The following is a 72,089-nucleotide window of genomic DNA, read 5'->3' on the forward strand; positions in this document are numbered from 1 at the left end:
TTATGGATCCTTTACACAAAATCTATTTGCATCAAATTGAAACAAAAAATGATTATCGCTTGTTAATTTCGCTACTAACAAGAGATTTCTCTTAATAGAAGGCACATGAAGGACATCCTTTAACATGGACTTTTTATTTTAAAAATGTAATGAAATACTATAAACTAAAAACAGGTAGGTGCATTCCACTTACAACCATGACTCCATCTAAGCCCTGATATTTGCTCTTACCAATCATGCCTTGATCTTCAAAGGTGACATGATGTGTGGCCCGTACCATGCTAAATCCTACATGTTATGTAGGGTCATGACCATAAATGCTTTTGGAATATCATAGTATGTGCAGGTAGTATGATTATGAGAACTACAAAATTGACAGATTACATGTCCTTCTCTATGTTGTGGTCGACCAGGCTGAGACTAACCTCCTTGATTATCTCTATTAAAATTTTAAAAATTTTCAAAAGGTTGCCCAACTCTTCTGAAGCGACCTTAGCCTCGACCAAAGGCACCACTTCTTTCACGACCTCCCTGGACAAAGAAGGTTATAATGAATGACTTTTTACGAAAATTGCTTATTTATCATCTGTAACATCTTCTCTTGATTTAGCAAGAGTTCATAAATTTTCACAAAAGAGGACAATAAACTACAAGTGTAAATTGAGATAACAAAACTTTCACGTCTCTAGAAAGACCATTCAACATGTAGTGAACCAAATTTTCATCAAATACTGGTTTTTACATAGCATATAACAAGTCAGCAGGATATTTGATATGGTTTAGATAATCTACCATACTCTTTTCTTCTTTCCGAGCATCCTAAAGGTTCTTCAATTGGAGAATGTCTATACTAGATTGTGATGAGTAAGATCTTTCCAATGTGATCCATGCATATAAAATACGTATGATCTACCCCAAGACAGGCTTTGTAATAGTTACACGAATTCAGCTAAGGGTTAGTTGATCTGCCCGTTTTCATACTATAAACTATAAACTATAAACTTTGGATCCAGTTTCACCTCTTCCGTTCTTTAATAAATTGCATGGGTGAATAATAGGAACTATCAATGTATTTTATCAAATCTTGAGCAAATATAACTGACTCGATTTGTGATCTCCATAAGAGATAGAGGAGATAGTTGTATTGATCAAGCTTGATTGACACTAACAAAAAAAATGTATTCCACTATATGGTTAGATTCAACATGAGGGAGGAGAGACCCAAAAAAGACAAAGTTGGATTGGATTGGATGTCATAGAATCACAACAGGACTTCACACATAGAAAATCCTCGTAGGGTGTGTGGCTTTGATACCATGTAAAGAAAGCATACACACATCTTGAATAGGGAACATGCATACATAGGAAACACTAATTTTAATGTGGTTCGGTCAGATTGATTTATGTCCACGATTAAACTCTCTCGCTCAATTCATGCGGAGAGGAGTGTGAGACTATTTATAAAACCTTTCAAGTATGAGTTACATTTAGATGAGAAGATTCTATTGTTTTCAATATTCTTAGACTCCTTACACATAAAAGAGTCATTATTGAGATGAATTCTTTTTCTTATAGGAGTCTTAGTTCAGGCTTTTCCTTCTCACAAGCATTTTCAACAAGAAGCTTCTAGGACTCTCATATAGAGACATATAGGGACTCTTAAACATCCCTCTTGAGGACTCTTAGACATCCCCTTGAAATCTGTATCAAACCTTGGATCCTTTGTCTTAACACCCCCAATGGAACAACGGCGGACAGACAAGAAGAAACATCCAAAAAACAAAAACAAAAACAAAAAAAAAACTTTTAATAGCATGTGGACAGGGTCAGACAGCACATCATGTTCTGTCCGCAGACAGCACAGGACAAGATGCACTGTCATGTCTAGTGTTGTATGTGATTCAAACGCCCCCTACTGTTACTCCTTGTTGCAACTCAAACTTCGTCGACTGTAATGAGTGGCATGATAAAGAGAGGCCTTAGATGATGGACGGTCGTGATCTCTTTCATGCACACGTCTAGTTGATGGGCTGCTTTAACAACATAAAATAATATCATAGACTTTGAAAGTTTAAAACTGAAAATTGAAACATATTCTATGGGATTAATATTTGGTGCTACTGAAGGCATCAAATTGTATGGAACTATTGAGCTGGAAAACATAGGTTCAAGTTTTATCAACTCAGTCGGGCGGCATAGATGTGTATTTAGGAAGGTTTGTTTGCTAAGAATCAAATCTAGGATTGTGTTATTTGAATTCAAAAACATGATTTTTTGAGCATGAAATTTTAGTGCATTGTGGACCCTAATTTTTTAATCCTTTAAAAACCCTGCTTATGCATCACAATCATATGATTCCAAACTCATTTATCACTAAACAAACAAAGTAGATCACATTCATAAGATTTAATTTACAAAAAAACAAACTAAAAACCCACGATTTCAGCTCAATAGTTCCATATAATTTGGTGCCTTCGGTAACACCAAATATTAACCCTATTCTATCTATGTCATTATCACATCCGATGGGTGTTATGCACGGTCAATTATTGGTAGAGTTTCCTTGACATGAGCACAAGGCTCGTATTACCTTTCGAGAGTTGCATCCTCAAAGGTCAGGCATAAACCTTTGGGGACTCCTTAAATCGTAATTGGGCTAGGAGTGGGGCTGGGAAACAGGATGAGCAGCTTGCTCTTTTGCTCGTGAAATTCCCAGCATGGCTCGAAAATTGAGCTTGGTGAACGTAGCCACAATCCATCTTATTTAGGTATCTGACTGAGTATGAACAAGCCATTTGGAATGGAAGCCTCTTCTTCGTTGTAACCATGTACTGATTTTATGCTTGCTGTATCTTTTCTTATGTTGTTCTACACAGGTGACCTCTCATCACCTGCATTTTCCTGTTTCTGATGTTTAATGAAATTGATTTCCTTAAAAAAAGACTATTAGTGTGAACAAGCGAAGCTCACTGAACTTGGCTTGTCTAGTGTACAACCCTAAGAGAACCTAAGGCCACGAGTGCACCCCAAGTTGCAGCAGTTCTGTGTCTAGACGACACTACACGACATGACCATGTTACTTATCCAACACCATTTAGGCTGTGTTTGAGAGGTTGTCATCCATCCTGCAAATCCCAGAGAAGATGAAGATTGTTTGGGAGGAAGGAGGTCTGGGAATAGTAAATGTAGGCACGTACTAAATCCCAGTTTTCCCTCTTTCAACTCCTTCACAATTGAGGAAGTATTTGCAACTCCTCATCGTGAAAGGATTCCGGTAGATAGAGTCTATCCTTATCATCTCTCTCTCTAGGTGTATATTTGTTTTGCATCTAGGCAACTCTCCTTCGGTGTATATTTCGTTTGGATCTAGGCAAACCAAATCAACATAAGTCAGACATGAAACTCCAAAACCAAATCCAACAGTTTATATTTGGTCTAGATCTAGGTAAACCAAATCCAACATAATAGTTGCATATGAGACTCAAAGCAAAACCAAAAACAATATTTTATATCTAGTCTAGATCTGGGTAAACAGAATCCAACAAAATAGTCATAATAGTTGCCCATGGGACTTGGTCCATAACTATATCCAACAATTTATATTTTGTTTGGATCTAGTTAAACCAAATTCAACATAATATTCAAAAATGGGACTCATCGTAATCAAATCCAACATAATAGTCAAACATAGGGCTCAAGTTAGACTGGAATTGGATTTAGATCCAGGCTCAATCATAAGATTTTATACTCCATCCATATCTGACTTGGGCAATACCAGATGTACATGATTTGGTCATGTTGGACTCTAAGCTAGGCTTGGATTTAGATATTAGAATGCTGGAACCGAGCCTAAACCATTTACATCCTTGTTTGTACGGGTGTAAATAGATCTATTTGGTCAGATCCTTGATATCCAAATCAATCACTTTATTTTGGATACAAATTATAAGTCATACTTCAAATCCATATTGCAAAGTTCTCCAAACAAGATCAAGGATTCCGGTGGAACAAGCCAAATCCTTGAAGGAATTGCTGGTATTTCCAAACAATGATGTATTTTCCTTCAAATACACCACCACTGAATTCTAGTATTTGTATCTCCCTCAACTCCCTTCGAATAACTCCTCAAAAGACAGCTTTACATTTTTTGATGTTTCCTAATCACTAACAGTACATTAGCAAGCCTGGTTGATAAAACCTTTGTAATACCTCTTAAAATTTAAACAATTGCAAATAAAAAATGCGTGCAAATTACAATGTTTGGGACAAAATAGCAAATCCCAAGGCACCTTTCTGATTCTAACCAAACCAAATGGAGAGACAGAGAGAGATGTGGCTGCAGTGCAAAAAAGGATCGGCAGCTATCATCCAATTCGTATACTCGCTCAAGTTGCTCACTGGAGAGAGAGTACTAAATCAAATTGCTCAATGGAGCCGAAAAAAATTCAACATTACCACTCATGAAGATCAACAAAATGTTGAACCCATGAACTAAAGACAAAACAAATAAAGAACGCAGAAGAGAAAAAGAACATCAGAAGAGAAAAAGAACATCAGACAGATAAAACGGGCTCACCCCAGAGCCATTTGCCCAGATTGCAGCAAAAGAGAGGTAGCATCAGCAGGAGAGAGCGGAAGATCACAAAGATGCATACACAAAGATGCATACGCAAGATCGCATAAACATCTTCCAAGATTTTATGCACCAGGTTTTTGAATGTTAACCAGAATTTGACAAAAATGAACATCGTTTCGTGCCATCCAAACAAACCACCAAGAAGTAAGCAACCACGTTCGCCAGATGAACCTCCACCTCATGTTGCGCCTAATACGATCAGATTTAGCGCAAAGACTCCTTAACAAACACTTCTGGATGCCTCCAGGTCCTGCTAAAGAGTTCCGCAAATATTGGGCAAGACCAAAACAAGTGAAACATAGATTCTTCTGCAGCTTGACAAAGCACACCAACTCAGAGCTGAATGCCCCACTTCTTTAAATTACTGTGGGTCTGGATCCAAATAGCTCAATGGAGAGAGAGAGAGAGCTTAAAGGGAACTTGCATGTCACAGATGCAGAGCTTCCTTGCATGGTAAATGAATCGGAACCCCTCCCCAACGCGAAATATTTCCACCGAAAGAAGTCATAAGTTGATTTTGGGGCATTTGCATTGCCGTGATGGGCCCATAAACACATTAAAATATGTGTTTTGACAGAAAGCCCCAGCTTTCGGCAGCATGCAAACATGCTATAAGCATATGGATTAGATGATAAGAGACCGGGATGCCCTTTTGGCTGTGCAGTGCGAGCCACATCTCTCTCTCTCTCTCTCTCTCTCTCTCTCTCTCTCTCTCTCTCTCTCTCTCTCTCTCTGCGAGAGAGCCGGACAAGGGAAACATAAGTTTGTTTCAACCAACTTGACCGCAATGAACACAACCCATCAATATCCCAACCATTGATTATTGACATGCCAACTCCAATTATTAAAGGGAGTGTTTGGTTGATTCTCATGTGATTGGAATTTAGAAAGTGAATTTCATTTGAACAGTACCCCAAAAGCAACCAATCATAAAACTTTAGACCCCAAAAACAAGACTAGTACAAAGTGTGTTAACAAAGAACCCCAAAAGTGACATTTAAAAAGTGAATCTCCTTTGAACAGTATTTTAACTTTTAGAAAACACAACCAAACCTACCTAAGAATCAAACATCAAATAGACTGGGAAAAAAAGCAGAATGCCACCAACAAGAAATCAATACTCAAAATCACTCCAATTGCGACACCAAACAAAAACCAAGATGAATCGGTAATTCTGTAAGAACTTGAACGCATATCAAGAAAAACACAGATGATTAAACAAAACTCGTTCAATAAAGTGTAACATTAGAGTACTTGATTCCAACCGTTCACTCAACAAATTGCAGGACTGAAAGAGAGGGTCTAGTGGTCCCTCAAACGCAGAACTTCCCCAAGTACAGGTAGAAAGGAATCCATACCAGAATCCCTGATACCCGCAATTAAGATAGCAAGCAACCAATGGTGTCAAACTGCTGCCACTCAGCAACAAGCCCATCATGCCTACTTCGATCTCTGCCTCATCTTTCGGCGCTTTCTCTTCAAACGCCTCATGCGCTTCTTCTTCCACTGCAGAAACAAAAGTAAGGAGTATCTTCAAGTCAATATAAATCCAGAGTTATAAAGAGGCCTGAGAATATTGCCATAAAAAAAAGTACAAGCACCAATGACTCAAGAAACAACATACCAGGAAATCAACCCAAATTCTCAAGGCCAAAAAACCAAGAAGAAATCATACCAACTCAAATGGCAAGTACCCTAATAAGCAACAAAAGAGCCTTTTCAGTTGTAGCAACCCATGTGAATCACAATGGCAAAAACATAAACTAGGCATTTGAAGAATACCATGGAAAAATCCACTCCACTGCAGAAAAAACTTGACATTCGAAGTTCTATTTCCAAATGTTGCTAAAATCAGCCTGAATCGACCGATTCAGATAGAATGAGTCCACTACCCATTTGAATCGGAGTTGAATTGGTAATGCTCTCTCTCTCATGAGATTTGGCTACAAATATTTCCCTAAAAGAACATTTTCTAAATATGATGAAAATATGCACAAAGTGCTGGGACAACTTAACTATTTAGTGGATTGAAGATAAAAAGAATAAGACAGCAAATGTCTGAGTTGGAACCATCCAAAAGAAAAAAAATCAATGAAAAAACAAGTCCCATCCTCTAGTGTTATTATCTGCCTCCAGAACAAAGCCAGCAAGAAATAAATGCACAATCATTTTCTTGAAGCTGAAAGAAGAGGCATATGTTAAATCAAATTCTAACATTTTTTTAATAATTAAGCTGGATGAACACAAAGGGATTTAAAATCAAGATCCCTCAGTCAAGAAAACTTGACTATTACTGGTCCAGCTACCTTATATCAATCACGGTAAAAGACTTGCACAAGATCACAAGCCAAGCTACTGATTCAACAAAAGATTCACAATGCTGGAGTGTGAGATGAAGTTGAACTTCTAAACAGATCATAACGACGGCAGTGGTGATGGTGGAAAAAATAAAGTTCAATCCAAAAGCATTAACATCATCAATGCAAACTTCAAGATCTTAGCTAGAGTAGAACAAATTCACATGCTCCAAATTTCAACCATAAGGTTCTTTCTTTGGTAGAACAACGTACAGAAAATGAACATGAAAACCATAATGAATCTTGAAAAGGAGGATAATTTTTAAATCACATCATGAGCAGAAGTACATTCTACGAAAAGTTAACAACTAGAAAATCCAACATAAATAGTTTTGGCCTGTTGGAGAGGTCAGTAGGAAGGCAAGCATCAGAGTCATGGAAGAGGAGCAACATTGCTAGCTCATAAAAGAAGCTTCAATTGATCGATGCAATCTTCGTCATTGCTTGCCACAAACTGTTTTCCTCAATTATATTTTACAAATTTGATTGGAAATTCCAAGAAAGCAACAAAATAAGAAAAATAGCATATATAAGCCTGTGGGAAGAGAAGAGTCACAATTACTAAAAAAACAAGCCATCCAATTTATCTAAATCAGGATATTTAACAAAATATGAAACACCCAATTAGCCAGTGAACAATACAGAAAATGTTATTTATACAAGATATTAATAAACTAGTAACAGAAACAAGTTCACTTCATTAGCACCAAAGAACATAAATTCATAACATAACTAAATTCAATAAAAAAGCTAATATTTGAAAAATATACGGTATAGAGTTTCTATTCTCTAAAAAGTTAAACGCACCACACGTTCAATTCATAGTCCAAACACAAAAGCTATTAGTTATCTGCACTCAATTTATCAACACACGGGTGCTGAAAAAACGATTCAACAAGGGGAAGAAAATAAAACTGAAGATAAGATACTTTAAATCATTATAAATACGCCCCAAAAAATGAGATTTTTATAATTTTTTGCTCAGAACGGGGAAATAATGGAAATGCTAACTGGTGGATGACTCCCTTCTAAACAAAAGGCCAAAAACATATCACAAACAGAGCGATGTTAAGAGTTCAACGTATATAAGATTTACCAGTTCATCACCAAACCAAACCCAGAATAAATCCCAAACAACCCATTGCATTCCATATTCCCAACCAAATAAAACAAAAAGAAAAGTTTCCGAAAACAAATAACGCAGGCAAAAAATTAATCAAAAAACACTCAGGTATCATATCCATCAGGATTCCGATAACAAGTAAAACGAAAAGTTTAATAAACGACCGATCTTCCTTACTTCTATCTTAAAAACAATCAACAATCATATTAGGGTTCTAGGATTTCCCAACAAGAACCCCCAAAACAAGAAACCCAACAACCAGGAGATCTAGAGGATGCAGAAACTCACCTTTGCTCTCATCTTATCCCTCTTTTTCTTCTCCTCCGAACCACAGAGAATGAAGAGAAAATAGGGGCCGAAGAGCGCCCTTTATAGGGAACGGAAGAAGTGAACCCTAACCCTCGAGTTCCTCAAGATTACCCTTGGGGGCATCTTCTTTCTTGAAATTTACTATAATAACCTCTTCTGTATTCTGATGCATTGCCTTTGAAGCATCTTTTCGTCAATTTAATGATAGTTCCAAGTATTTTCGTCATTCGATCTAGCGTGGAGGAGGGCTAGTATGATAACGATACAGCCGGTTGGGCCCGACCCAAATCTGACATAATAGAGCCATGAGTCGGGTCAGGTCCAAAACTTGGACCTATTTAAGAAAAGACGGGTGAGCTATTTTGATTTAATGAACATCTCTATGATCCAACCCAATTGGTTGTTTAGAAAAATTATAAGATGCACAGGAATTATCCTGAACCCGAACCGAATTTATGTCCTACTAACATGTGTTCATGCTTTTAGAGTCGTAATGACATAAATTGTTGAGTATCATATAGGATCCAACATATGAACAAATTATGTTTAGCTACCTCGGGTTTTAAATATTTAAGACAAATACCTATTTAAAATAGTGTTGAGATGATTAACTAAGCTAAGTATTACCTAACTGTAATTATGATCCAGGAGTGGAGACTCGGTTCTATAAAGATTCATTTAGATCTATTTATATTTTATGTTTTTTTAATTTTTTTATATTTGTATCTTGTATATGATTCATATTTTTAAAACAGATTTTATCTTTTTAAAAGTCATCTGAATAGGTAGTTTTTTTTTTATCAAAATTAACAAACTTTTTTATGAAAACCCTAACCTGTCACTCACTCACCCATCCTTTCTTTTTTCCAAATGAGCCCCACTGAACCGGTTCATACTTGAACTGGTCCGGTTCACCCCCCCTAATATCTCATTTGAGTCACTTCAACCAACTAGTGCATTTAACCAAAACCGGTTTCAACACCTGCCTAACTCATCCTATACTATTTTGGATCCTGACCATATTGAGAACACCTTTGTTTTGGACCTAGAACCAAATCAAACTCAAACTTTTGATCCAAACCCATCAACCTCATCCAAGATTAAAGTTTATACAACATTCAGGTATTTGCAGCCAAGTTGGATCTTTGAGTTCTCAAGCTACCAAGATACAAGCGTCATTGAATGGATCCACATGATGGATGACTTGTTTGAGCACTACCAGCTCCCATATTTTTGAAGTCATCTTAGCATCTACACAACTTCATTTGATAGCCAAGATGTGGCGGTTCAAGTTGCAGAGAAGTGGTGTGAACAGAGAAATGAACAAAAATCCAACATGGGTCAAGATGAAGCAATTGACGTGGAGCCATCACTTTGGATCCAAAACTTACCCAAACTTAGTAAAATAATACTTGGTTAGAACATTTCCAATTGAACCTTTGTCCATTCAAGACCTAACCTAAGTCTCATATCCAATTAAATATAATTTGAATTCAAAATCAATTAGTGGACCCAAACTTATTTTAGTGGGTTCCCTTGAACCCACCTATGTCCCCAAGATCTAACCCAAAGTAAACCTAATTTAGACCTAAACCTAGAGTCACTTGTTATAATCCATAGTGAACTTCTTCAAAACATATCCATACCCAAATGTATTCATGATCCAATCATTAATAACCAAATCCAAGATAATTTTATACCCATATTCGTTAACCCAAACTCATTTAAGCCCTTGGATTTGCTCAAATCATATTAATATGGGGTTCCACAGTTACCAATGGATGAGGTTCCTTTAGAGTGAATTCAGATTTTGTTGCAATCTCTTGCTCCAGATTCATTCGATCCAGACTAGTATGAGGACACACATGATCATTTTTGGATGGTTCAGAAAGAATGTTTCTGAATTTAGTGTACATGTTGGGGTAAATACTACTTGGTTCATTCAATTTATATTGTAGCATAGTGACTCGGTTCCACATTGTAGGCCCATAACCCACAAGATTGAACAAAATTGAAAAAAGCGTAAGCGAGATTCATACTTAAGGGAAAGTCTTCTCCAATTGGGGGATAATGATGCAGGAAAGGAGTAGAAGACCCAAGTCCATTTGGATCCATTTGCATTTTGCATTTTTTGAATATTTTTTATTTAGATCAAGTATTTGATTCATATTTTCAAAATAGATTTTGTCTTTTTAAAAGGTTATCTAAGTATGTAGTTTGTTTTTATGAAAATTAAGAGTTTTTCTTCCTTAAAGGATAAGAACTCCAAATGTAAAACCGGAGTTGATATGGGAAATCCTAGTTAATTTATTTATTTTAATTTTTTGTTATTTTTTGGTTTTTACCGCTTTCTTAGATATTTACTAGAGATAGGTGTAGTTTAGGTAGCTTTCTTCATAAATTCGGCAACAAATTTACATCAAGTTTTTAAAATGATACTTAATATTTTCATTTCTTTAAACGATTGAGTGACACCTTTTTAGCTCCTCATATTTATAACTAAAGTCGATATCATAAGTAATTTTAATAGGTAAAAATAATTTGAATGATAATTTGAGTAGTTTCCTACAAAAGTAGGCATTTATTTTAACTGCTTGAAAACTAAAGTGGCTAAATGTAGATTGGTTATACATTTTGTAGCTACATGTAAATTTCTCATATATAAAATATTTAATTTTAGGAGTGTTCGATATTTGATGACTTCAGTTTCATATATGAGGACTTGGTGTGGAATGGAGAGGCGTGGATATGGTAGGGGCCATGTTTAAATAGACATATATTAGATATTCACTTTTTCAGGATCTAATGTACTTTTTTTTCTTTCAATCTTAGTTCTTTGGGTTAATCAGGTTGAGACCAACCTCTATCTCTATTAAAATTTTAAAATTTTCAAAAGGTTGCCCAACTCCTCTGGAATGATCTTTGCCTCAATTAGAGGAACCACCTTTTCGGGGCAAAGAAGGTCACAATCGATGACTCTTCTTGTGAAGACTACTTATTTATCATTTGTAACCGCTTCTCTTAATTAAGCAAGTATTCCATAATTTTTTACAAAATAGTACAACAATAGTCAACCAAATCTCTATATGATACAGGTTTACATACAACATGGAATGAGTCAGTAAGAAATTTGATATGATTCAGATAATTTATCATACTATTTTATTCTTTTTGAGCATCTTGAAGGTCCTTTAGTTGGAAGATGTGTATACTAGATTGAGAGGAGTAGGATCGCTTCAACGTGATCCGGCCTCATGCGCAAATGAAATATGTATGATTTGCCCCAAGACAAGTTTTGTAATGGTTACACCAATCTAACTAAGGGTTAGTTGATTTGCTTGTTTTTACACCATAAACTTTGTATTCGGATTCATTTGTTCCTATTTCACTGATTGAGCATAAGATATGAACCATCAAGGTATTTTATCTGATTATGAGAGAATATAACCAACTCGAATTGTGATATCTATAAAAAATAGTTGTGTCGATCAAGCTTGACTAACACTAACAAGGAAAACACATTCCACTGGATGGCTAGATTTGACATGAGGGAGGAGAGACATGAGAAAAAAGAAGCTGAACTAGATGCCATGAAATCATGACCACTTAGAGAAGGACTTCATATAAAAAATCATTATAGGGCATGTGACTCTGATACCATGTTAAGAAAGAACACACAACTTGAACATGGAACAAACATACACAGGAAACATAATTTTAATGTGGTTCGGTCAGCTTGACCTATGTCTACAAATAAATACTCTCTCAATTCAAGCAAAGAAAAGTGTGATTCTCTTTATTTATAAAACCTTTCATGTATAACTTACATCTAAATGAGAAGACTATTATTTTCAATCTTCTTAGAGTTTTTGCATATAAGAAAGACATTATGTAAATGAGTCATTTCTCTTGTAGGGATCCTACTTAATTCAGATTTATTCTTTTCACAAGCCTTTTCAATAGAAAGATTCTTAGAATAACTCTTATGTATAGGCATGTAAGGACTTTTAGATGTCCCTTCTTGACGAGAATTCTTAGATATCCTCTTAGAATCTTTACTAGATCTTGAATCTAGAACTGACCTTAGACTCTTTGTCTTAACATAAACTTTTGCTACACAAAGACTCGATGGCTCTCATATTCCCATTTCAATACTAGCTTTCAAACCTAGGGACTATTGAAGCCTATTCAAGAATGATCTATCTTGCTTGCAAATAGTCTCTCATCCTTCTTGTGCAGCATATAAAAGCTCTTGGAATGTACTTTTCATGCATAAAATAATGTAAAAAGTAACCTCTATTAATCGCTCTCATTTTGTGCTCATGCATTATATATATATATACTTAGAGAAACCACCATAAGATCAACATCCTGGTCGCACTGACTGTGTAACCATACTTACGGTTGTTGTCCTAGTAACATAAAACTTGAGGGCTTACCCCTCGTCCCCATGCTTCAGCTTATGCAACTTGCCTAGCTGCCTACGACCCATCCCACTACACCAAACCCCTTGGGGCTATATATGTAGATTTCTAGTCCCTAAATTTATATTTCTAAGACTTTCATTGTGTTTTTACAAGAGAAAGTAAAAAATGCTTTAAAAAAATGAGACAGATTTTAGGCGGCATTACAAAGGATGCCAATATGGTCGGGGTCATTGGGGATGACGACGATGGCACAACAATCATGAACTGTCGGGCGGAGCCATCCTTGCTGAATTGAACACACTCCACCTTGCCCTTCTTCATGTCATTGAGAAACGAGCTATAGCGCCATTGAGAGCCATCAGCAAGGTCAGAGGAGGGGAAGGGCGATTGGGGTTTGGGGGGGCACCAAGATGGATTGGGCAAGGGGGGATACAATGATGTATGTTGCTCTTGTTGGCTGGTGGTGGTCTCGATGGGTGGTAGTGGTTGGTGATGGTGGTGGTGGTGGTGAGATGGATGATGATGGTAGGTGGTAGTGAGATGGGTAGTGGGGAGTGTAACTCACTATTTTTCTCTTGTTAGAATACATTCTTCCACCCTCTTGGAGGAATGTTTCCTATCAAAAAGTGTACTTTTTAGAAAATCTCTCTTAAAGAAAAGTCTCTCTCATTTGGAAGAGTCATAAAAATCATACAAATTCTCTATCTCGTATCACTTTTTTTACATCTTTTTTTCTCACTTTCAAACCTATCCTTAGAACCCATTTGCTTGATGCAACTTTCATGGGAAAGTGTCATGCTAGTATCCCTCCATTCCCATCATAGGTAGGGATGGCAGTGGGGCGGGGCGGGGCGGGGGACAAGGTTTCCACCCCCGCCCCGCCTCAAAATTTTATCCTCCACCCCCGCCCCGCCTCCGCGGCGGGGATGGATTTTATCCTCCACCCCCGCCTTCATCCCCGTTTCATGTCCTCCACCCCCGCCCCGTCCCCGTCCCCGTCCCCGCCCCGTCCCCGTCCCCGCCCCGCCCCCGCCCCGTCCCCGTCCCGACCCCGCCCCCGTCCCCGACCCCGCGGGATGAGCGTGCTCGTCACCGGCGCCGCTGGCTTTGTCGGCACCCACGTCTCGCTCGCCCTCCGGAAGCGCGGTGACGGTGTCGTCGGCCTCGACAACTTCAACGACTACTACGACCCCTCGCTCAAGAAGGCCCGCCGTCGAATCCTCGGCGACCACGGCGTCTTCGTCATCGCCGGCGACATCAACGACGCCCGGCTCCTGGCCAAGCTCTTCGACCTCGTCGCCTTCACCCACGTGATGCACCTCGCCGCCCAGGCCGGAGTCCGGTACGCTATCGAGAACCCGGCGTCCTACGTGCACAGTAACGTCGCCCGGCTCCAGGGTTAGGAAATTAGGGAAGGGAGTTAGGGTTAGTAAACAGTTCATCTGAGTTGGGGGCGGGGCCGGGACGGGGATGGGCCGGGGATGGGCCGGGGCGGGGCGGGGATGGGGCGGGGCGGGGCGGGGGAACGTGCCAGTCCATCCCCGCCTCCACCCCCGGACGGGGATGGATTTTAACCTTCATCCCCGCCTCCATCCCCGTTTCATACCCTTCATCCCCGGTCCAAACGGGGCGAGGCGGGGCGGGGCCCCGCTTTCCCCCGGTCCACTGCCATCCCTAATCATAGGTGAAAGGAACACTCAAAAAAGTGAGCAGAAGAGGTCCACGCTGGCCTAAGTGGGGATGTATTTCTGGGGAGTCCATACTAGCAATAGTCATTAGAAACTCGTGCCCATACCATGAAAGGTGGTTTCCCTTCATTGAAACTAAAGAAACAGGCCCTTAGAGTGTGTTTGTTAGTGGTAGATGGCTATGCATAGAAACGTGTGAATGAGGTGGTATTCCATGGACAATCATAGTTAGTAAAAGTCTAATTATAAGGGCTTTCTTGGCAGTATCCTCCTCTAGAGTCCTAAACTTCAGTTGGATAGGGCACAACACAATGGTCCAAGGGTCAAGGTAAGCCTAATTATAAGGTATGTTTAGTTGAGACCTTCCTCTCCAATCTATTTGCAACTTGAAGACTTGGCTAGCCCAGTTGTAATTGAGTTTTAGCTTCTTAACCAAGCCTATTAGGTCATAAACTTACACTCTGTTTGGGAGCCGAGTGTCTCCATATTTAGCCAGATGATGTAGGGGTTCAAATCTACATTATCAAAATTGAATCGAATCTTCTCATTGATTTAATTGCAAATTGGCCTGATTTGGTCTTCTCTTTTTATAAATTTTGTGATAATTATAATATGTGTTCACAATTATCTTGTTTAGGCATTAAGTGCATATTTTAGAATTTGATTGGAGATACTATAAGTGATCATCTACTTCATTTCTATATCTTCCTTGTTTTAGATAATTTTCTAATTTTTATTTTTGCTTTTTAATTGTTTTTAAAAATCAGTTTTCCAAATAGACCATTTTTCTGAATCTTTTTGAAAACCGATTCAGTTCACAATACTGGTAGAAATTAGGGGTGTCAACGGGTTGGGTTTGGTTCGGACCCAGGTGAAACCAGACCTGACCCAATTTTTGGGTATGGTATCGGGTTGGGACTTGGGTTTAATTGGACCCACCATAAGAGAAACCATACCCAGATCCAATAAGAAATCCATGAAACAGACCCCGGCCATACTCAGTAAAATAATACTCTTATCATTTTTACATTGAAAAATTGTGGGTCTTAATCGGAACTCAAGTTGGGACTGCGTCTGATTTAAAATTTCACAAACTATACTTAGCTCCATCTATTAATTGGACCTTGAGGTCCGAACCCGGGTTTTCTTATTTATCACCATACCATACCATTACCGGGAACCCTATAGGGTTTGGTAATGGCCGGGTCTGGGTAAACCCGACCTGTTGACACCCTAGTTGAAATGTAAGTGTCTCTTTCTTATCTTAGCCAACAAGGAAAAAGAAAAAAAAAAAGGAAAAGTGAAAAGGCAAATAAACATTGATTCTGCTTGAACCAACTTGTTTTAATTATTTTTTTTCCTACTTTCCGCTACAATGATTAATATTCCCTGCACTAAAACACTTGACCCGCATCTTGCTGATCCATTTCTACTCATCATATTTAATTTTTTTTTTTTTTTTGCTTTTTTCCAGCTCTACTTTTGCTAAACCATCAATCCCTTGACCCTTTAACTAAAGCAAAATGTAAAAGAGAAAAGTCCAGTACATGGCTGATAATTGGCTGCCATAATTTCAAATGAACTCACTCAATGATGTGGTGGTCGGCAGTACAACTTTGTAAAGACTAAATCAAGCAGTTCAAGGCCATCTCAGACACTGGAGTACATCAATTTTTAGCAAATTACAAAAACCTCAAATTTATTAGCTATTTAGGAAAACTATCCAACTTTTTGGTTATTACACATGCCTGTATTTTTTCATTTCTTTTCCAAACAGATACTTGGTCTTTTGCCAAGTCGACCATTGTTTGGTGACTTAGTCAAACGAAATGATTAAAATGCCCTCAGTATTGATTTCTTCAGTGCAAGAACAAAAAAGGATGACTTATTTTATTGGAAAAGGACAAAAATATGATTCTATACCTCAGGTGGGTATTTGAAATATGCAAATGAAAATGCAACTGAATGTAACAAGTGAAAGTTGGGGGCGGATGTTTGATGTTACCCTTAGTGTTTTTCGTAATATTTAATTAGCTGGTCGCATAAAACTGGACCATGATTACCAGACCAAAAAAGAAAAAAGAGAAAGTTGGTCCATGATTTTCAATCAAGTGGATCGACTCAACTTTGCTTGTCAATAGGTCAAGTCAGTTGACTCAACTTCCGGAGATCAAGAGTTTGAAACCCACATGGGGGTATCCTTAGAAGCTGGGTGTATTCTTTGGTGGATAGAGGAACTTCTAGGGTTTTACCGGAGGCCAGCCAATGTGTGGTCTGTGATTGAGGGAGGGGAGGGGGTTTTCTCTTTGGCCTAACGAAAAAAAAAAAAAATTTACTGAAACTTTTGAACTTAGAAACCAAAGGTCCTTATGTAGACCCAAGGGGTTTGGCATAGTTGGATGGGGTCCAGAACATTTGGCGGGCAGTCTAGGTTCAAATTCTATAAGCTTCACGCTCAAGCCAAAGCTTGGCGACTCCCTGGGGTCGAGAAGTAAGCCCTCAAAGTTAAGAGAGAGAGAGAGAGAGAGAGAGAGAGAGAGAGAGAAAACATTTATCATTAACATTACGAAAATACATCCAACCTAATATTGGATGAGAGAGGAACAGTAAGACAGCCACCATCTAGATGGTGACTGTGCACAGTTCAGAGTACAAGTAGATCCAAACCCCCGTCTCTACTATGTAATTTAAAGAGAGAGAGAGAGAGAGAGAGAGAGCATGGCCCCACTATTAACCTCAGCTGCCCTATACCCGTCCTCTCCTCCCCCATCTCATTAAGTAACCTGCTGTTGCACACTTTGGATATCAAAATCTCCACACTCTTCAGTTTGAATGCAGTAAGCCAGCCCACCTAACTACATGTGAGGAGCCCTTGTGGAGCTGGTGTCAAAATATTTGCTTGACAATAAAACAGAAAAGCCAGGGTTCATGGCCTTTTAGTGGAAAAGCATATGAAAAATCCAAACATCAAGTTATTAGCTACCAATCAGCTTACATGTTACAACCATCAGAGGAATGTTAATAATGATTTGATGGTAATGTTTCCTTGGTTTCTCTACACAAAGCATATACATGTGGCGGGTTTTGTCTCTGGCTTCAGTTGCATTATTTATATCCGTTGTGTTAAGGATAAATATTTATTATACCACTTTCATTTATTTCAAATTTCAGTGATTTTCCTTTGTCGTTTTGTAATTATTTTATATGATTATTGAGCCACCAAAGCTTACCAACCACTCCTTTTTCGGAATAATGTCAAGGACACTGTTTGCTTCTTATGTAGGGTCTTTGTTTGTGTTATCTGCCACCCCCACCCCCATTTCAGCAACGACATCACCATGGGGAATCTAACATGGTATAATTTGTTTTCTTGGAGTGAATATGCTCTCTGTTCTGGTCTGAGCCAGTGCAAGAAGATTTTCATGCTTTATATATTCTTAATTTTCTTAAAAATACATAATTTTAGGTTCCAATGACATCGATTACCGTATTTTAAGGACTATAAAAACTAACATAAATAGTTTGGCACATACAAATTCAACTGAAATTGTGCATAAGAAAAAGTTGAGAAGAAAAGCTGAAACCCTGCCAATATTTTTGATAATTACCATGGCATTAATGCCATTTTTCAATCAATCACCAAAATATTTTAAAACAATTATTTACTTCAAAATTTAGATTGCACCGTTACTTCTTATTCAATACTTTCTTTTGATAACTTGAAACTGGGAACAAGCTTCTGTAGACTAAAATTTAGAACTTGTCGGGAAGATCATCCTTTTTATTGTTTGGTCACTATGTATCTTTTTCATGACATTCTCTTGTTATCAGTTTTGAGCACATTTCAGCTAACCACCCTTTGACAAGCATGTTACACTATTCAGTAATGGAGAGAGAGAGAGAGAGACTTTTGCCATTTCCAGCTTTTATTTGTAGTTTTGTGGCTGTGGAAGAATTGGCGGTGAGGAGTCTCTCTTGTGTGTTTTATTTGAAACGTGGACCAAGTATTTTTTTGTTGAGAGAGAGAGGTCTAATTTTCACTTGAATGTAGACGATGCCATGAAGACTTGCCATCAGTTTTTAGAGAGAGAAAGAAAGCTTTCACATTAAAATGTCAAAATGACATAAGCAAACCCCTACCATTTGCTCTCTCTCTCTCTCTCTTTCTCTCTCTCTCTAACTAATTGATGGTCATCGCTCATCTCTCGTTGAATAGAACGACTTAAATAGCAACAAAAAAAATCTTGATCTCCTTCAGCCCACCCCCTCACCGCCCTCTCTTTTCTTTTCCGCTACCTTTCCAACCGATTGATCCCTCCCCCGCTTTTGCCTTTATTTTTTTTTTTCCTTTCACCCCCTTGGACATCGACATCTTCATTCCTATATAGATAGATTGATTGTCACACAGGGTTTTACGAAAAAATATAAAAACCAAAATAAATAAGGGAACTCGCCCAACCCTGTCCCCACAATTCTCTCCCTCTAACTCCAGTTTCTCTCTCTACTCCCCATCTCTTCCTTCCTTCTATAGATATAAAAAATTCTAAGTACCACCCCAATTTCCCACTTCCATTACTCAACTTCTGCACTCCCTTTTCCATCTCTATGATCCTCTCCTTCATTCTCTCTCTCTAGATTGTGATTTCTCGTCCTATCTCGAGTTTTTTTGCCACCAACTTCGTTCTAGCTTCATCGTACGTGTTTTCCGTCGCTGGTGAAGGAAACCCATGTTTTGTTTCCCCACTTTCCCGTCTCTCATCTTGGTTGACTCTGAATCTCTGTTTTGGAGAAAAACCCTAATTTCAGAACCAGGGCTTTTTGTTTCAAGAGCCTGGCTTTAGGTCTAATTTGTTGTAGGTATGGAGGGTTTCGTTGGTGATGGTCTTTCCGAAGAAAACTCAAAAGATACCAAAGAATTCCATGGGGATTCCTCAGGTCGGTTCTCTCACTCGAATCCTAACCCTAGCTATTTTTATGTGAAGCCTTGGATTAAGATTTTTAGGCTGTAATGCTATAAACAATGTATTTTGTGCCTTTTTGATATCTGGATCTGATCTTTAAGTGGTGCATATTCTAATTTTATCCTGGGGGGAAGATGGGTGATCTGGGTAATTATGATGGGGGTGTAAACGTTATGGCTTCTGGTGCTATATTTTCATGAAGATCCAAGAGATGGTTTATTTTTCGCTCTTTTGTTGTCAATTTTTGTGTTTGGTGTTGGTTTTCTATATTAATTGAGTAAGTTGATCGTTTGTTGCATATTATATTTTCTGTTCCTGTTGCGACTTAGTTGCTTAGTGGCTGGTCTCTATGTCGACTCAATAAAAGCAGTAGGGGAAAGAACACGGTATTGTCTTATTCATGTGGATTTATCGGATATTGCAATGTATCAGGATCCTTATTCGGCAAATGAGCATTAAAAGATGATCACGTTTCTTACATGACCAGCAGTTTTATATTATCATATTTTTTACAATCTATTAAAAGATGACCACATGTTTCTTACAAGCAATTCAAAAGGTTGTTACTAAAAGCAAATTGCACTTAACTGGTTTGCAATCTTCTTTCCCCCATATAGATTCGAATGGAAGGAACTTGTTTCTATCAAGTTTGGCCATATATAGTGTAAAAACTGCGTGGTGTGACTGTTAACATGACCATATATGGGAAAGTGCTGTGTGCACCGCCACTTGGAGATATTTCTGGTCAACTCAGCAAAATCTGCAAGTGTGCAAGTGATTTCTCTGCTTGAAGGCAGACAGACCTTTATAAAGTAGCTTATCTGCGTTACTGAGAATGTGTTGCAGAGCATGGCCTCTTGGATTATTTGCCTCACAATTTATACGCAATAACTTGCTGAATCTTGTGACAATTGTATGCCTTGCATATTTTTCTATGTAATTTTTTCCAGCTGCCAGCATGATAGGCATTCATCTTCTTCTTTGCTATATTTATAATTGTAGTGATTGGTAGGGTGCAATATGAAGCAATACCTTTCTTTTTCTTATCTCATTTTTCAGTCTTTTCTTGTTTCCTGCATTTTGTTAACAAATGCAAGTATGCCATGGGCATGGTATTGAGGTGGATAATATATATGAAACAGGATACCAGTTTGGCTGTATTTGTTGAATAAATATTCAAATCAGAGTTGTATGTGTTGTCTTTTCTTGACTGAATCTAGTTTCTATGATAGGAAATTTTCAAGGTGGAGTGAGGGACACTTATACTCTCTTACATTGTTTTCGTATGTTATTGTGTTTCTGTTGTTATTGTTCTGTATCTGCTTTAGTCAGTAGTGAGCATACCGTCTTCTGAAAGCAGCTTACGGTTCATTTAGTGTTGTGATGTTCTGTTTGAGTCATATATTTTTCTATAAGTCTTTCTTGAGTTTTTTGCTAATTTTTAAAGTAAAACTTATGTTGCTTTGCTCACTCTTTTTCTTATGCAATGTTGTTCCCACTACTGATACACTCTCTACTTTTTGTAAATGTGAAGAGGTTTTGTAAATAGATGAGCTGTGACCTCTGTTTGAGCTTGTTTGATAGTTTTGTTGCCATTAAAACCAATGAGTTAAGGTACTAGTCTGATTGGGTATTGTTTTAAGATGATTCCACAATGTGTACAGTTTTGGAAAATTACAGTCATATGTTGATATTTTGGTATCAAAATGTGCTTTTTACCTTTTTTTTGGATTTTAGCTGTGTTGTATGGATGGGGCTACATATACTTCGTAAGATGCGGTATGGCTGGTACTACATATTTTTTTTTTCAAAAGGATTGTAAGGAGGTATGGCTGCACATACATAAATGTATCTATGCATTTATATAAGGTATGTAATACATGTATATGTGGAAGAACCCATCACCAGCACCCTGGTATACCTGCATCGACATGGGCAGTAGGGCCATTTGAAGTGCCCATCTTACATATGGTTTTTAGTGACTGAGATTTGACTTCATTAATGCATGAGCTAATGTTGCCAAACACTTCTTTAACTTTTCATCACCAGCATTAAAAGGGTGCCTTGCAAAAGATGCATGCTGTGAGACAATCTCATTGAGCATTAGCGTTGCTTTCCAAAGGCAGATGAGAATTGATGGGCCAATCGCAAAAGCATCCTTATGTTTTCTCATCAATATTTTGATTACACATTTTGGTTTTTTACATATTTCAAGATGTTTGTGCTTTTAACTGTCAATACATATCCAGCATTGACAAAAACTTTAAGGTATAACCTCCATACTATGACAACCCTCTCTCTCTCTCTCCGCATAGTGTCATTTTGGTGATGGTGGGCGTTGTGGATGTTGGTTATAATATAACTATTTTCAGAAGTCATTGGAATGGATGGTTTTATGGGGTCAGAGCAAGGGATGCATGCAGAAGCCAGATGTTGATGTCAGGTCTAGTGGACAGCAGCTGGTGCACAAACTAGAAAGGATGGAGTAGGAATAGTTTTTCCCATGATTTGGGGGTGGGTAAAGATGTGCACTGCATGAGAAAAGAGAAATTTTATGTAAAGGACAAAGTTGACAACACGATGAAGTTTCGTAGGTTTGGGCTAAACACACAAATTTTGAGAAAGAAACTAGTGTTTTAAGTAGAGAATCTAGGTGTTAGGTTTTTTTTCATCCCGAAATGATTATGGTATGTTTTTGAAATATGCTAGAATTTAAGTATACAACTAGGTTACTAATAGAAAGTGGGTACTGTTTCTGTAAATACTTTTTTCTCTTATTTGTGTAGATGAGCAAATTTTTTGCTTGGAGTATTTGTGTATATAATTAGTCTATATGAATGAGTTCTTTTTATACTCCCTTCAAAAGAAACTACTTTTAGAATAATTGACCAAGTACCTAATTTAAGTTAAATCTTAAGTGCACCCGTCATTTGCTAAATCTAAATTGATATTAATCTGTGATTTATGCTCATATGCTCTTAAGTTAAACCTTTTTATTTTCTGAAAAAGTTATTTTTCCTTAGGTTTAGGATAGGAATAGCTGGCTGATCTCTCTCTCTCTCTATATATATATATATTTGTGTGTGTGTATGGGGAGGGGAGGCGGTGTTTGTATGCATGCATGTACATTCCTGGACGACACACAAAATTCCCCAATACAAATTGAAAAGAGAGGAAGACAGTAACCAAAAAGGTTTTCATGTTATTCTTGAAATATGTATATAGGAGATCAAATCATTGCACATGTGTGTGTGTCTCAGCCTTGAGGAAATGTGGTGGGCACACTCAAAATCCCCTGCATAACCACACATATTTGACTCCTAGAAGTCAGAACATTCAAGTCACATGATGTTTATGTTTGTCACCTTCTTCTAAGCTTACATTGATGTTTACACCTTGCACCAAATGATTGAACTGCTTTATTTCTGTCTCAAGCCCTTGATCATCACCTTTAGTTTGTTGGTTCCATTCTAAGAGTTCTATATACCTTTTGTTAAGAAATACTTGGGTGATATGTTGTTGCTGTTAGGGATTCACAAATGAAAAATTCCTCCCATAATGAAACATGCAGCTGGAACACATACCCATGATTTTTTTCTTCCTAGGGCCATACACAAGTGGAGAACAGATGCGTAAAGTACCTTTAGAATCAGAGGAGACAACTAGCAACATATCCTCCTGTTTCTTACATACCTTGCTCCCCTATAAGTTGTATAGCAGTAATAGAACAATCGAACTTGAGTGGCAGCCCAGTAGAGTCAAATGTTATTAGTTGATTTAGATGATAGAATTTTGCCTGGATATATGCAATCATTTTGGTGTTCAGATTAGCTTGGCAACCCTAATGGGAAAATTTGTAGCTGTTTGGTTAATGTACTTATTGTTGTCATGTTCACTATTTTGGATTAATTTCTTTCCTTCTAAAACTAGCCACAAGCATATCATGCTAACTTATTTTCTTCTCTGTCCCAACAACTGAAGAATCTCTTCATGTGTCTGTCCATTTGTGATAACAAATGATTTTTTTTCTTTTTAACTACATCGTGAATATTCTATAATCATGCAGAACATGCACAATTTGATGCCTCTCAATATTCATTTTTTGGAAAAGATGTGACCGAGGAAGTTGAACTGGGTGGACTAGACGATGATGTTGATGATCCGTTTGCTGGTTTTGATGATCATCAGTTTTCTTCAATCGGAGAGAGAGAAGAGGTGAGATTTTGTAACTTTGAGAATGAAAACATATGGCAAAGGTGTAATCTAAAAATTGCTAAATGCACATTTGTTAGTCTTGCTAAACTTTCACTATTGTGTTTAATTTGTTGTTGCTGATGTTGTTGTTTATATTGTTAATTTACTGTTATTGCTATTGCTATTGGTATTGTTTTCTTATTATTGTTATTGTTATTATTGAAATTACTATCATTATTATTGTTACATCCAAACATCATCTTGGCTTTATAGGCTGCCTTTTTAACTGACAGATTGAAGAAAAATGTGTCATTCCATCTTTAACTAATGGTTTGAACAAATGTTGTAACTTGTAAGTATAGTATGATGCGGTATGATACATATTGTAACTATGTGCATAATTGATACGATGCACACTGTATCGCGATACGAGTGTGTATTGTATCTGTATCGTGTATACAATACTTGGTGTACTGTATGACATACCTTCAGCACACTTTAAAAAGGGTTGAATCATATTTTTTTTTTGGGTTTTAAAGACCCCTTGAGGGCTGGCTTCCTCATTTGTGTAGAGGCCATTGGAGAAGTATCCACATTCTAGGAGTCATGAGAGCGATTTGGGGGACGATCTGTTGGGAAATGACTCAACACACTATCGATAGATCGAATAAACAAAAAACGGGAAGAAGAGGAGAAAATCAACCATACAAACAACAATGATTTTACGTGGTTCCGCAAGAGTTTCCTACGTCTACGACCACACTAAGTTCCACTATTAAGATTGATGTTCCCCCATTACAAAAGATGGATCGTCCTCTTTAAATACAAGGAGTCTAGGGCAACCTATTTTAGGTAAAATTACAAAAGTACCCTCCATTGAAAACCTTTGCTGCATGCCCCCGAACCCCCACCTTACGGGAGCTATAAAACATTTTGAAGGATCTTTTCCATTTCATTGAAAATTTCAGAAAAATCAAGAAATCAAATTCCAAGCGTCATTGCAAATGTTCTGGTATTTTATTTTTTCTTTTTGGAATATATTTTTTAATATGATATTCTTGAGATTTTAGTCCTCCTTTCAGTGAGGTGCCTATCTGTAAATCCAGTGCCATCTGTCTCCGCCGATATCTTTGTTTCAGAACAAAACAGTTAGAATCAGGCTTGGTCAATTAGAAGGTTTCAATATGAGAGATATTCCAGTTAAGAAGATCTGCCGACCTAAGATGAAGAGAAAGGTCTATCTATTGTATTTAGTTATTCAATTAAACCAATTGTTTGTTAAGGGAGCAGATAGAAACAACGGTTTCATTGGACGTGCACATTTTTTATTTTCCAATAGATTTACATGTTTAGACATATTTGCAGCAGAATTATTATTCATATATTTTGCCTGAAATATGATTGTCTTTGCTCTCTTCACATACATGCGAGCACATAGGCACACATATACCACGGATGTATACATCTACATTCTACTAGAAAAGTTTCATTTTTATAACCTTGCTATTGTAGGTCATATTTTCTCCTACCTATTTGTTTGTGTTAAAATCCACTTTGTTACATGGAACATGTTCTACTACAAGTTATTTTGGAGTATATTCTTATTCTATGATTCTGTGTTTGTTGTTTCCGTTTTCTATGGTTCTCTCAGTTATTGCACACGTTACATTTATTGTGTCTTTATTTTCTGAAAGATGACTCTTTGCAGATTGAAGGTTTGGATACGTTCTCTGAACTTGATGATCTTACTACTACCTTTATGAAGGTACATTTTTTAGTCTGGCAATTGATTTACTTGAATCTAGAGCTTAATATTCTTGTAGTGTTATTTGTTACAATGTCCTTATATAACATTTTTATTTGAAAAAGAACTGATCATTGAGATTAAATCAAGTGTTTTCTTATTTGGGATCTACACTCTCCTTTGAAATTTATTGGTAAATGTTTTTCATTTCTTGGCAACCAATTAAATGAAAAATTGTTCAGGAGAAAAGGAAAGGGTTGGATAAGGGGAAATATGGGTTGTCAAAAATATGTGTGGTCCAATTTGAGCCCAAATTGGCTATATCCTAACCAAGGTCATTAGTGCTTTCTCTGTCATTGGAAATATAATCTGTACTTTCCAATGGCTATTATCTGCACCAGAAGATCTCAAGAGTTCCACATCCTTGTTTGTCACCAATTTCCCATATGCACTTCGATCCTTGAGCTTTGTCTTGTTGCCTGGTCATAGTAGACAACATATTCTGTATGTGGTTAACTGCACAATAAGTGACCTGAAAATGCATGCATAAATACAAAAATATAGAAATGTTTGGTACAGTTTGAGTCCATGACAAAAAAATAGCCTCATGACTAGAAAGCAGGTCAGGTGCGTGGGATGCATTTTCATAGACCAAACTTTTTTTGAATTACATTGTTTAGATTAGATGTTTAACAAGTTGTTTCAATATGGTTTCTACATTGTACGCATGAAGAGTTATTTGTCAAGTTGCTACTTAAGGCATTTATGACATAGGTGGAAAATGAGATAGAGGAACGAAGAAAATAAATATGCAGAATGTGTTTGCATAGTACTGGCTGGTGGTTCAAGTCTTCTTGTAATCTCTAGCTGTTTCAGTGAACCGGATTTGGGTTTCTTGCACAACTGCTATCTACTCTCAACAGTCTTATGCTAACCTATAAGAAAATGTTCCATGGTTATGGTTGCTACTATGTTATGGTACACAACTTAATTAATTTTATACTGAATTTTTTATTTCTCACAGTGTCATGTCATTTAGGCTGTCATGCTTTGGTAGAATTTGATGTTACTGCCTAGATATTTTTCTTTTGCCTTTATTTTTTTTCTATAAACATGCATTTGGTTGATACACATTTTTCTTTGGTCCTGAATGCTACTTCCTTTATTAATCTGATAAATTCTTCTCACAGCTAAGCAAAACTGATGATGAACCAAGGAATTCGGAAAGCATTGGGGGCCATGAATTCTTGTCCAGGGAAAGTGAGTAATGCCATTTTTTCCTTCCACTCCGTCCTAATTTAGGTGCTATCATGTTTGCACGCAGTTTCTAGTATATCCAAACTCATACTATGTTTCTAGTATAAATAAGTATTAATGTATCCTTTATTTTCATTTTCATAACTGGCATTTGCACCAAATATGGTAAATATTATTTTAGGTGATGATGAGGACTGATTTGATAGCTTGGCATGTCTTTTCATATGAGTTCACACTATTCGAGAAAAAAGAGAGAGAAAGGAATGCACATCATTTGACTATATTTTCTTCATAACAGAATGTCAGTTTGATCAGGTTTATTTTTGTTATAGATGGTGGTGTTCAGAAATATGACAGTTTGATGTTACATAGTTTGTTTATAGAACACTTTCTCAAATTATTGCCCCAGATGTCATGGTGCTGGGTCTCCATTTGGGGGTTTAAAATAAGCTTAGATATTTTTGATAATGTGAATAATTTTTTTCCCTACACACTTGATGCTAGTAAATCATGTACTTGAGATACTAATTTTAGAAGGAATCTATCTATTATGTGTAAGTTTGATCCTAAAGTCTTAGTATTTAATTCTAATTGTGTGGGTGAAGGAGGCATGACCCTGGGGCTTGATGTCGTTTGACTTACGTGGCTTAATTTCATTGCTCATGTGGCTTCATCTTTTGTGAATATTCCACCGATTTCCTGAGCCTTAAGCCAGTTAGCTTGAGGTTAGTTTTTTCATAGGGAATATAATTTCTTCACTTTTCCTTATGCACAAACCATGAATTTTTAATTTTCTGGTTTGATTTATTATTGATGTATGATAAAGTAGAAGTTTCACTTTGAAGTAGCAGTACTCTTGATGACTTTGAGGAGGGGCTAGTAGTGCACCCTCATTAATTCATACCCTATGTCACATGGGTGTGGGTGTAGGTGCAGGTGCGGATGCGGGGGTGTGGCAAAAAAAAAACTATATATATATATATTTTAAGTTTTAACAATTAACAACATTGACACTAATGAAATAAAAAACAATTATCACAATATCATCAAATCAATTTATCATCATGCATGCAATAAATCAAATTAACAATCTAGAATTCTATTCTACATCATAAAAACCAACACCACAATTATAAAAACAATCAAACAAGTAAAGCAAAAAAGAAGTAAATTATATAGTATACTAACAAAAGAAACAAAAAATGCATAATTACATACCAAAAGTATATCCTACACAATGTTTATAATGATGAGGTAATGGATCATAATAATTTTCTTCTTCATCATCAAATGCATCGGTAGAAGGAAGACTGGGCTCAGATAAATTCATGTTTATAATGTTGAAATCATGCTCTCCCTCTAAGTCACACTCTTCTGGGTTTATATCCCAAAATTTTGATTATCCTTGTCTGCATTATAAACATATTTCTAAAATGTTAAATACAAGTATATTTAAATGAAAAAACTAAGAAATAGTTAAATAACTAAGAGAGCAAATTAGTACATGTATTCATCATTGGTTCGCGAAATTAGTCGAAGATTTGAATGAACATATACTAATTTCTCTGCACGTTTGCTAGTGAGTTTGTTTTTCTTCATGTTGTGGATTTGAGAATATGTGCTTCAATTTCTTTCACAACATGATCAACTAGCAGACTGAGATAACAATCTCAATGCAAGATGTTGAAGAAGAGGTGTTTCTGATCCAAATGTTGGCCACCATGTAATAGGATTTATATTATCCTCCTCGCTCGCGAGTAGTGCTTGTCCATATAATCTCGAAGATGCAAATTTTCCAACTCTTGTTTGACTTGATTTAGAATATGTGATTCTAGATTGTCTTGTCATAACATATTTCTATGTCTTGATAGCTATGAGTCTAAATTTGGAGGGACATGACCAATACCATCTTCCTGTCACCTATGTCGCATGGGTGCGGGTGCGACATAAATGACCCTGTGTGTGTTGACTGCACCCAAGGTCAGGTTGACCGCATCAGGTGCGGGTGCGACACCTAGTTAGAGAATCCCTGTGACATATAGGGCAAAAAAAATTTCTTGGCAATTTTTTTTAAGTTCGAGAATTGGACCAAAATGACCTTGGGTGCGTTGACCGCACCCAGGGTCGGGTTGACCACACCCGGTGCCGCACTTGCACCCGCACCTGCACCCGCATCGAGTCGCATCGACGCGGGTGCGGCACCCTGCTAGCCGAATCCCTGTGACATAGCCTGTTACTTTTTTGCATAATATTTTGGATTAAACGAATGTGACATGCAATGCAAATGAGTGTTGCTCTTATCTCATCTTCTGACTAAAACTGAATGAATATGGTTAAAAAATTCTGAATCATCCAATGCAGGATTTTTTCCTTCATGCTTGAAAACTACAACTTGTATTTTTTAAATCATATTATCCCACATTTCATAAATTTTGTGAAGCATGGGCTCATCCTTATCAACTTCTCTCAACATTTCCCAAATAGGTTGAGTAAATTGAAGGAAATATACGACTCTGTCCCAAAACTCATCATCAATAATAAATTTTCTTAATTTCTTGAGCCTTGACATCATCATCAACATGATAGAATGCCCAATTCTCATCAGTCACCATGCTAACCAAAGCATTCTTCACTTTCTTAATCCTCTTCACCATCACAATGATGGACACAAAACGTGTTTCAACGACCTTCAACAATTTCAGGTCAGAATGCCTATTAAACATAGCATTAGCATGATGATGGTTGACAACAAAATTCCTAATGATTTTGACATTTTTTTATAATTTTTCAATCAATGAACATAGAGTATATGTTGGTGAATTTTCTTCTTCTTTGGGGTTGCAGATGCTCTTGAGGACCAAATTCAAACCTTGTGTTACACAGGGAGTCTAAAAAATATGAGACTCACTCTCCAAACTCAATGTTGTACTTTTACAAACTGGAGCATTGTCTGTGATGATTTATACTACTTTCTAATCACCCACTTATTTTATTACTTCTATAAACAATCCCTTCAAATACTCAACATTTTTATATTCTTTCGATGCATCAACTGCTTTCAAGAATACTAGGCTACTAAGCGAAGAAGCAATAAAATTGATTAGTGGACGCGTTTGAATATATGTTCACCCATCAGAAACAATGAAAACTCCATTTTGCTCTTATGAATATTTTTTAATTTCTAGCAATCTCTCAACATTTGTCATCTCTTTTGCAAGAAGTGTGGTTCGTATTTTTTCTGAGCTCTGAGGTACATAGCCACTCAAATTATAATTTTTCCAAGTAACTAAATCCTTTCAATAAGGATTTCTAGCTGCATTAAACGGGAGTGAACTAGAATAAAAATACCTCGTTATTTTTCTATCAATCTTCTCCCTTTCATATGTATTGAATGATACTTGTATCGTTCCTCTTCCTCTACTTTCTATATTCACTTTTTTTTTTTAACATCTTCTTGGTGGCTTAAAAATGGCACACTAATTGCACAAGAATCACTCATTGTCTTCTTCTTCTCATATTTTTCCTGTATTTTCTTGTATTGTTTTCGCATTGCCTCGTCAACTCTTATGCATCTTGAAATGCCATGTCCTGGTATCTTCAACAAATGCACCTTAACTCTTGTGTAAGACCCAACAAAATCTCTTTCACAGAGCTTGCATCGAAATCTCTTATTTCCACCACCTCCTTCTCCAGTTTTTGCAAGCTTATTTACATGTACCCGTAGTGGCCCCACATCATCACTCCCACTACAACTATCAACAACACTAGCAGCAAAACTCACATGTGGGGATGCGGATGATGCAAGTCCTTTCCCTTTATCCGTCATTTTTGCCTTGAAAACACAAAAAAATTATATTAAAATCAATTATGCATACAATCAAGATTTATAATATTGAGTGCAAAGTCAATAACATATACAATAAGTTCTAAAAAATAGAAAAAGAGAAATAAAAAATCAAGTGGATAAATAAAAGAGTAAAAGCAATGAGACAATGCGTTCTGACACCATTTTGATGGCAATAGATGAACCATCCTCAGTAGCTCAGTGAAGCTAAGCTCTAACTCATGCTTTATACAAGAAGTGGAGAACTGTGAAATTTTTAATTTTGACAGTTAGGTGAATGTGCAAATGTAATGCAGGGGAGGGGCCGAGCCCCCTCCTTGTCCTCCCTCTGTTTGCAGGGGAGGGGCCAAGCCCCCTCTCTGCGCTCCCTGTTGGCAGTACGCCCTCTTTGTGCAGGGGAGGGGCCGAGCCCCCTCCCTGCGCTCCCTGTTGGCAGTATGCCCTCTTTGTGCAGGGGAGGGGTCGAAGAGGAGAGCAGAGGGAGTCAGAGAGGAGAGAGAGTACCTGAGGAGGAGAGGTCTGGCAGAGCGGTCGGCGGCGGCATTGGGGTCCGGCGAAGAGGTCGATCGACGTCGGCTTCAGGAGGAGAGGTCGGGAGGAGAGGAAGGGAGGATTAGAGCAAAAAAAAATTGCCCTAATCCTCCTCTTCGCAACCCTTTTCATCGAGCGATTTTTTTTAAAGTCTAAAAACTGGACAAAAATGACCCTGGGTGTGTTGACCGCATCCAGGGTCGGGTTGACCGCACCGGGTGCCACATCCGCACGCGCACCCGCATCGCGTCGCATCGACGCGGGTGCGGCACCTGGTTGGCCAAATCCCTGTGACTTAGTTCATACCTATAGTGCACCTCAGGCTGCAGCAAGAGCTGAGCTGCTTGCAGGCAGCTTGGGCTTAGCCAGTATAAGAGCTTGCTTCAACACGGAAAATTAGGTCTTTGGGTTAAGCTCATGAATAGATTTTCTAAGCCTTAGCTCAACCAAAATTTCCATCCCCTTGGAAGTAAAGGGAATTTTGTTAATTGATTTCCATGATTGGTCTGTGGTGATATTTGTGACCATTCACCAAGTGTCCCAGTCTACCGCAAAGAGAGTATATGTCTATATTTTGAAGCCATTACGAATACTTTTCACCATGTCTTTAAATTAATGATGCGTTTATTTTGAAGTAATGAATATTCACAGGCTTTCTTTTGCTTCATTTCTTATCTTTCATCAAAAGTGTAAATTGTCTGGTTTAGGAGAGAATGTCTATAGTGTCTTTTACTTCCTGTGACCATTCTTGATCACAAAGGAAAGGATTCCGCCCCTCCTATTACATCATACATTTATATATTTCGAAGTATATAATTGATAATTCTAAGAAGATGCTGATCCAGCTGCGAGTTTGGCTTGCGTAGAACCTTCAATGAAGTAAATAGTCATTGCAGATAGGTTCTTTTGATTTTTCAATAGTTGCTACTAACTTTAGAATCTTTCTGAGTTAGGTGCTCTGGCATACTTTTTACCTCTTTCTTCTGGTGTGTATTCTGTATGAGATATCATTATTCTCCCCTAGATGGATTTGTCTGGTTGCTTTGTAGCATTCTATATTGTTATGGTAATAAATACAGAACTTCTCTAATGTTGTACATATATACCCAAACCTAGTTCTGTCACAGCTTTTCTGTAAATCCTCTCATCCATCTTCTGATGGTATGTCTGTTTTGCCAAGTTATCTGTTACTCCATTTCTCAAGCAAATGCTTTTGATGTGATCTTGCATTTGGTTTCATGTGCTTCTTCTGTAGCCTGTTGTGCCTGTTGCCACGTGTTCATTGACCTTACTGTGCTTAGGAACTTCCACAACTTGTTCTTGATGGGGAAACCCGTCCATGCTTTACTTGTGCAATACATGTTTTATAGATTCATTTTATTGAGATCTAATTCTGGTGTGGTTAAATGCCCTGTTATTATTAAGATAAGGCCTTGTTATATGATTGTCATTTTCAAATCTGTAAATTTCTATGTTTGCTGTTTCTATCTTGTGGATGAGCTAGCAACATTTCTATGGTAAAAATGATGTAACCGGTTTATGTGAAGTCCTGACCTATTTCTAGAACCAACTCATTACGAGTTGCTATTGATCTTATGAAGCTGGAGTCTGATTTCAAATGATCTACTGCGCTGGATGAGTTCAATGCATATATGATGCTTTTTGCTATGGGGTATCTATGTTTCTATCTGTTGAAAGTCATATAACTTTGCATGTTCTGAAGAAGGTGCTTTAGATAAGCATATTTAAGTATGTAATATCAAATCTCATTTTAAGTCACTACCGACTACTGTGTTACTGAGTAACCTTTTTACCCTACTAGGTTCAAAGATTCTTGTGCTGAACAAAGATGCTCATCTTTCTATTTCTTTGTTGTACTGGTCTAATCAAGTTCTGGTGGTTGACGTTCTTATGCCTATCTCCCTGTTTCTTTTTTTACTGTCCTAAGCACGGTTTTTCATGGTTTTCATCTCAGGTTCATCTGCAACTGATTGGTCACAGGAACCAGACCTTTCAAATTGGGTAGATCAACATGTGGTGGATGCTGATGGCAGGCATGTGGGGAAGCGGTGGTGGTCGCAGCCACAGCCATCCTCCACACAACTCATTGAACCCAAAGAACAATTGTATAGAACTTCTTCTTATCCCGAACCACTGCAACATCATCCTCATTCTGAACCCATTCTGGTGCCCAAGTCATCTTTCAGTGTGTACCCATCACCTGGAGGTCAGGCCCATGCTTCACCTAATCAGTCACGGTTTTCTAACTTGGCATCTCTTTCTCCAGGACCCCCTGGTCCATTTTCTGGATCAAATCCCTCACCGTTTCCTGGTCCTGTTCATCTGGCTGGGGGACTTCCCCATGGATTACCCTATGGCAATGGCATGCCTCAGTTCACCCCTCCCGTTCCAATTAATAACAGAACTCATCAGAACCATTGGGTGAATCAGAGGAGCATGTTCTCTGAAAACCATGCATCACTTTTGCCCGGCATGGTGCGTCAGCAGTTACCATCCAATGGGTTGATGCCGTCACAGTTTTTGCAACAGCAGCAGCAAAGAGTGCATTCTATGCAACAATCAGCGGCCCATTATTCTGCACTTCAGCAGCTACCATTTGGTGTACATTCATCTCCTCCCTCTCATTTGATGAGTAAGTACGAAGCGATGCTAGGGATGTCAGATCTGAGGGAGCAAAGGTATAAATCATCCCAACGAGTGCGGCAACAACCCACGAATATGCGGTTTTCTCAACCAACCTCTGATACAAGCAGCCAACTAAGTGACAATGGATGGCCTCGATTTCGTTCAAAATACATGTCAGCTGAGGAGATTGAGAGTATTCTTAGAATGCAGCATGCTGCTACCCATGGCAATGATCCTTACATAGATGATTACTACCATCAAGCATGCCGGGCTAAAAACTCTGCTGGATCAAGGCTGAAATACCATTTCTGCCCTTCACATTTGAGGGATTTGCCTTCTCGTGCTCGTGCAACCTCAGAACCACATGCCTACCTTCAGGTTGATGCACTTGGACGTATCCCATTTTCTTCTATCCGTAGGCCCCGTCCTTTGCTTGAAGTTGACCCGCCTTCATCCTCAAGTGATGGCACCTTTGATCAGAAGCCTACAGAAAAACCTCTTGAGCAAGAGCCTATGCTTGCAGCTAGGATCATGATTGAAGATGGGCTGTGTCTCCTGCTCGATGTTGATGACATCAACAGGCTTTTGCAGTTCAGTCAGCCACAAGATGGTAGTGCCCAACTTCAACGAAGGCGGCTCGTTCTCTTAGAGGGGTTAGCTGCCTCCTTACAACTGGTAGATCCACTTGGTGCTGGTAAAGGCAGCCATCCAGTCAGTTTGGCACCTAAGGATGACCTTGTGTTCTTGCGCTTGGTGTCTCTTCCAAAGGGCCGTAAGCTTCTTGCTAAGTATCTCCGGCTCCTCATCCCTGGTGGTGAGCTCATGAGAATTGTCTCCATGGCTATATTCCGTCACTTGAGGTTTCTGTTTGGTGGCCTGCCACCAGATCCAAGTGCTGCAGAAACCACCATTGCACTTTCTAGGACTGTCTCTGCATGTGTGCGCAGCATGGATCTCAGTGCATTGAGTGCTTGCCTGGCTGCAGTCGCCTGTTCCTCAGAACAGCCACCTTTGAGACCACTTGGAAGTTCTGCTGGTGATGGTGCTTCTGTTATCTTGAAATCTATTCTTGAGGGAGCAACGGATCTCCTTACTGACCCTCTCGTCGCTGCCACCTACAACATGTCTAGCCGTGCTCTTTGGCAGGCCTCATTCAATGCCTTCTTTGAGTTGCTCACAAAGTATTGCCTGAGCAAGTATGACAGCATCATTCATTCTTTGATTGCACAGGCTGCCAACACACCAGTGGTTGGAACTGAGGCTGCAAGTGCAATAAGCAGGGAGATGCCGGTCGAACTGCTGAGGGCCAGCCTTCCCCACACAAATGATCACCAGCGCAAGTTGTTGTTGGATTTTGCACAGAGGTCTATGGCTGTTTCTGGTTTCAATGCACATGGCAACGGCGGCAGTGCGCAGATGAGCTCAGAATCTGTACCTGGCTAAAGATTACAGATGTACTTGATACACCAGTTTGCTGGATCCAATTTTTTCTGCGTCCTTTCAGCTTGATTGTCCATCTGTTGTCCAAACAGCATAGGCAGCTGCTCCTGATGCTTGGAGCAAAGAACTAAAGGTAAAACTTGTCTCAGGAGTTTTTATTTGATTTTATTTAGAGTTAATTTAGAACCTATGGTGCTGCATTTGTAATATCTTGCTGTTAAAAGCACACAAAAAGTCTTAAAGGAGGCTGCTTGTCTCTGAAAGATCTTTCTGAGACCTGTATTTTGGTGCTCTGAATTTGAAACTGCAGACTGAAAATAGGAATAGGATGTACAAGGGCTGTTATCATTTGGATGCCCTTCACTATGTTTTTCTTTTCTTTTCTTTTCATTTCTTGGGGAGAAACGGGGGGTTTCAAATAGATAGGGGGGTTTCAAATAGATAGGTTTCTGAAATCATCATCTCTTAAGTTTTTGAAGGGTGATATGTATATTGGAGCAGAACCAGGCCTTCTTGTATTTTGAGTGGGAGGGTGTTGGCTAAATCTCAACGTTCTGTACCACTAGACATTAGAAATGTTAGTGCTATCTTGTTTGTCATTTTAATGCTATTCCGATATTCATAGTATGTTCATGCATGCTCCACCGGGATCCGGGATCTGGTGGAAACCTGTTTAGTTTGTCGGAACTGATATTGATTTTATTAATCACCCACTTTTCAGAAATGAATGATTCTGTCCATTATATGGATATTTAACATACTCTTGGGCTTTTGGTTTTCTATCACACCCATGCCATAAGATCTCACCACCAATGCTTTTATAAAAAAACCTCACCATCAATGAAGTATCATTGATCGGTCCATGCTTTTATTTAAAAAAATGATTGTTGATGAAGTGCCGTCGATCTTCTCACTGCTGATGCTTTTATTTGAAAAACTCACTGTGTCGATAAAATATCATTCATACTTTTACAAGAAAAACTTACCGTTGATGATGTGTCGCTCATGCTTTCGTGGTTTTTCACCATCGGTGAACCACTGGCTGACCATGAGGGATTTTTGCAAAGTCGAAAGCTTGAATATCATTGAAATGTCAACATAAGGATTGGAGAACACATGAACCATAGGTTTGCGAAAATAAGCTGTCCTGATGCAAATAAGGGTTTGAGAATCAAAGTGTTATTTATATAGATAAGAATTTAATAAGATTTTTTTTTTGCAATATCATTGCGATACTACTTGAAAATTTTACAATATAAGATTTTTCGCAATACTTCATGCGATACTACTTGAAAATGTTACAATATAAGAATTTTCGCAATGCTTCATGCGATACTCATTGAGAAATTTGGAAGGTAAGGATTTTTACAATAATTTTTAAAATATCGCAATATCTGAGATTTCTTTGACGATTTTTACTAGTGCATCAAATTTGCAGCTGTGAGGGGGTAAAAGCGTTAAAAATTTGAAAATAAAATTGAAAATATGCTCATTTGACGGATTTGGTAAATTGTGGGATAATTTGAAAATCTCATCAAATTTGTTGTACGGCAAGGTATTTTTTCGTAAAAGATTAGAGTCCGAAGAAGATTTAAGATCACATGTAACTCTAACCTTACCTCCTCCCCTTCCTCCTAAATCTTATGACACATCCATTTCAATTAAATTATGATTCGGTAAAAAGGAAATTTGAATTCAGTGCATTAGTTCCTGGTGTGAGCCCCACACTAGATCTAATACACAAGTCTCAGATCCAAGGGATACAATTGCAACCAAACAAATTGAACATAAGGTGTTCAAGCTGACTCATTTTTGTAGCAAGTTGAGCTGAGCTCAAGCTCATGACGAGGCTACAACTAAAAGACGAGTTCAAGCTGGCTCATTTACAAAAAAAGGGCACATTGTTTCAAAGTTGGAAATAATAGATTTTTAATTCTAAACTATATTTAGCCAATCTCAAGTCGACTCGGTTTGCTGAAAAACTACTACATTTTTTTTTAAATGTCCCAACTCAAATGATTCTATGCAATTTATACCTAAATGGGCCCAAGTCAGATTTCTTTGTACCCAAATTCGTTTCATACCTGATTCAAACTTTAATCAAACACAAAATTGAGCTTGGTTTGTAACTCAAACACATTTATTTTACTGATAAGGTCGTAGATGATCTCTACTAAAAAGATTCAGATGTTTTGGCTGAGACTGAAAAAAATATGACAAACATGGCCAATTCACGAGTCAAATATGACAAATCTGATCAACTGATTTTTTTCTTGATAGTTTTACCCTTTTGTTGTCCGAAAAATCAGGTGCTTTGGTCAAACCACTTGTATAAGTTGTTGCCTGTAAAAATCAGGCATTGTGTAAGTTGTCGCCTGAAAAAAATCAGTTTATTTTCATTAAAAATTTGTGAGTCGGGTCTAGGTCTGATATAAAATTTCAGAAACTATACCCGGTTCTATGTATTAATCAGACTTTTGGGTCTGGACCCAGGTCTTAATCAGGTCTTCTTATTTATCACCATACCCAGACCCTATTTATTTTGGTTCGGGTTGGGTCCAGGTAAACCCGACCCATTGACACACCTATGTGCTTGTATCAAAACAGGTTGAGTTTATTTTTTAGATCTATTTTAAAATGGGTCTGACAAAATCAGACCCGAAAGTTGCACCCACATCACAAGCCATATTTTAACAAGTTGGATGCCAGTAAATATCCCTAATATACTAATTTATTAATTTCCAACTACTAAACTTATCCAAGTAGTTCATAAAATGAAAAAACTTGGAAATATTAGCTGGCTTTGCTATCTAAATTAATGACGCGAATATGGATTCTCTTACCCTAATATAATACTAAAAAAATCTTGAATATTCTTTATATTTGTTTTCACCTGAGTACATTATGAGGGCTTGTTACTGCTAATTAGTTTCTTATGTATCTCCAATGACAGTCATAGTTGACTCGCCAAGTTGCAGAGTCGCGATCTAAGACCGAGTTTCAAGAATATCAATTATGATGGCAACTTTTTTTTTTGATATAGTCTAAGGCAAAAACCCTCCAATCACCTACCCCACATTGGCTGGCCTCCAGTTGGTCAAACCCTTTTGGTCTGCTTTAAGCCCTTTAAGAGGCTACATCCAGCTCTGACCTTGCGGCAAGGGACACCTCCACTGGGTTTCGAACTTGTAATATCCTGATGGCTGCTGCTTTATGACTTCTTACAAAACTAATGTGCAACTGTCTCTTTTCTGATTTTCACTTATATGATACAAAATACCTAACTGCATGTGCAACATTCTGTAAGATTCATTTCTAAACTCGACTGAAATAAATTGGAGGAGAAAAAATATCAAGGCCCCATTTGTTTCATGCAACTTACATGCATGGTAAAGTTCCGAGCTGGCAACCTTGATGTAATCCTTTCCGGCCATGAATGAAACAAACATTGGCAGACCTTCCATTGATAAAACACTTGAGGTCTCTCCTGCCCGCTGGAAAGTACATCCAGCTTCGACCTTGTGGCAAAGGATGCCGAATGAAATAGTTGATTGATCTCCAAGTGCTACTTTTAACTTGCAGGAAGGATTCAAAGGTTTCTCCTGTTTTTTTTTGAGAAGTATTCTATTATTATATATGCCGTGACTGTTATCAAGCTGATTGATGACTTACAGAAGATGTAGAGATACGTATACATACCTTCTTATGGTTATTGCAGAAGTGGAAATGAGGATCTTTGATGCTTGCTTTGCTCAACGAGTTCGTGCTCTCACTTGGAGAGAACGATTATCCACAGACCAAATGCCCACTGATTCACTATCACCGTTTTCTTCTTCTTTCTTACACTGTGCACATTCAATCACTGTGTACATTCACAGCCAATGTGCACATCCACTCTTTCTGCCCTGTTTCCCTCTATTTCTCTCTGTGTATTCAAAATGAGAGAGAGGGCCCAAAAAAGAAGGGGGCATCGGTTTCTAAAACCGTCCCCTCCTTAAGTGGTGGGTCGGGTTCGGATCTCGCCCATCATGGGCGGACCCGGTACCCAACCCAACAGAAGATATATTTAAACCAGCACGCACTCAATCAATAGAGAAGAAACACAAGGTAACACTGCACACGGTTCTAATCAGTTTGATCCTACGTCCACGATGCCCTCAGACAGAGCTTTCTAATTTAGATAACACATTCATAGAGGAAAACGTGTTGCCCTGGTTTCCATTTGTGAGAGAACTTTCCTTGTAATGCTGGTTTCTGTGAGAGTGATTTCTTTTTTAGGAAGATATATATCTTCTTGTGATTCTCTCTCTATCAAGTTTGCATTAGGTAGACTCCTTGGACGTTGAGACCTTCTCATTTGGTTGGAGATCCAGTATGATCTTGGATCTGGGTCTACACTAACAATATTATTATTTTATCAGTATTAAGAGTTGTAGTGGACTGTTAGGCGTCCGGGTAACTCACTTCTTAGTACAGACTTGGTGGGCTAGAAACTAATAAAATAATGATAATTAAACTAATTATAAATTGTTTATCCATAATTTTTTGTTTTTCTAAAAGAGCTGCCAACCTGAATGCCTTTCTAAATTGCAAGTTTACCTTCAAAAGACAGTTCGAAGACTTCTTTCGTCGTTTTACTGATTTTTTTAAAATATTTTTTTTTTAAAGGCAAGGGGTTAGGCAGACCTTCTACCAGTTATACAACTATACCATTGGGTTTTGAACAGGCAATGTCCCACCACAAAGAGATGTGCACTGACAGCTCCTACTAACCACGTGGAGTCCCCTGTTGGTATATATATTATAACATTTTTTTTTTGAAAGGCAAGCTGGGGTTAAGCAGACCCCTACCAGTTATACAACGATACCATTGTGTTTTGAACCTGCAATGGCCCAACACATCCAGAGTTTGATACTCAGGGTGTGCGTTCTTTGCAAGGCTGAGTAAGGATGGCAGTGGACCGGCATGGGAGACAAGGTCTCCACCCCCACCCGGTCTCAAAATTCTTCCCTCCATCCTCACCTTTTAACCTCCATCTCCGCCTCCATACCCATTTCATGTCCTCCATCCTTGGTCCAAACAGGGTGAGCAGGGGCGGGGCCTTGTTTCTCCCTAGTCCACTGCCATCATCCTTAAAGGCATTTTAGTTATTTTATTAACGAGGATCGGGGGCGGGGCGGGGCGGGAGAAAGCGTAAGTCCATCCTTGCCTTCATCTCTGCAAGAGTTTTGGTTTTAACCTTAATCCGAGTCTCCATCTTCCATCCCGGTCTAAATGTGGTGAGGCAAGTCTACTACCATCCCTAAGGCCGAAACATCTGACCCAGTGTTGTGAGAGGCATACGCCTCACAGGCGAAGTGCAGGCTCAACACCTCGCTTCGCCTCATCGCATTTACAACCTTGCTTGAGAGTCTCACGTTGTGAGAGGCGTACGCCTCAGAGGCGAAGTGCAGGCTCAACGCCTCGCTTCGCCTCATCGCATTTAACAACCTTGATCTGACCTACTGCTGGACACCAGCTGGTGGATTTTAATGGAGTGGGCATAAGACATATGGCAGGGTGTTATTCGCTCTCAACCACCACCACCAGAACTAGGATTTTTCTTAGTTAAATTATAGTACAAAAAGAACTGTTAACTTTGCCAATTTCTTTCTCTCTCTACAAAACAAATCCTGATATATCAAGTAGTCAAAAAATCTCCAATAAGGATTCACAGGTGTAATGATCTTGCCTACGGATGTAGCCAATACAATATCCGAACTAATCGGATGTTTGGATAAATGGATTGGAATATGGATGGTGAAATGCTCATACCATATCCTGTTTTTTTTACATGTATTTGGGTTTGGATATCCATCAAATTCAGATATTTGTCTGATTCGGGAGCAAAAAGTCAAAACCATATTCTCATCCTCTTACAACCAAATATCATTTTGCCTTGCCAAATCCGGCTCACAAATCTGACTAAATGGAGCTGGATTTGGTTGGTCATTGGATAAAATCTGATCTATTGATCAATTAAAGATATATTTGATATTTTTAATATATTATGTTACATTTTTTTTAAAATATTATTAGAAACTATTGCAACGGAATAATGGCCACAAGTGTTAGGCTACGCAATCCTAGCTAATTGGAGTTGGAGTGGAAGTTGGATTTGGCTTTGGATGGAAAAAAGCCCCATATGGGATTCGATTTTTTACATGTAATTGAATAGGGATATATCCATCAGATTTAGTAGCAAAACTCAAAACCATATCCGAACCTCATCGTAATTAGATATAATTTTGACTCTTCGAATCCAACTAAACGGAGTTTGATTCAGTCAGATATCATATAAAATCTGATCCCTTGACATTCCTAAATATAAGAGCCAGGATTAAGGATGCACACGAGTCAAGCTGGACATGTACAAGCTCGGCTCTCCCAAGCAAATATGTGTACAGGCTTGGGTCGAGCTCGATTCGTGCTAAGCTCAGCCAGACTCGTCTTGTGCTAAGCTCGGCTCGTGCCAAGCTCATCCCAAGTTAGTGTTTCGCAAGATGCACACGGGCGGGGCTTGAGCCAGACTTGTCATGTACATGCTCGGCTCACCAAAAAAAAAAAGCCGTAAGAACGAGCCAGAACTGAGCTGAGCTTAACCTTGCCGAGTTGAGCTTATACATGCCGAGCCCGGGTCAATGTTTTACATTGAGCAAACAGATTGAGCTTAACCTTGCCGAGTTGAGCTTATACATGCCGAGCTCGGATCAATGTTTTACATTGAGCAAAAAGATTGAGCTTAACCTTGCCAACTTGAGCTTGTACATGCTGAGCCCGGGTCAGTGTTTCACACTTAGCACAATAGCCCGAGCTCAGTCCAAGCTCAGCAAGCATAAAGAGAGAGCATACCCACCACCTTTCTTCTTCTTCTTTTTCTTCTTTCTCATCCTCCTTCCTAAGCGAGAAAGGGGTAAGGGAGAGGGAGAAAGAGAGAAAACAGAAGAGAAAAGGGGAGAGAGCAAGATAGGGGTAGGTAGGCAGGACGGGGCGGGAGATATCTGAAATGCCCAAAAAAGCTTAACCGAGCCTTATCGAGCTCAGTAGGGTGATCAGGCTCGACTCGTTTGCTCGGCCCAAGCCTCAAAGCTAGTACGAGGCTCGGTCCGAGCATCATAGCTAGTACAAGCTTGGCTCATTTACGTGTGCCGCATGAGCCAAACTCAAGTGGGCTCGGCTCGTTGTGCATCCATAGCCAGGATTGCGCCCTTCACATTATAGAAAAAAAATCCCTTGTGCCTTATACGTTCTGCATTGAAGATGTGGCTTTTTCAAATTTTGGCTGTTTAGGATCTGACCGGATTTGACTCTCCAGTATTTTCTAATCTGAAATCCGAACCGTTCGCATCCCTATCAAAATAATACAGTTTTTGGTTTTTCCCTGACGATGGCAAATTAATGAACAACTATGCATCCACGTGGGGGCAATAACATAACATGCCATAGGGACCGGATCGGATCCTGAAACCAGGAGTAAAACAACTCATGGACCAATCAACATGGCCCCACTAGCATTGACATCTAGTACACTTTTTGGTCCCATATCGCTATGATGAACAGCATCCCTAACAGCACCATTTTTTAATGTTTTTCAGCTGTTTTTTAGGCGCCGTTGATCTGCTAGATGAATGACTGAAAATTTTTGTGGGACACATTTGAGAAGTAAACTGTCCAACCGTGGTGTATGGGTTGCCCGTTCATCATATGGTATTGACCTCATCTTGTCTTATTCATCATCTGGAAGAGTCTAGTGGCCTATGAACTAACCTACCTACCTGCCTAACTCAATAAAGAGATTGTCATTATCTAGAGCCGTCGATCTCACTTTGGAGTTGGTAACCGACCTAACGTGGACCCCACATCGTAGACATGACGAAGTATGGGGGTTGATTACAATAATAGTCTACAATTCTCGTGTTTGGGGAAATGTCGGTGGTGAGGCTAAATCTCGCGATATTTTGAAAAAGTACATTGGGGGATCTTGAAAAGATATCATTTTATCAAATATATAAAAAATAAAAATAAAGCATTAAAAACTAGTCAAAAAGTGTTTTAATTATGCAAATATTGTGTTAAAATGGATATATTCAAAATAAGTGATATTTTGAAAACATCATGTTTTTCTCGAGTATAATATTCTCGAATGTTGTTAAGTGCCTACGCCTCGAAGTGTGAAGCGTACGCCTCATGTGCGCGGCGAGCCTTCATGTCATGAGGCGCGACATTGAGATGTTAGTGTATATCTTTAGTGTGTGAGGTGCATGTGTCCCTTGAGGTACGTGCATTATGGGAAAACACACACCTTGTATATATGTCCATAAAAAGGTAACTTTGATTGTTTGATATATGAGTGAATATTATTCACATAACTCCAAGTATTCAAAATTAGAATGGAAAATGAAACATTAGAATAGAAACCCAGAAAAAACAAAGAGAGAAAACTCAAAAAGGTGGATGCTTTTTAGTAGTTTTTTCTTTTTGGTACAAGTTAATATTTTTTTTTTGTACATTACTCAACCTCTTTTGCAGTGGACTACAAATTGAAGGATGGCCAACCAGCAGAGTTGTCAATGGTGGAAGGTCGATCTCGGCCTAGCAAAACTAGGTTTGCAGTAGTTTTAGATGAGGGAACATACACACAAAAGGAAAAAAGTAAATAAAAAATATATCATTTTTTGTTTCACGTATAAGAAGAAATAAATTAGTTTAATATGTCATATATTCATGTTTCATATTTGAGAAAAAAACATATCACTCAATATTAATAAGTTAATACATCACACAAAGAGAGTTGTGCATGGTGAAAATATAGACTTGTTACCTTGTCAAGGTCATAAATATGCAGTTAGTTCTATGCGTTTGTATTTAGATATCATCTTTATTTGATTTATGTTAGATTCATATTGTGGGCCAATGTGCAAAGTTATTGCAAATTATGGGCAGGGTTTTAAAACATCAAATTATCAATGGTAGAAAAATACAAAAAATTATAATTAAACACTAGTTACAATATAATGACATAAAGTTGGACTGATGGCAAGTCTAAAAATTTAATCAATTTTTTTATTAACAATCCTTCTAGAACAATATTTTTAAAGTCTTATGAAGACAACTAATAATTTATTTATTATTATTGAAGTAATTAAAGATGTTGAGGGAGCATAATGTAGTTCAATTGATTATAGGCAGTGCCTTAAATTATAAGGCCCCGACCCCATTAGGCTCGTAGGCCTAATAGGTGGGCTGTGGGCCGGGTTTTTTCCAATGGGCCAAGACTTTTAGCATGGTCCATCATTGAGGGTCTTCTTATTTATCACCATACCTGAATCCTAAAAGGTTTGGTACGGGTCGGATCGACCCGCTGACCCCCCAGTTGTAGTCCATTGATTTTTTTAACTCCTTAAAAAACCAAAATACACTTCAAACAAAAACATGATCCCAGGGCAGGTTTCTGTTAAACAAAATATACCTGAAAGGTCAGATATGCCTAAAAAAAAGTGAATAAAAAAAAATGTTAGTCGTAAGAAGATTGGAATCAACGAGAGTAGGCTACATTTCTCTCTAGTTTTTGGCAGTATCTTTATTTACTCATCAAATCAGATCTAAGATCCAATTCAACTGATCCACTTTGTTTGGATCTCCTCCAGAGGTGACAGCTTGACTTATCACCAAGTGACCCATTTGCCCTAAAATACATCTCTCTCTCCAGGGTTCAATCGAGTCGGATGATGTCTGAACTGAATTTGAACCTCAATACATGGGCAAGCCCAAATCATAACCAGATCTGTCATCGTAGAGCTGAATCTAGATCAATTTTTTAAATGATAATACTTAATCCAGCAAAAAAAAAAATTGAAACAAATGTTTTACTTGTAAATAAATGGATCAGATTTGATCTGGATCTGGATATAAATGCTACATAATTACCTATTCAAATTATATCCCAAATAAGATTAAAAAAAGTCTAATCATATAAGTCGAAAAACAATTCTAATATACGTTCGGATCTTATTTTAACACTCATGTCCAGGAATAGTGTGTCAAATTCGGATCTGAGGCCGGACCAAATCCAATCCATGTGTGTGTCCTAGCTTGGAAGAATAATCCATAAGAAGGGTTAGATATATGATAATTTTCAAAAACCAAGGGCACAAATAAATAATATGAGACCCATTTGGGTATACTTTATAAAGTTTTTGGATCAATTTGGCTTGGAATCTTATTAGCAAGTGGTGCAACTTACCTGCTTGGCCAGCCTGACTACTTAAAAGGACCTCAAAGATCTGGCTCGGTATGAAGAGCCAAAAAACGTGAACAGACCTCTCCTAATGTAGACCGGGCCCAGTTGGACCAGGACACGCGCTGTGGGTTCGACTAAAAAAATTCTTGAAAAAATAGGATACGAGGACACAAACTTTTAACCTTTTAATCTATAAAAAATAAGGATGGCAGTGGACCCCCACCCCTGCCCCGTCTCAAAATCCTATCCTCCATCCCCGCACGGGTTTTGATTTTAACCTCCATCCCCACCTCTATCTTGGTTTCATGTCCTCCATCCCCGGTCCAAATGGGGCGAGGCGGGGCCCGTCTCCCCTCGGTCCACTGCTATCTTTAAAGAACGATATTGGGGATGGGGCAAGGCGGGAATCGAGGATGGTGGCAGGGTGGGAGAAAGTGTAAGTCCATCCCCGCCTCCATCCTCACACATGTTTTGATTTTAACCTCCATCCCCACCTCTATCACTGATTCATATCCTCCATCCCTGGAACAGGGCAAGGCGGGGTGGGACCCGTTCTCCCCGGTCCACTGCCATCCCTAATAAAAAGCTATTTTTTTTATATTTTAGTATTATAACACACTTTTATTAAAATAATATTGATAATCTTAAAAATATTAAAATGGTATGTGGCAGTGTCCATGTCAGGGTGTCGTGTCCCCGTAACATAGCTTAAGCCTAATAACCAAGTTTGGAAATGGACCCGAAATGCTCTAAGCACATTGAGAACCAAGTTGGACTTGTTCTTGTGGGTCTGGATCCAGGTCCAGCATAATGGTACAATCTATTCTTTATTGCTTTTTATCTTTTTCTGAAAATTCACATGCAGAAAGAGAGAAACCAAAAACTCTGAGTTGGTCCATATTCCTGGAAGCTTCACATCGCTCTTAATGAGACAGAACTGTCGGACCCACTAACCGGATCTAAGTCCATTCCCATAGGTCCACTCTCAATTTCACACACATCTGGACTCAACAAAGACGTCCCCATCCGCTATCCCGTCCAGCCAAGTCTCCCCTGAAAAGAGTCAAAGGTCAATATTGTCAACATCTTGAAGCGTGTGAATCTCTCTCTAATATTTCAAGGGTATTTTGTTCAACATCAATTCCAGAAAAAATGTTAAAGGACCCAGTCAACGCATCACGAGCATGAGTCCATGACCCGAACGTCGCCTTTTTGGGGAAAAGTAGGGGCAACTAGATAAAGATGTAGGGAGGATTTGTATTTCACAGAAATGGAATTCCCGGGTTCAAATTCGTTGCTTCCCCATTTTCCATGGAATCATTTTCTAAGTGGTGGGAGGAGGGGATGTCAAGGCTTGTTTTCCTTGTAATAAGGAGACTCCACACGGGTTCATGCAAATGCCGCAAAAGATTCCGTGGTTTTGGACAAACGCATGAATGAGAAAAAGGCATTAAGAAACAAGAAGATCCCTACTCGACTTTATCCGTGGGAGGGGTAAATAGTAAGAAAGAGGTAATTCAATTTCTTGGTTTCACTTCTCACCAAGCCAATAGTATGGATTATGTGATGGACCAAACTGGAGAAGTTGGAGAGAAGGTGCTGACGTCTTCATCCTAGGTCTGACTACTATTGGGTGTGCGGGTGCCATTAACTTGTGGGTTACGTAGGGGATTGCGGTGACTCCACCCGGTGTTTATCTCACATCGGACAAGCCCATTAAGTGATCCGGTTCTTGGTGAGGGTTCTTCGTCATAAAAACAAAATCAGTGGATTTGTGCTCAATAGTCAAGATCCAAGGCATTTAAATACAATTCGATTCTTTCAAAACCAAATATTTGAAGTACTTAAGGCTTTGTTTGGGAGCCATATATAGTTGAGAGCAGTGATCCAAGATTTATAAAATCCCCATGATCTCTATCTAATGGGAACACAACTTTGGGAAGGACGACATAGTTGAGAGAAGCGTTGTGTTTCGGATCGAGCCTTCAGAATGAGACATGTGTAGTGCGGAGCTCTACTGAGTAAAAAATGCATCGAGTGTATAAGAACACGTGATATACGTTGGCTTGATTAGTGACGTGCGGTGTAGCACGACACGCTATAGGAAACAATATCGTTGTTAGTGCATCGTTGTGCGGTAGCACAGACGTTGAGTGTTGTTTGGTTAAGCAATGTCAGCAGATCAGAAGATGTTGCCTTTGGAGATTTGGTTAAGGACCTCTCGGCTTGCAGGAGTTTCTCATGTGCAACGTTTGGACACACGGAGGGTGCGTGTGGGTTAGGGGCTAATTCCCCATGGATTACCTTAGGTGATCCCAACCAAATATGGTGACTTGGGGCTAAGCGAGTGAATGCCTAGGCACCAACGAATGAGTTTAGGTGGTGCTTTTCGCTATGGTGTTTAATCATCAACTGGTCTTCGGACAAGGGGGCCGTAAGGTCATATTCCTTCAGTGGCGAGGTTTTGTTGTAGCGTGTGCATGAAGTCACAATACGCTCTATGACACATAAGATTAAGGTAAGTTTGTGTCATTTTCAGAAGTGATAGCTGGTATGAAACGACTAGGCACAAAGTGACATGGACTAGATAAAATTCACATTTGGAGATGCACTTGATCGACTTTCGCTATGCAGCGTAGGGCTAATGAAATGATTCAGCATATGAAAAAGTGTTGGTGCGTAGCCTTTGGCCGTTAGGCTAGCCAGACTGGGCAGTCTGACGCATCGTAGGTTTGCAAAAAGTTTTATGCCTGTGACAAATTGGTATCAGAGCAGAAAGATTCACAAAGACTTTATTGTTCATTGAGTGCAACAATGAAGAGGACTGATGGTTTATCCTGGTTAAGCAAATTTGCGCAATTGAAGTATTGTTGACCGAGCATACAAGCAAGATGTTGGTAGGGTAGTATGTGTCATCTTGTCGATGGCAAGCAGAAGTGTAAGGTTGTTGTTCAGTTCGCTAAGAGAATGCGGATAATCCAAAGATTCTTATCAGTTGTGCGCTAGGCTCGCAGGTAGAGCGTGACATCTGCCTTATGCATGCAAAGAATGCACATTGGATTCGACTGGATGAATTTGCACCTTTGAGTATGAAAGACTCAATTAAACTTCTATAGTTTCTCCTATAGTTGTGGGTTAGCGAAATGCCCATCTTGAGCAGAGTGCTCATTGTTTTTGTCCCTTGAGTTGACAATTCCTCTCTGGATTGTGTGTTCAGAAAAAGTTGTTGTTCGTGGCTCATAGGTTTGGTTTTTATAGAAACGTTTTGCTGGCTCCGGATGAGAGTTGCAGCGTTGGGTCATGTTTCCCCTTGTGAGGATGAGTGCCTAGAAAAACACTTTGAAGGACCGATTTGAGGTGATACACAAGTAGGCATTCCCCACTTGAAGACTAGTTTGGATCGTTGGAAAACTACAAGTTGGCGCTTTAAGGGAGTTGATATCCCTGCTGCACATGTTGGTGATCGTCCTTATTTGCGATGACTACGAAGGGCTTGGAATTGTCCTTGCTGGGATTAGAAGGCACCTCTGCCATGAGCAAGAAGTTGACAAGTTTGTTGTGTAGGCGATGATCGCTTGTGCATGGGACTGCACTGAGATCCCACGAGCAAAGAATGCTTAATGTTGATAAAGCGGAAGACCATTATCTAAGTTACTAGAGGCATGTTAAGGAATGAGACTTGACATCTTAAAGGTTGTGACGATGGTGGATGAAAATCAAAACAAGTTGAGTAAGATGAAGAAAAGAAGTAGACCAAAGATAAGTGCAAAGAAAAACTGACATATCAGTTAAGACTGTGTTATTACCTACAACAACATTGTCAAGGACAACAATGGTTTGGGTGGGAGAGAATATCCTAGATCATGTCTTCAGAATGAAGCATGTGCAGTGCAAAGCTTTACTGAGTGCAAAATGCATCGAGTGTAGGAACACGCAGTATGCATTGGCTTGATCGGTGGCGTGCGATGTAGCATGACACAAGATAGACAATGATATCATTATTAATGCATTGTTGTGTGACAGCATATACGTGAAGCATTGTTTGATTAAGTAGTGTCAGTGGATCAGATGATGTTGCCTTTCAAGATTTGGTTAAGAACCTCTCAGCTTATAAGAGTTTTTCATGCATAGCGTTTGGACGCACATGGGTGCATATAGATTAGGGCTAATTCTGCCAAGGATCGCCTTAGGTGATCCCAATCGAGTATGGTGACTCAGGGTTAAGCGAGTAAATGCCTAGGCGCCGATGAATGAGTCTGAGGTGTGCTTTTCGATATAGTATTCAATCATCAACTGGTTTTGGGACAGAGGGTTGCAAGGTCTTGTTCCTTGAGTGGCGAGGTTTTATTATAGCATGCGTATGGAGTCGCAATACGCTCCATGACACACAAGGCTAAAGCAAGTTTGTATCATTTTTGAAAGTGATAGTTGGTATGGGACAACAAGGTACAAAGTGACATGGCTTAGATATAATGCGCATTTACAGATGTGTTTGATCAACTTCCGCTAAGTAGCCACGCACGAGGTGGTGCACAAGGCTAATGAAGTGATTCACCATACGGAAAAGTATTGGTGTGCGGTCTTTGGCCGTTAGGTTGGCTAGACTGGGCAGTCTGACACGTCATAAGTTTGCAAAAATTCTATGCCCGTGACACGTTGAGAGGGGAAGATTTCAATAATGTCCTTAAGAGACACTACAAGAAAAATGTTAATTAGTGACAGAAATAATCCGTTGCAAATTTGTGATGGATTAGCTAGAGAAAACTAGTTATCCCTAAAATTGGAATTAGTTGCAGAATTAGCGACGAAAAAGTTCTATCTCAAAATCCATCACTAATCAGCTATGAATTCGTGATGGAAACGTTTCGTCTCAAACTCCGTCGCAATTTCGTGACAGATGAGCGACAAAAATTTTCTATCGCTATTTAGCGATGAATTTTGAGACATAATTTTTTCATCGCTAATCCGTCGCTAATTTTTTATGTAAAATGACCCATCTATGGCACAAAATTAACTCCTCCCCATGCTCTTTCTCTCTCTCCCCTCTTCTGCCAACCGCCCCCACGTTGCTCGCCTTCTCTGCCCCTGCTCTCTGGCAACCCACCATCCAGCTCCCTACGGAGACCTCATCGGCCACCTCCCGTTCTCCTCCCTCAGACGTTCTCCCTCTGTCGCCTCTTTCCCTCAGGTGAGCCCTCTGTCCTGCTTGTCGTATTCCGGCCACCCAATGCCGACGACCCCCACTTCGCGTCTGGCCCTCTCAATTGATCTCTTCCCCCATCTCCGTTGTCTTCTTCTTCATCTTCTTTCTTCTTATCTCTTGCCTCTCTTCTCCATCCTTTGTCCCTTGTAGCTCGCCGGCAACCCCACCCTGCGTCCGGCCACCTACCGCCACCGACGATCTTAGCCAGAGCACCTCCCGACTTATTGTCCCCACTACCATCTCCCTATCTCCAGTTTTGGTTTGTTGGGCACCCAACCGCCTCCCTCTTCGGCAGCCTCGTCAGGCATCCGACCCCGGTCGACACCCTCTGTTCCCACTCTCTCTTTCTTCCCTCGCTTGTCCTTTCCCCCTTCTTACCTTCCATAGTCCCATCCTCTGGTGACAACGCCGACAAACCCTTCACCGGCCCCGCTCAGATGACTCTCTCTCTTTCTCACTGGCATCGCAGGAAAGGCACAAACCCCTCCCCACCTTCTTCTTTGCCGACAGGCTGGGCCTACTGACACTTCATTTTTTGCTGGCAGGTTGGGCCTGCTGACTCTCCATTTCAGATAGGCAGGGGCTTGCCACCTCTACCTTCCCGACAAGGGGCTTCGCCCCAGCTCGTTGTGTCTTTCCCGGCAGGTAGGGCCAAGGCCCCTACCACCTTTGGTTTTGCCGGTAGGGGTGATGCCCTTGCCCCTCTCAGTTTCCCTCTTTTGTTTCGGCCGGCAAGGGCGATGCCCCTGCTGCCATTGGGGTTCCTTTGGTAGGGGCTTTGCCCTTGCCGCTCTTTTTTCCTCGACAGACAGGGGTGCACCCCCTGTCTTTGCCCCTTTCCCCCTCTTTGGACCTCGTCATTTAAAATCTCCGTTGTATGATAGGAATCTAAATGTTAAAAATTGTATTGTATTGCCTATATAAATGTGCATTACAGGTGCGTAGTAGAGCAAAATGCGTGATGCTTAATGCTAAGCATCGCATGCGGCTTAAAATGCTATGCGAAAAGAAACAAGAAAAATGCAAATGCAAAAGTATGCAAATCTGGTAAATACTTGTGGTGAATAAGTGATGCAAGCACATCACATGTTATTTACTTTCTTAGATGCAACACTTGTTTGCTCACACACTCACTTAGTTGTGGATATATAAAGCTGTTTTGCTGAAGTTTGAAGATCATGCTGAGCATGATTTGAATGTATGAGAATATAAGTGATCTTATTTTGTAGTTCGGATTCCATGTTAGTCATTGTAGTAGTTAGCGGGATATTGGAGTGTGTTTGCTGCAGGTACATGTTTGACATTGTTATGATATAAATAATTGAATGTATTCCAATGTTTGACATGACTATCCATACTTGCATGAAGTTATTTTCGATTTGATTATGCATTCCATGTAAAATTATATCATGAAAATATGCTTAAATTGAATGTATCGTGTTTGTGAATATGATTTCATATTTCTAAATATTCTTGTGATTTGTGTAAATATGATGTGATTGTGTTACATACAAAAATATTGAATTATCAATGCATGCATAATAGTTCATGAAATTGCATTTTATGTTAAGCATGTTTGTGGTAGAGAGGAAAAAAAATTGACGCATTAATTGAAACAAAAAATTTCTCACCAACAATCACCAAACAAGAATTTCTAACAGATTTGTAAACCATAACAAAGTGTTAACCAACTCAACACAAGCAACAAGCAAAATGCAGACTTTATGACCTACAATATACAGATTATAGCAAATCAATAAGGAGAAATCAATCATTATATATATATATGTGTGTGTGTGTGTATGTGTGTGTGTGTGCGTGCGTGATATATATCAAATCATTACACCCACCATCAATGCATGATAAATTAGATATTTTCTTCATCATAACATTATTATGATTCTCTTTTAACTGGTGAAGATAATATCCATAACATTATAGGATAAAATGACTGCAAATTGTGAATAAATGTACCATAGGATAGTTGATAATGAGGTGTCACTTGAATATATGGATGATGTTGACAGTTTTATTGAATTTGCAATGACAATTGTCTGTACAGTGGATCCCACTGGTCGGATCAGAACACATATATGCACGATTGAATCACTATTAAATTTTTTGACTGCCTTATAATACATATATGCATGATTGAATCACTATGAAAGTTTTTTGACAACCTTAGAACTCATATGAGCATGATTTCATCACTATGGAATTATTTTGACAACCTTAGAACACATATATGCATGATTGAATCACTATAATTTTTTTTTGATAAAATTAGAACATATATATGCATGATTGAATCACTATAAATTTTTTTGACAACCTTACACCACATATATGCATGATCGAATCACTATAAACTTTTATTAACAGCATTAAAACCCATATATGCATGATTGAATCAATATGAAAATTTTTTGACAACCTTAAAACGCATTTTTGCATGATTGAATCACCATTAAATTTTTTGACTGTCTTATAACACATATATGCATGATTGAATCACTATAAAAGTTTTATGACACCCTTAGAACACATATATGCATGATTGAATCACTATAAAAGTTTTATGACACCCTTAGAACACATATATGCATGATTGAATCACTATTATTTTTTTTGACAACCTTAGAATACATATATGCATGATTGAATCACTATATAATTTTTTTGACAAGCTTACAACACATAAATACATGATCGAATCACTATGAACTTTTATTGATAACCTTAGAAAACATATATGCGTGATTGAATCACTATGAAATTTATTTGACAGTCTTAAAAAACATATATGCATGCTTGAATTACTATGACATTTTTTTGACAACCTTAGAACACATATCTGCATGATTGAATCACTATGATTTTTTTTGTCAGCCTTAGAACAAATATATAAATGATTGAATCAGTATAAAAAAAATTTGACAGCCTTAGAACACATATATGCATGATTGAATCACTATAAAATTTTTTTGACAACCTTAGAACACATATATGCATGATTGAATCACTATGAATTTTTTTCGACAACGAACACATATAAGCATGCATGATTTCATCACTATAATTTTTTTTTGACAACCTTTGAATTATATTGATGTCCTTCACTTTATTGCTAGTCTATGTGTCATTCAGCCATGTTACTTCGATTGCCTTAGATTAGGTGCATTGCATATAATTTATTTCATTATATTTTGTTTATCAATACTAACATTTTGGTTCTCTTGTAGGATGTTGGAGATGATCAACGTAGAGGAGCTGATAGAGGCATGGATGGAGGGGCATATCCAGACAATGAAGATGATGATGCTCCGAATCTTGGCGAGGATTAGCTTCATATGTTTAATTTATTTCACGTACTTGTTGTTTCAAACGAAACTCTTTGTATATATTCACTTGTAACTAATTAGAACTTGTCGAGGATTATACTGGGTTGTTAAATTTGTTTCACTTATATATTGTGTTAAATTTGTTACAACGGCTTTGTATATGTATTTTTTATGTGTACTTTATTTTTTATACACAGGTTATATAAATTACATAACGAGAAATTTTTTCTCGATATTTATATTTCAAAAAAAACATTTATTTTTTTTTTAAATTTTGCGATGGGTATTATCCGTCGCTAATTTAGCGATGGATTAGGGACAGATATTTATCTGTCTCAAAAACTGAATCAACTGATGTTTTGCGACATAATATATTTTATCGTTAATTCATCGCTAAATTGATGATGAATATTAGAGACGGATACGTATTCGTCGTTAAATTTTAGCGACAGATTATCGATAAATACATATCTGTCGCAAAACCAAATCAGTGCTTATTTAGCGATGAATTAAAGATGGATCATGAAATTCGCTAATCTGTCATGAATTAGCGATGGAAGTAGCGACAAATCAGTTCTGTTGCTAATTAGCGGTCAGAAAATTATGACATACACTATCCATTGCTAAGTTGTCGTTGGTTCGTCATTAAACAGTTCAACGATGGATTTACAACGGATTAGCGTCGGATAGCGTTCGTCGCTAATTCGCATAATTCTTGTAGTGAGACTTAACGGAGGTTTCAACAATCTGGTAAGAGAAATTTGTTCAAGTCATCATGTGATGGGACATTGCAAGTTCAAACCCCATAGGTACACGGGTGGATGAATAAATGTTAGGTGGTGTCTAGTTTGGCTTAAAAGTCTTTGTAAAAGGGAGGGGGCCTTGATTCCCCCAACTTTGTCCATTGTGTTGATGCCAAATTCATCGATTTTGTCACCCATCGTTGCCCTCCAAACAATTGCTCCCAAATAGAGCCTAAAATGCCAAACCGAATCTCATTTTTGCAACAATGACTTTATCGATTTGCAATTGTCACTTGGACACAAATTATTTCAGGGGATTAGGGGACATACACAACGTAGTGGTACAAGTAAGACATAGTATGAAATATGTCAATGTATTCAGTTCCTATATTCTAAAGTAAAAATCATACTACGTGGTTCGACCAGGATGGTCTACATCCACGATTAAAAGTATTTCTCTCTATCTCTCTACGCATTTTTGAAGAGAAGAGGTTCTTTTTATAATACAAGTTACACAATTTTCTTGAACACATTTTCTTTCAAGATTATCTTTATTAAAGTTTACAATCTTATTAACAATAGTATCTAACTATAAACCAACTTAGTCTTGTATAGTTTTATCTTAAGGGAGAATTCACTTGTCAGCATCGGAGGTCTCCCATGCAAACCATGACTCTTTGAGAGTTGTCTAATCAAATTGGTTTTTTTCATTAAGCAGTTCATTAGCTCTCATAGGAGTGAGTGGCATTTTCTAAAATCTGGACCTTATCTTGAATACACTACACTTGTCCACGTTTTGTCTAATCAAGACTTTCCTGATCTTTGTTAACTTTGTTAATGCATATACGAACCTCTAGACGGTTTTGAATGGGATCTAGACCAGGTCTTGGATTTGGATCTGGTCTTTCACTAACAACCCCCCTTAAGCTCAACGACCTAGGCAAAGTGTTGAGCTTGGTTCGTAGCAAACTGAACCGAGTGGAGGATAAGAGTTTCGCCATAATGTCAACCACTTGAACAATTGAGGAGATATTTTTAACTTGAAGCCACTTTTGAGTCACATGATCCTAAATAAAATGCACATCAATTTCAATGTGTTTTGTGCGGCTAGGCATGACAAGATTGGTAGCAAGGTATGATGCACCAATGTTGTCACACCATAATGTTGGTGTGGATAGAACCGGGACATGTAAATCACACAATAAATATCATAGCCAAAGAACTTCTGCAACTGTGTTACAATGATCGATACTTGACTTCAGTACTTGACCAGGTTATAATAAACTATTTACACGCTGATCATAAGATAAGAGATTGACCCCCAAAAAACAACAAAACCACCAATGGACTTTCTATCATCAATGTTTTCTTGCGGACTCTGCATCAGAGAAAGCAAAAATCTGAAAATTGGAACATTTTGGAATAAAAAGTCCATATTGCAGGGTATGTTTTATATAATCCTTAACACAACAACAGTCATGATAAAATTCAAAAAAGATATCATTGTTTTTAGTAAACTGTTGAACAAATAAAAGATTTTGTGTAATCTCAAGAACATGAATATCTTTCATAAAAAAATTTGAACTGAAATTTTGAAAAACTAAATCACCAAACATGCTTGATTTTTAAGAAAGAGCCATTGCCGATTTTCATGTGATCGCTCCATTGATATTTAGATTGAGGCGACAAATTGTTTAAATCAGTTGTGACACCATGTATGGATCCAGAATTTGGAAACCAAGAACCCGCTTCTAACGTGGCATGATGAACTTCAGGGCGAATTGAATCCTAAAATCTGAATGTCTTATACTGCAATGCATTGTGCCCTTGTTTCATGCACGCTTGACAGGTAGTATAACATTGTGCAACAATGTATCCTTGATTGTTATACATATAACATGTAATAGGTGCAGAGGATTGACCTCCTCTATTTTGTCTAGATCGACCAGGTTGTCGCCCACCCCTTCTTCCTCTAGTAGTAAACTTATTTTGATTCGATCAATTTCCTGAGTTAAAACTTTAATTATATGGCTTGAATGCAAGATTGGCCATATGGAGTTCAAAATCATTACTTTCATGTAGTTGTGCTTCATGTATAACATACCCAAAAGATCATCAAGAAGAATTATATCTTCCCTAGTATTAAATACAATCCTTACATAATCATATTTACTCATAGGAAGGCCAATTGAGAGGTCTTCATTGGATACAAGTTTTTCAGCCATAGCAAGTTGATGTACTATATTTTTAGCCTAATTGAAATATGTAGATACACTATCCATGCCCTTTTTCATACTTTGTAGTTTGTAGTTGGGACTTGAGTTGTTGAACTTGGGCTTTTGAATGAGCTGTATAAGTTTTCTTGAGCATGTTACATGTAGTGAGACCTACAACTTGACAATGAACATTATTTTTCAAAGAAGAGAGGATCCAACATAAAAGCAAATAATACATCTTTTCCCACTTGAAGTATTCAGGATTTTTCTCAGCTTCTTTTCCTGGTTAACTATAAAATATATCTAGTCTTGGGTTTGTTCCACTATGGTAACTCCGGAGATTATAACTTTTGATTAAGGGAATAAACTATGATTCCCATAAAATGTTTGTTGATAGCTTAACAAACAAAAAATGTTAAGAGTATTTGGGGGCAGGAATAAGAGGAAACAAATCATTATTTCCTCTTGTACTGGGGTTTGGTGTGACAACATCACTACTTCAAGGAGAGCAAAAGAAAAAAGAATCTGGCACCCAAAGCTAGGATCTAAAAAATACACGAACAAGTAGGCTGGGCAGCTTTAAACGATCATTAGATCAGTGGGGCTTTGATACTATGCTAAAGTAAAAATCAATAAACACAATGCCTTGAATCGCCCAAATGAGAAAAAACCAATGTGTATGTCGGCAGAAAATCGATAAGCATCACCCCTGAATCGGCTATTTTTTAATAAATACAAAAATACTAAAAAAATAATTTTTTAATATTCTTAAATATTATTTCAATGGTTTTAACATGTGACACGTAATGTTTTTTAATTATTTTTTGGCCACTACAAAACGATTCACTTGAGTATCCTTATAAGCCGATACAGCTGAATTGTTGGCCAAACTATTCAGGGCCAATACCGATACTGACAACATTGAGAAAAACCCGGGGTGGGACTCCATGACCTCCCTGCCTTGGTCCTTAACGTGAAAAACAATAAGTAAACCAAAGTTGCAAGCCAGATAAACCAAACTAACTGCTTGTCTGGCAGGAGCAGTTAGTGCACGTCACCTTGTGTTGGGACGTCGCAAGTTCGAATCCCAATGATATAGTTGTATAACTGGTAGGGGTTGGCCTAGCCCAGCTTTCTCTGTTGAAAAAAAGAGATAAACCAAATTAAGCAGAGATCTAGTTTGATAATGCTAGACACCAAGTAGCTCGTGGCTCAGCTTGACAAGCCTATTTTATGAGTTCTAGAAAATTTTAGACAAGTCAAGATGGAGGTTTTGCAATTTTTGGCTGTTCGGAATCCCATTCCAATCGGAATTTCTACCTACTTAGCTGTTCCGGATCCAAACCGTTTGCATCCGCATAATCCCACAGGGCCACACCAGCTGGTGAAAGTCAGCTTGCACAACTGGCAACGACGAATGAAAAGGCTTGACGTTTGGGTTGCTCCCTATTCACCACATCGCTTTGAAAAAAAGAGGGGAAAATGAATAAAAGAATAACATTCTCGGAGAAGAAACGGGAGAAACAAAAAGAGGGAAAACGGAAAAAGAGAGAGAAACAGCCAAACAGGGGAAAGGGAATCTCCGGTGAGAAAGAGAGAGAGAGAGACTGTTCTTTGTATTTGACGAGTCAAACACGCGGAGGGCGTGGAGCGGAAACGAGGAAGAAGGTGGGGAAGGAAAGGAATTCCAATTCCGCGATCCCGCTCTCCTGGTTTCCTTTAAATTACGAAACTGTCCTCTCCATCCTTTGTCGTCGTCTCCCTCCCCTCTCCTTACTGGTCTCTCTCTCTCTCTCTGGGAAGACTTTGAATGCGGGGTTTTCTCCGGGGGTCTTCTTTGAATGCGCTCCCTCTTTGAGTCCTCTTTCTTCCATCGACAGTACGGTACGCATTCCGACATCAAAGATTCAAAAAAAAAATTGGTACTTTTTTTCTTAAAAAAGTTTTTGTTGATTCCGAGACGAATTAGGCCCCTCTCTCTCTCTCTCTGGTGATAATTTCTGATCTTCGGGACGATTTTTTTTGTTTTTATTTTTACTTTATATTTTGAAGAATTTGATATTTCTTCTTTTGATACTCTCTTGTTTTAAGGATCTTTAAAAAAAAAATTGTCTTACTTTTTTTTTGTTTCGTGTTCCTATCAATCTTCGAATCATATTAAAGTTTGATTACTTCCTATTTTTTTTTTTTAAATGAGGCTTGGCGTTTTGATTTGTTTCTCCTTCTGAGATTTTTTTTTCTTTACTTTAGGTTTCAATGTGGTGATCTTTTCCTGGGCGTCTTCTTAATTCTCTTTTTATTTCATGTTTTTTTTACCTGGTTTCATCGTTTGAGAAGTTTTGATTTCATGCTTTTCTGCATGATCTTTCAACTTCTTCATTTTTTCTTGTTGAGAAAATTGACCATTCGTCATTAATAATCAAGTTTTTGATGATCGTTGCATTTAATCGAGGATTTTGATATGGAGATTAAAGTTTCTTTTCTTTTCTTTTCCCTAAATTTACGTTCGTAGTTCTAAACATGTTTTATTGGTTAATATTGTAGATTAGTATTTGATTATATTTAGTACGTTTTTGTCTTCCATCAACTCAACTTCTCATTCGGGACCACCAGAAAGAAGGGGAACAATTTTTTTTTTTTCACATTACTTCTCCCGTTCTTTTTCTTGGGGTAGTTTTGGCTGTGAATGCTTAGGTTTGGCATGGTTTTTAATATTTTCTGGTGACGAGTTCTTCTCTTTGTTGTAAACTGATCTGATTCTGGTTTGGTGGCATTGGTTAGATTCTCACAAGGGTTGGTGCGTGCGGTGAAAATCAGACTGTACGAGTTCGATTGAGTAAATTTTCCGAAACAGGGAAGTGGAAATTCGCATGCTTCCTTCCAGCAGGAATCGAGCTCAGCCAAGGGCTGCCAGCCCCTTTTGGACCTTTTCAGGTATATTCTTTCTCCTCCTTTTTCTTCTACTGTTTGGCTTTAGAATCAATTTGGTTTCCATATATTTGATTTTCTATTATTGGCTTCAAAACATGGTTTTGGTGATTGTATTCATAAACATTAGTTGTCTTTCTTGGGATTCAGCAATTGAAAGCTTTCGCTGAGTTACTATTTCTGTTAGTCATTCTAAATGGTTGTCATTCTTGGTAATAGCCTTTTTTCATTCTGTAAATGTGTTTCTGTACAAGTTTGTGGATATATAAGTTCATCTTCCTCCAAAGTTTACATAGTTAAAAGCTAAAAAATGTTAATTTTCTTTTGCAGTGTGGCAATATGCCTAGTTTTTATAACAGTTAACTCTTCTGTTTCACATGCAGCAATGGATTATGGTGATTCGAGGCGCAAGCCTAATCTTATTGGCAAAGTTATTTTGGCTGGCATCCTTACCGCTCTCTGCATTCTCATTCTGAAACAGTCATCTGGCTATGGTAGCTCTAGCCCGGTAATTTAGTCTTAATTCAGTTGACTCATCTTATTTTTTCCGTGAAGTTGATTAAGACTTTTGGACTGCAGTGATTTATGTGGAATTAGTGACTCACTGTCAACATGTAATATATTTGATTATTTAACCATTGTTCCCATAAATGTACACAATGTGCATACAGACACATGGTTGAGCATTACTACGCCTTCATCCCAAAACAATTGGAGTCGGCGATATGAACCAACAAAGAAAATCATTCTGGGTCTTCCACATGAATCCTTCTCCTCCAATCATTTCTATCCAATGTCATGTCCTCGGTGAGGTTCAAAGCATTCATATCCTTTCCTATCATCTTCATCCAAGTCTTTCTAGGCCTACCCCGACCTCTTTTAACTAATATATTTTCCCATTTCTCCATCCTTCTAACTGGAGCATCATTAGACCTTCGTCGAATATGTCCAAACCACCGTAAACGATTCTCTCTCATCTTATTTTCAATGGGTGCAACGCTTACCTTCTTACGTATCTCCTCGTTTTGAATCTTATCTTTTATTGTATTTCCACACATCCATCTAAACATACGCATCTCAGCTACACTCATTTTTTGAATATGATGTCTCTTGGCAGCCCAACATTCCGTACCATATAGTAAAGCGGGCCTAATAGTCGTCCTATAAAACTTTCCTTTCAACCGCAATGGCATTCTACGATCGCCCAACACTCCAGTTGCACTTTTTCATTTCATCCACCCAACCTTTATCCTATGATTTACATCTTCATCCATTTCTCTATACTTTTGAATGATAGATCCCAAATATTTGAAACAATCATCCACCGGTATTTCTTGCTCACCAAGCTTCACTACACTCCCATCACTACTTCGTTGCTTACTAAACCGACATTCCATATATTCTGACTTACTATTACTCAACTTAAAACCTCTTGCTTCCAATGTTTGTCTCCATAATTCTAACTTAGCATTAACCCCAGCTCTAGACTCATCAATCAAAACAATATCATCAGCAAACAACATACACCACGACACATTTTCTTGAATTGATCTTGTAAGCTCATCGATCCTTGATGTAACCCAACCGTTATAGGAAAATTGGTTGTCACCCATCCACAAGTGCAGACATTGGTTACTACTCCTTCATACATATCCTTAATTATACTAATGTACTTGAGAGAAACACCTTTCTTCATCATTGTCCACCAGAGAACGTCCCTAGGTACTCTATCGTATGCCTTCTACAAATCAATAAAAACCATATGTAAATCTTTGTTCCTCTCTTTATTTCTCTCAATAAGTTGTCTAAGAAGATGTATAGCTTCCATAGTTGATCTTCCAGGCATAAAACCAAATTGATTCTCCGATATCATGACAACCTTCCTCAACCTAGACTCAATCACCCTCTCCCAAAGTTTCATAGTATGACTTATGAGTTTTATACCACGATAGTTTGTGCAATCTTGTATATCACCCTTATTCTTATATACAGGCACCAACGTACTCTTCCTTCACTCATTAGGCATCTTATTTGTCCGTCAAATCTTGTTAAAAAGATTTGTCAATCATTCTAAACCTTTTTCTCCCAAGCATTTTCAAGCCTCGATAGGTAGACCATTTGGGCCAACTACCCTTTTTTATTTCATTTTCTTCAAAGCCTGCAATTTCTTTCTCTTGAATCTTGTGCATGAAGTCACGATTCATCTTATGAAAAGGAATGGACAAGTATCTAAGATCCTGAGCATGACTTCCATTAAATAGCTTATCAAAATAATCTTTTTATCTCTCCTTAATCTCCTCATCTTTGACTAAAACCCTTTGTGTTTCATCTTTGATACATCTAACCATACCCAGATTCCTCGATTTCCTATCTCTCATCTTTGCAAGCCTATAAATATCCTTCTCGCCCTCTTTGGTATCCAACTTGTCATAAACCTCCTTATATACCTTATCTCTCGCGTTTCAAACTACTTTTTTAGCTTCCTTCTTTGCTATCATATACTTCTCCAAATTCTCATTATCACGACTCTTACTTAGATTTCTATAACACTCTCTTTTAACCTTAATAGCTAATTTGACATCCTCGTTCCACCATGATGTATCCTTACCTAGCGGTACACCGCCTTTAGACTCACCCAATACCTCTTTAGCCACCTTTCTCATGCCACCCGCTATCTTATTCCACATTGATTATGAATCCTCATCGAGACACCAATCAGCTTCCTTAATTACCTGCTCTACAAACATTCCTTGTTTAGCTCCTTTCAGTGCCCCACCACTTAATTCTAGGATCTATCCTATGTCTATCCCTTTTGCGGCATTGTCTAATTTTAAGATCTAAAATTACGACTCTATGTTGTGTAGCTACACTTTCTCAAGGTATAACCTTACAATCAATGCAACAACCCCTATCTCTCTTTCTAAGTAGGAAAAAATCTATCTGACTCGTATTAACCTCACTTTTAAATGTTAATAGGTGAGACTCCCTCTTCCTAAACCAAGTGTTTGCTAAGATCATATCATATGACAAACCAAAATCTAAAATCCTTTCTCCACTTTCATTTCTTTCTCCTATACCATAGCCTCCATGGATACTCTCAAATCCATTCCTACTCATACCTACATGTCCATTAAGGTCACCGCCGATAAAAAGCTTTTCTCCATAAGATATCCCTTGTACTACTCCATCTAAATCTTCCCAAAATTGATGCTTAATGGAATCATCTAAACCTACTTGAGGTGCATAAACACTAATAATATTAATACTATTCATACCTAATACTAATTTAATAAGTAAAATCCTATCACCCTTCCTACGGACCTCAACTACATTATCTATAAACTCACGACTCATAACAATCCATACTCCATTCCTATTTCTATTTATTCCTATATACCAAATCTTATATTCTCAAGGTTCTATCACTTTTGCCTTCTCACATACCCATTTGGTCTCTTGTAGACATAAAATATCAATCTTTCTCCTACACATAACATCTACTAACTCTACCAACTTACCAGTTAAAGACCCTATGTTCCAAGTGGCTAACCTAATTTTATGGTGTTGGACTAACTTCTTTACCCCCACCTGTCCAACAAAGTGAGAGAACCCTTGCCCATTTGACACCACACCCGGGCGCCGGTGTGACGCGTCGCTTCCGGGCGACGACCTAGCAACCCTTGCCCATTTATCACTGCCTCCGGGCCTATAGAGTACACCGCGTCGCTTAGTAGGGAACGCCCCAACGAAATTCTCATATTGGTTCATATTCATAGGGTATGACTAAGTTTTTATGTTGGCTGTCACTGGCCTACCGCAACCCTCCTCCTTTATCCGGGCTTGGGACCGGCGGTGTATAACTTAACAGTTATACACAGGCGGAGTTATGGTTGAGCATTACTATTAATTTTTTTTTCCATATTTAATCTTTTGTTTGCTCTGTCTCTTAAATATTGATACACAATTTTTTTCTTTTTCATTTTTTTAGTTCTCTTTGCATGAGGATGGAGTTACTCATGTCTTAGTGACTGGAGGTGCTGGCTACATAGGATCACATGCTGCACTTCGGCTTCTGAAAGAAAACTACCGTGTAACAATTGTGGTAAGTCACAATTGACCTCTGTTTCGGTTAGTGAAGATTTAGTACTTGGTGTGAAACCTATGGAAACTGTCTTATGTTTTACATACACATAACAGGACAATCTTTCTAGGGGAAATCTTGGTGCTGTTAAGGTGCTGCAAGAGCAATTTCCAGAACCTGGACGGCTTCAGTTTATTTATGCTGATTTGGGAGATGGAAAAGCTGTATCCTGGACATAACACTTGCATCAGTTTAGGTGGAAAGTTGAACATATTGTTTACTTGACAGTTTTATTCTTTAACTTTACAAAGGTGAAAAAAATATTTTCCAAAAATGCATTTGATGCTGTGATGCATTTTGCTGCTGTTGCATATGTGGGAGAGAGCACACTTTATCCTCTTAGGTATGTTTTCTTTGTACTATTGGAAAATTTCTGCCAAAGTTATTATTGCTTTAAATCTGCTAATAGAATAATCTGTTTGTAAGGGGTTATTGACCTCTTGTTTTGTGTGGTTGCCAAGAGATACATTATTGGTTTGATGATGTTGACTGTGTATCGTAACTTGACTAGTGTAGCGTTCATTTGGATAAAAAGCATATAGGGCTACTTCTTGAACAATTTACTTGCAAATAGTCTCAGTAAAATATGCCTATCTTTCATTGTCGACTACATTGGAGCTTCACAAAAAGGAAAAAAGAGGCCAACACAAAAAAAGAAAGGTAAAAAGAGTGTCATAAAGTCTACTTGAAGGAATGCAAAAATGTCGATAAAAAGTTTATGCGTTACATGTTTGAAATTATATTTTTTTGAAATTATACTTTTTTATGTACTACCCACTTTTGGCCTATGCAGACATGCTTTTAGGCTTTCTGAATATGAAATAACATGGCTCTGAAAGCAGTTTGGAACTGCAATTTTCAAGTTTTCTTCTGTATCATCTATATTTCTTTTTTAGCTTTCCTGGATAAATTTGTCAGAACTGTTGGATTTATTCCTAAGTTCGGAAATTATTTTTGGATATAGTTTCACAAATTGATTGAACTCTGCAACAAATTTAGTATTTCAAGTTCATAGTGGCATTAGCCCACAAGGGCTCTGCACACCTGGCTATGTGGGTTGGCTTAAGGCTTTCAAGTTGGAGGAGGTTGAGAGTCCAATACTCGGGTAAGCGTCCTTTGCTGCAAGGATTAAGCCAAATAGGAAACTATCCTCGATGGGAAGGAGGGGCTGTAGGCACCAACTCAGCTCCATGGTCAATGTGATATCTCTCTGCCCATAACAGGATGTTCAAACCGCAGGAGTGGCTTCTCCATGCTAAATAAAAAAAACTTCATAGCTACCTAAAGCAATATATATATATATATATATATATATATATATATATATATATATATATATATATATATATATATATATATATATACAGAAAGTGGTTACTAATGGATGCGTAAGCACATGAGTGCAAGTGCACTGATTGCCACTTATTTCAAAGCAGCAGTAATGTTAAGGGTTGGCACTTTGCAACCCATAAGTTGGTGCCATGTCCTGATCACGCGCTTCATGTGTGAGTATCCTATCTGTAAATGGATTTGGAGATATGTATAATGCAATGGGAACTTCCCTCACATCACAAAAAATGACAAATATTCCTATCAGATCTAGAGTCCTAGACCGTTGGATTCCCAGTTGGCATCTAGTGACGATGTTTTCTCATGTTTAGGCATGCTCTTATCTCACTATGTTTAAAGCAGTAACTCTGTTCTCACCTTTTAACTATGAGATACAACATCTTGCTTGTCTTTGTTGTCTGCAGCCTTTAAAAATCTGAATTGCAATGACTTGAAACATTCTTTTGAAGCTAATTCAGATTGAATTGCTTAAACACCTTGTTTTCTTCCCTCAAATCATTGTTTAAGCACCTAGCGGTTATTGTTCTATCCATTATAACAAGGAGTATCTTGTTTTACTAGGTTGATTTTATAACAGACCCTTGTGTGACACTTCTGATCTTCATGGTTTCGTTGAGGCCATGATAGCTGAACAAGAACCTTTTGCATTTCTCAGTGTCCAATCTCTATGATGCTTTTTTGCTGTTGTTATTCATTATGTTCTGTTTTTTTATTGCTCATGTGTGGTTACATACAGTAATGAAAGTTTCTTGATATTTGTTGAATAATTTAGATTCCAATAGTTTTAGTTATTTCAGTTATGGTATCATCATTTCTGGGCCTATTCAATCAAATTGATACTAATTTTGTCTGTTTATTTTGGTCTTTTCATGTTGTGTATTAAACACACTGGACTTGTTCATTTATCTTAAATAAAAGATTCACTTATTTTCAGGTACTATCATAATATCACTTCCAATACGTTAGTGGTACTTGAGGCTATGGAAGCATATGGTGTAAAGACACTAATTTATTCTAGCACTTGTGCAACTTATGGTGAGCCTGAGAAAATGCCTATAACAGAGGATACTCCTCAGGTAAGCTTGGTAGATTACTTGAGGCATGACTGATATTGTCATGCTCGTGCCATTTAATATTGCTGCTAATGGTTATGATGGATGCTTATGGGTTAAAAAAGAAAAAAGAATAGTTGCATATGTGCAACTAGTAATATCTGGTTTCCTGAATCCAGCTCCCCATCAACCCATATGGAAAAGCCAAGAAGATGGCAGAAGATATCATATTAGATTTCTCCAAGAATTCACACATGGCTGTCATGATATTGAGGTTTGTTTGTTATGCTGAAACCTTCATTTAGCATCTTCACTTTGGTTGGCTTTCAAATCTCTTAATTTGTATCTAAACTCATTCTTTATTTGGAATATTTGTGTCATGCCTGCATACCTGAGTAGGTTATATTAGGCCCGCTGATTGTTGGACCTACGTATCAAAGTTTGTCATCAACTATTTATCTTCAGTCTTTGATTAGAAAATATCAGATAGATTTTCAGGGTTCACTTTAAAGATGCTTCAATTTCTTTGTGAACAAGAAAACAAATTTTCTGTTTTTTTTTTATGCTTATGTTAGTAATCTTGCACATTTTCTATTGTATTTGTAGTACAACTTACAAGAATACCCTTGTATCTCATGTTGCATGTACATCTGTTATCATATGCTTCAATACTGAGAAATATATTCTGGTGCCTTTTTTCCCCCTGTTATGGATGCATTGTCAGTGGATTCTAATTGATTGAAACTGCTTTCAATGACCATCTTGCATCTGCACTATGCTAACTGTTTATTTATTTGCTTGACCAGATACTTCAATGTAATTGGATCAGATCCAGAGGGAAGGCTAGGAGAAGCTCCTAGGCCAGAGCTGCGGGAACATGGTCGCATATCTGGTGCATGTTTTGATGCAGCTTTAGGAATCATTCCCCATCTAAAGGTATTGTTTTCCTACAAAACCATGCTTCCTTTGCTTGTGTTCTGTGCAACTGTCCTTTTGGGGTTTGAATCATCGACGATATTCAGGCAAATATTTGGTTGGTCATGATAGTTCTTGGTGAATTATTTACCTTTCAGAACTACCTGTTCTTTCCTTCTCCCACAAAGATGCTGCTTCTGAATGCCATGACAGTCACAGAATCTCCTGAATATATTTGCTTTTGAATGCTGCTGTGGTTGCTGAGTTGGTCAATATAAATTTTAAAATAGGCACTTGAGTAAAACATAATTTCAGGAACAATTAAAATATGGTCTCCATAAATACTATTTGTCTTAGACACTAGAAATGTAATGTCTAAAGACCGTAAATATACTGTAGCTTTTGCAACTGTCTTAATTGGCGATTAATTTAATCGTGTGATGGCCAAGTTGCAAGAGTTGCTTCTCAGTTCCATATAACTTGACTCAATTTTTGTCTATTTCCTGATTTAATCTGACAGAGTCTTCAGACAAGTCAAATGTGAAAGCTATCTCTAACAAACCCTTTTTTTATTAGAAAAAAAAACTGAACTATAAAATCTACCACAATTAGGCTGGACTATCTAGCATAAAAGTCACGCAGCCATGAACTGATTTTGCTTTTTAACACTTGTGCAGTTGAGTTATACCTTTTGATGAGGTCTGAAATCATGTGCTAATACTAAAGAGCTGCAACATATGTAAATCACCTTTCTGTCTGGTTCCTCTTTTCGACTTCTCACCATTGTTCTCAAATTTGAACCCTTATGTTGAGAAGTTTAAAATACTGTCCGTCATTTATTCTTTAACAACTATACATTGGAATTTCAATAGAGGCTTGTTTATAAAACATGTTACTAGGAGAGTAAAAACTTTTCGATAATGATGTGATTGGCATATGAAATTTGGGTTGTTCAAGTGAATAAGCATAAACTGATCTACATGCATTGTTGTCATCTCATAGCCTAGAACATGTGAAATCCACGTTCTGAAAATCACTCGCATGTTTAAACTTTTTTGTGGCATTGTCTGAGTAATTTCATGGACCCACTGAATCCATTACCTCCTGAAGTCGGGCTGTGCTATTTCAAGGGATACACATTGAATTAATTCAATGGTCATTGAGCAGGTTACAGGGTCTGACTATCCTACTGACGATGGTACTTGTATAAGAGATTACATTGACGTAACAGATCTAGTTGATGCACATGTTAAAGCACTTGCTAAGGCAAGACCTGGGAATGTTGGCATATACAATGTTGGTACTGGCAAAGGTAGTGCTAGCCTCTCCTTAACCTGTTATTTCAATTTTTCTCTCTTTCAATACTTAACGGGGGCATACATGTGCACGTGGACCATATGCATGTATGTTATCACCGAGGTGTTAGAAAGATACTATCAGTTCCCACTTTGTGCATATTGTTACAAAATGCACAGACGGAGCACCTTTGATTGCTTGTTGAACCTTTCAGGGACGATGGCAGTTTCTAATATTGTGAATGCTGCTCAGGTAGATCGGTCAAGGAATTTGTAGAAGCATGCAAGAAAGCAACTGGTGCAAATATTAAGGTTGAATATCTAGATCGGAGACCTGGTGATTATGCGGAAGTATACAGCGATCCTTCGAAGATCAGACGTGAATTGAATTGGACTGCACAACACACTGATCTGCAAGAGAGCCTGAGAATAGCATGGAACTGGCAGAAGTCGCATCAAAATGGTTATGGGTCACGGACCATGTCAATGGATTCTTGATGCAATTAGTGGCTAGAAGGCAAGTGGTGTCATGGCTGGATGATCTTTCTCATCTGTTGATTCCTTCTGATCAATGTTCATGATCTTCATCACCATCATGAGTATCATTGTTCTTATTATAGCTGGAAGTTAGTGAAACAAGAGGGGTGATTACGATGTATCACAGCTATGTGATAAATTTTGTTAACGTGTTGGCGGCCATCATAGCTGGCATTTGTTTATTATTACTTGCTTAACAGAAAAATCAAATAAAAGCATATATGAGAAAAGATCACAAGAATCACTTCTTTATTGTACATATCTCTCTCTCTCTTGGGCATGTTTGCTAACCTCTCATTTGGACAACTAAAAAATGATGAATGGAATGTGATTTTAAATTCACAATTGGGTTACTTTTTTTTTTTTTTAAATACTATTCAAAAGAGATTCACTTTCAAAATCTCATGAGATTTCAAATCTTATAAGACTTAATGAAAAGGTGAATCTCGCACAAATGAGATTTACTTTATAAATCTCACTTTTAGGTTTTGTGCCAACTTATTTATATTTTTATAAACCTTGTTTTTGTAGTTCTTTGTTATTTTTTGGTAACGTTCAGATGCTTTTTAAATCTCATGTGATTTCAAATTATAAGGTGAAATACGCGATTTAAAATTACATGACTCCAAATCACATGTGATTGCGATTCCAAATCAGGAGATGCAACCAAACATGCTACTCTAGTTCATAGAGGAATCCTTTTTGTTCACTTTTCTGAGACAAGGGCAGTTAAATTCTAACGAAGGACTATCCCCTTCTCTAGGAGCAGGTTTCCTTCAAGGCTGTCTCCCTTATAACGGGACCTTTTGGGAAAATGCAAGTTTGAAATTAAGTGCGAAGGTTGGCCCTTAAATTAATATTTCCCAAAAAGAACACAGGAAAAACAAAGGCCCAAAGAAAAAGTTGCGTCAGCCATGTGAAAAGATCCTTTGACTTTCCACGTATAAAATCAACTGGGGCCGTTTTATATTCTTTCCCGGTTTTCATCAAACATTATAAATATTTGGGAAAATTTCATTTAGCGACAATTTTTTTCCTATAATTGTAAAAATAACCGACACTTTTCTAAAATTTCATATATGAGCCAAACCTTTCCTGAAAACAGTCAAATAAGGACTTAATGCAATTGCTTTTTTGTTACTCATTCATCTTTATAAAAGAAAAAAATAAACAGTTTGAACTCTTAACCTGAAAACAGGTTAATATTGTAATTTGACTTAGATTTAACCTGAGTCAAAGGACAATAATAAATGTTGCTCTCTGTTTGGCAGTTTCAAGGAAAATAGAGGCACAATATTTAGAATTTCAGAAATGTGAGTTCTCATATTTGAAATTAAGAGCAAAAAGTTGGCCCTAATAAAATTTTTCCTAAATATTTTTGGCAGGTAAAAAGTCCTAATCTACGAAACCATCGTTTCCTGAAAACTTCTGCAAGACAACTGTCAGAAAATTTCGCCCAATATCAATAGGCACATTCGAATCTAAAGTCTTATGTTTGCTAATGGAATACGAGCTGCCTTATTTTCCACAGAAAAAAGGCGTATGGGTGAAAAATGAATGCATTTCCCTCATAGTTGGTAAATATTTAACATCCTTTCTGCTAAGAGGGAGGATCCAGTACTCGGGCCAAGTACCTTTCATTGTACTCGACACCAATGGCTGGATGCCATCATAGGGCTGGGTACCTTCGCAAGGTATTTGTCTGAAAATTTTCACTCCATTCTAATCAGTGCACAATGCTTGCAGCTGTGAATATTTTCTTTTTTTTTAAAGGCATGTTGGGGTTAGGCAGACCCCTACCAGTTATACAATGATATCATTGGGATTAGAAATTTCAACCTCCCAACACAAGGTGACCTGCACTAGCTTCTCCTACCAGACAAGCGGAGCCCCGTTGTTTGTGAATATTTTCTCTTAGAGATTATGAACATGGTCAATTTCCCAGAGCTCTCCCCGGGTTGCCCAATGCTTAGGGCTGTGCTTGGTAAGAATCTTAGTCTTTACTCATGATCAATTCCCTCTTGAGATCATACTGGTGGTTTGCTTGGTGGGTGTACTCTGAGGGCATTAAGTGACCTCTGTTTTTAGGTAGGTTCCTTGTCATAAAAAAAAATGGTCACATTCCATCTTTTAAGACCACACACCAGGGAACTTTCTCATTTAAAAGTTCTTGGAACTTGAAGGTGGAATGATGTGTTTGGATCATAGTTACCAGGAAATGGAATGGATATGAGAAGCGAAGCATGCAGCAAAAGCGGGGAAGCGAGTGTTAAAAGGTAGTATGAAGGGGGAAGCGGGATATGGTTATGAAGCGATTATGCAAGTGCATGAAAAAAATGAAAAAGAAATGCATAGAAAGCAATATGAAGCACAGGTGAAGGCAAATAAGAAATGATGTGAACATAAATATAAACCAATATAAAACCAACATGGGAGCTTGTTATAAAAAAATTATAATTTTCTAATACGAAAAACATAAGGGAAAAGTGAATGGGAAGTGACAAGAAGCAAGAAAAAAACTTTAAGTGAAAGAGAATCGAATTTAGAAACGAAACGAAAGCGGTTTTCCATTAAAGGGGAATCAAGTTTCTCACATTTTGGAAGCGGATTTCAGAAAGCTTCTTTTTTTTCGGAGAAGCGAGGAGTTTTTTGCTTTCAAAGCGGGCTTAAGGGGAAACGAGTTTCCCCATGTAGCAACAAGCTTCCTGTAAGTTGGTAATTAGTCTCTCTTGTGTATTAAGAGAGAATGGGGATGGTTTTGGGAGAAGGTAGTAAGCATGCTTCTCTTAGGGGTTTAAGAGAACTGAAAGAGAGAGAGAGAGAGAGTAGTGATTAACCTGCCTCTTTTTTTGTTAGGTCACCGTTAGGACCCTCCAAAAATAAATAAATAATGATAAAACACATCTAATTATTCAAATCAAGTATAAAACA

General features: G+C 38.1%; 2 protein-coding genes and 1 long non-coding RNA gene across 3 annotated transcripts; 2 read left to right on the forward strand and 1 right to left on the reverse strand.

Moving 5' to 3' along the window:
* Nucleotides 1-5,834: 5,834 nt before the first annotated feature.
* Nucleotides 5,835-8,479, reverse strand: LOC149831178 (uncharacterized). Its single transcript, XR_016432992.1, has 2 exons — nt 8,405-8,479; nt 5,835-6,142 (listed from the first exon to the last, which is right to left on the reverse strand). It is a non-coding gene; the product is annotated as an uncharacterized LOC149831178 (long non-coding RNA).
* Nucleotides 8,480-19,008: 10,529 nt separating this feature from the next.
* LOC149831179 (protein PAT1 homolog) lies at nt 19,009-35,758 on the forward strand. Its single transcript, XM_090011994.1, has 5 exons — nt 19,009-19,475; nt 23,568-23,716; nt 25,404-25,460; nt 26,630-26,699; nt 33,047-35,758. The coding sequence occupies exons 1-5, from the start codon at nt 19,400-19,402 to the stop codon at nt 35,158-35,160; spliced, it is 2,466 nt and encodes an 821-aa protein (XP_089868120.1). The 5' UTR covers nt 19,009-19,399; the 3' UTR covers nt 35,161-35,758.
* A 22,698-nt stretch (nt 35,759-58,456) lies between these two features.
* On the forward strand, nt 58,457-69,415 carry LOC149831180 (putative UDP-arabinose 4-epimerase 2). Its single transcript, XM_090013725.1, has 11 exons — nt 58,457-58,824; nt 59,722-59,874; nt 60,252-60,376; nt 63,857-63,970; nt 64,066-64,173; nt 64,261-64,352; nt 66,294-66,435; nt 66,591-66,685; nt 67,218-67,347; nt 68,494-68,638; nt 68,875-69,415. The coding sequence occupies exons 2-11, from the start codon at nt 59,811-59,813 to the stop codon at nt 69,117-69,119; spliced, it is 1,260 nt and encodes a 419-aa protein (XP_089869851.1). The 5' UTR covers nt 58,457-58,824; nt 59,722-59,810; the 3' UTR covers nt 69,120-69,415.
* Nucleotides 69,416-72,089: the final 2,674 nt, after the last annotated feature.

This window comes from Nuphar pumila, chromosome 7 (assembly GCF_984573655.1).
Source record: "Nuphar pumila chromosome 7, dmNupPumi1.hap1.1, whole genome shotgun sequence".
Lineage (NCBI taxonomy): Eukaryota > Viridiplantae > Streptophyta > Magnoliopsida > Nymphaeales > Nymphaeaceae > Nuphar > Nuphar pumila.

What these genes read in the sequence shown, in the direction of transcription:
- LOC149831180 (XM_090013725.1), top strand. Translation starts at nt 59,811, where the DNA reads ATGCTTCCTTCCAGCAGGAATCGAGCTCAGCCAAGGGCTGCCAGCCCC. An exon ending in CCCCTTTTGGACCTTTTCAG is followed by an intron (nt 59,875 to 60,251) that starts GTATATTCTTTC and finishes TTTCACATGCAG; the next exon opens with CAATGGATTATGGTGATTCG. An exon ending in AGCACACTTTATCCTCTTAG is followed by an intron (nt 64,353 to 66,293) that starts GTATGTTTTCTT and finishes ACTTATTTTCAG; the next exon opens with GTACTATCATAATATCACTT.
- LOC149831179 (XM_090011994.1), top strand. Translation starts at nt 19,400, where the DNA reads ATGGAGGGTTTCGTTGGTGATGGTCTTTCCGAAGAAAACTCAAAAGAT. An exon ending in TTACTACTACCTTTATGAAG is followed by an intron (nt 25,461 to 26,629) that starts GTACATTTTTTA and finishes TTCTTCTCACAG; the next exon opens with CTAAGCAAAACTGATGATGA. An exon ending in TGAATTCTTGTCCAGGGAAA is followed by an intron (nt 26,700 to 33,046) that starts GTGAGTAATGCC and finishes TTTTCATCTCAG; the next exon opens with GTTCATCTGCAACTGATTGG.